General features: G+C 43.6%; 1 protein-coding gene across 1 annotated transcript; it reads right to left on the bottom strand.

Moving 5' to 3' along the window:
- Nucleotides 1-49,217: 49,217 nt before the first annotated feature.
- On the bottom strand, nucleotides 49,218-68,800 carry CXCL12 (C-X-C motif chemokine ligand 12). The gene is made up of 5 exons (XM_062579643.1): nucleotides 68,506-68,800; nucleotides 62,492-62,609; nucleotides 59,454-59,540; nucleotides 55,708-55,805; nucleotides 49,218-53,622 (listed from the first exon to the last, which is right to left on the bottom strand). The coding sequence occupies exons 1-5, from the start codon at nucleotides 68,564-68,566 to the stop codon at nucleotides 53,591-53,593; spliced, it is 396 nt and encodes a 131-aa protein (XP_062435627.1). The 5' UTR covers nucleotides 68,567-68,800; the 3' UTR covers nucleotides 49,218-53,590.
- Between the last annotated feature and the right edge of the window lie 3,289 nt (nucleotides 68,801-72,089).

Below are 72,089 nucleotides of genomic sequence, written 5' to 3'. Positions count from 1 at the left end.
TGAATCCTCTCTCTAACACCCTGATCCCATAATTCAACTATTGGCTTCTTCTACATCTAGAGGAACCCTGTAGCAGCTCAACTGTATGTGTGAAAACCAGAGAGGATGCACTGAGAACAAGTATAAACTTCTCTTATGTCCATTATCCTATTCCACAGAAATGGTAGAATGTGAGAGTAGAGATTAGATTTTGATTGTAATTGAACTACTGTAATTATATAAAGCTTGGGCACTTGTTTAAATAACTGAGAAACCTAAAAATGGACAGGGAGCTTTGGAAACTTTGATTTCTATGTTTTGGGCTTATTAAAATATTAGTAGGTTCTGAACATCATCAGGAAACTCCAGCTGCTGAATAACAATTCCAACGTGTTAGGAGCTGTACAAATATAGCTGAGTTAAAAGGCTGCCACAATTAATTTTTCCCTGAGTTAAAAATTGCCTTTGAATCTAGTGCTCTATTATTATCTTGGAATGACATAGGCCTATCACTCCCAACAAGACAGAATACAGAACCAGGCCAAAACAGTGATGCTTTATACTGAAGTTTCCACAGTCTGAGTATTTATCAGCCTGGAGATTTTAGATCTGTGCATCTCACCACTCCTCTGTAAATGTGCTCAGTACCAAAACAGGAAGGAGTCTCAGATACCTGCATAGCAGTAGAGTAAAACATGCATGCTAGAGGTTTCTTTGGGGATGATGTTACACCGACTGCCAGGTGGTTCTTCACAGCACCAGCCGAGGCCTGCAAACACATGCCAGCTCCTATTCAGGGCTGGCTCTGCAGGATCCCAGCTGGTTACTGCTGCTTTACTACACTGTGCTTCAATTCTGGGAAGGTTTATTAGCAGAACTAAACCAGCTGCATGTCCTCTGGCCTCGGCATCACTGGCACAGTTTCTGTGCAGTTCCAAAAATCCCCCCCCCAAGGCAGCTGACAGCTGACTGTGTGCACATGGACAGTTTATGTACATTATGATACATACATTATGTTATTTGTGTATTTCTGCAAGTAAAATCAAGTGAAATTAAAAAAGCACAGTTTACTGTTTCATTATTTTAAAAATATGACTAAGGAACCCCAAAAGACACATAATATTTGTATTCTCTTGTTAATATGTATATACCCCCCCCCCCCAAATCGAGATTTAGTAATCAGGCTAGCAACACACACTTAAATTAACCTAAGGTGCCATTCAAGAAAGCCTGTGCTAGTACTGCCAGGAGATACGGCTGTCATCATTATGTGGAAACTTGTGGCTTGTGAAGCTGCAAATCAGAGGGCATTGTAAAGAAAAGTCTTTTCAGACCGACAGCATATAATAATAGCAACATTCTTATGGCACACGTAACCAGGTAGTTTTACATGTCCTTTTTTTAAATCAGGCAAGCCCTCTTCAATCTCAGATGAAAACTGAAGCTAATTTGGGAATGAAATTTCTTTTCAGGTGGGCTAGAGCCAGCGATGAGGCAGCTACTTTATGTCTTACTTTCTCTTAATCAGCTTAATGCAGAATTTTTCTAGGAAACTGGCAGTTTGTACTCATGCTTGAGTTTCTTAAAGAGGAAGGAGTTAGCCTGTTTGCTGTTTACACCAAATATTGCCCCAGAACTGCTTTATGGAATAAAAAAATATACATGTCACGCCAAGAAGTCAGCAAAACTATCTCCCTAATTTCTATAAGGGAAAATAAATAAGACAAAAGAAAAATTAATAATTATCTCTTTTAAAAACATGTTTTTATTTCATTGATTTTAGTAGAGCTACAACGGGATAGAGCTTGCTCAGACTTCCTTGCTCCCATGTCTCCTGGTTTCCTTTCCCCCCCTTTTTCCTGGCTTTAACTGGTACAGATGTGCAGCTGGATAGGAGTTTGGGATGATCTAGTAAGAGACTCCTAGGGTTACAAATGGTATGAACGTACATGTGCTTGTGTCTCAGCAACAACAAAGGGATGAAAACTGTCTGAGGGGGGAAGGTGAAAAATAGTGTAAAACTGAAAGAGAAAGAGAAGGAGAAAGAGAAAGAAAAAAAAGGAGAAGAGAAAGAGAAAGAGAAAGAGAAAGAGAAAGAGAAAGAGAAAGAGAAAGAGAAAGAGAAAAAGAGAAAGAGAAAGAGAAAGAGAAAGAGAAAGAGAAAGAGAAAGAGAAAGAGAAAGAGAAAGAGAAAGAGAAAGAAAGAAAAGAAAAAGAAATGCCTCCATCATCACCTTTCAACTAGTTCTCTCAGTCTTTGGCTCTCCATCCTGTGACATTAATAGAAGTCAATACATGGCTGCCAAACCAAGCAGTGACCACAGACATGCACATCTGTAAATGTAGGGGCAGGCCCTGCAGAGGTTAAGGTAAGCTGAGATTTGACAGATTTGATTCCTAATGAATCATCAATCATGAACTGACTAAAGTTGTAGAAGTTATTCGTTTAAGATGACCATAAGGAAACCCTTTCTTCCCAGTGCAGTGGTTCATGAAGGTCCAGAGAACATTAGAGAGGGAGGTTACAGAAACCTTGCTGAGGTCTCAAAGCAGTCTCCCCTTTTCCATCTGTGAAACCTCAGGGAGACCTGTGGGCATTGCACTTTACAGAGCACATGAATCAGACTGGTAGAATCCTGCCTGAGATGGAGTCACTGGTTCCCCACAGCACAGATGGACTCTACACGCCCTGAGACCTTCAAACATCAGACAGCCTGGCTGGAGTTACTCTTCTGTTTGGATTATTGGGATCTCAGATATGTGGTCAGAGTCCTCTTGTCTGACATAGGTACTTTCAGATGGGGAAAAGTGAATGCATTCAGGAAACTCAGGTGCATGGTAGCTCTATGTTAGGTAGACTTCTGTCATGGACAGTTAGAGCTGATCTCTCTTGGAAACAAAGAAAATGACTGGACTAGTATGTGTCTGAACATTTTTGTCAATGAAATATCACACAAACAATCTCAGAGGAATCTGCCACTCCTCCTGTGGATCCTTGCCACCATAGTTTTCATTTACAAGGCCTTGAAAATGAAGCTAAGCTCTGAGTACTTGCTTGCTGGGTTTAGTTCTCACCATTATGTTTTCACACATAAGAGTATAGAGGGTGGATGGGTATGGTTTTAAAACAGATTTCTTCCATTCATTTCACCTTCTCCTGATGCTTTGTAGATTGGAGGTGGAGAAACACGGAACTAGATGATGGCCTGAGGTCCCTTTCCATCTTACTTTTTATGAGCCTATCAATCTGCCAGAACTGGTCAAATGCTCCATTTATTAATGTGGAGTGAAGACCCTTGGCTGAGGTCAGTACCCGGCCATTTCAGAAGCTGCAGAAACACCTGGGAACTATTGGGTTAAACCTTCCTCCCTCTCTGTTAGTGTTAGACAGAACAGCAAGGCGCAATAGTAGCCTTGTGGTGTGGCAGCATTGTCCTACCCCACCTGGCCTGCAGCTGGACCCAGCTCTGCTCACTGGAGCTAGGAATCCTGCTTTGGAGAGGCTTTCAGGCTAAAGATGCCAGATGGAAAAGGAGGCAGCATTCAGAGGTTTTTCACCCTGCTTTCACTGCCGGAACTTTTTCAACAAGCCCACAGCCAGGGCTGACCACCAAGTTTGAACCAGAAGGAAATCTCCCTTCCTGGCATTTGACCTCTGCTTCTCAAGCAACTTGCTTAGAACTTGGTGTGTATCTCAAATGGTTGCTTTCCTATTATGCCATGAAGCCTTCTGCCACTTTCCCTGATCCCACTTGCTAGCAGAGAAGCCATAGAGCAAAAGGGCAATGGCGCCCCAACTCCCCACCTTGCCCTAAAATGGGATCAGCAGTCAGAGGCGCCATGGAAGAAGTTTGCCCTTCACAACTGTGTAGGGTGATTTACTCATTTCCCAATAACCCTACAGACAGTTATGGAGATAGGTCTCCAGTGTCTGTCCCAGTTCTATGCTGCCTCAGAAAGCTGTATGATATAAAAAAGAGCCACTTCCCTCCTAATCCTTCACGGTTTTGCCTCCTCTGCTTGGCACTAGTTATAAATGTTTTGAGAATTTATTAATAAAATACCAATTAGGACATTTGGGCCTCTGATGCCTGAAACACTTAAAGAAAGCTATCCCCTATAAACTCTCGAAATGGGCAGCTTTCCATTGTTTGAGTGGATGAAGTAATTGAGCAGAGGAGTTATATTAAATCCAGACACATTCTGTATTTAATGCCAATTAGGACCTACTGACAAAGGAGGGATATGCTAGAGATCTGGCTTGTGTCATGCCCTTCCCCTACCTCTTTCTGACAAGATGAAGGTGGAATGACCTCAAATAATGGCATTGCCCTGCTGCTACTTTTGCTATAGTTGGCACATCATAATTTTTTTTTGTTATTGATGGCTCACAGCTTTCATGTGTTGCAATCAAGGAGTTTTAAGGCTTTTCCCACCATCAGTATTGAACACAGCTTCCAGCTATCCCTTGCTATTTAATTCCAGATGGATTGAATCTTTAGTACCGCCTGCAGGCACATCACCAGCTAATGAGTTGCTCTGGCCTGAGATCATCACTACAAACATTATTTCCTTGGTAAATATTTTTGGTTCAGACCTGAGAAACAGCAGAGGTACATGCAGTCAAAATTTATAATCTGGCAAGACTCTCGAAAGTTCAGTTGCAAATAACAATGGTTATATTTTATTCTCTGTTTACAGTTTTGTTCTTGCAAATATGTTAAGGCTTAATTCAAACAATATCAGCCCTGCCAGAATACTGGCAAATTCCCATGCTTACTACAGAGAGATGCACATCTCAGGGACTTCTATTAATTTCTCTGTTACAGTATCTCAGCCCTTTACACTCATGAGTGCATTAATTCTAGCAACCATCATGGCAGAGAAGTGTAATTATTTCTGTTTTATAGATGCAAATGTTGATGAAGGAAAAGAGACTAGATTGTCAGAGATATTCAGAGCCTAAAAATGCATCCAAATACTTAGTGAGATTTTTTCAGAAGCACCCACATCCAGCTCATGGGGGAAGGACATGCAGCCCTTGGTTTCTGCCTCATCGCAAGACCTGGAGCATTAGCACAGTGCTGTAAACCGGTAACTTTGCTGTGGGAACAGAGCCTTTCAACCATCCTCCCCAGTAAACCTACACCAGCTTTCCATGCCTGATCAGTATTTTTGCAGATCAGATGAGGCAAGAATCTGTTTTTCCAGATTCCAGCTTTTTTGAAAAGCTGAACTAATGGCCCCAGTCCTCAGAGGCCTTTAAATATCTGATGAAGTAACTGATGTCTTGCCCATGGATGCTGAGAGAGACTAGGGCAGAACAGGAACATAACCCAGGTCCCTTACCCCTGAGTCAGTTGACCATGCTCCATGTCACCAGCCTCAAAATGGCTTTGGTTCAAGCCATAGAAAGAATATCCAGTTCAAGGTATGCTGTCATTAATGAGCAATGCTATCTACATTTTGGGTAAAGACTTGTTTCTTTTACTCAAAGAAATTATTTTACTGGAGTCCCTAGGGCAGATTCTGATCTCATTTAACCTAGAATCATTTCAGCAATGCTAACTGTTTTCCAGTTTTAATCTGGAGACACATTTTGTGTTTGTATAGCATTACTTCAGATCTGCACAGTTCTGAGACCAGATACCAGCCCTAAATGACTGATCCAGAACAGCAGAAGGATATTGTCAAAAAGGGATGCAAAAATTAAAGCAAATAATTATAAAAACTGATTTAATATACAAAGCAATAAAAAAACACATCCCTTCCTAAACTTCTTATGAAACATGGGTTAACTGAATGCATACATGGGAAAATGCCAGTTCTGGTGTAATTATAGCAGACATAGGAAGAATCAAGGACTGCAACAACAGAAAAGGGACAAAATTTCTTCATACAAATTGCATACCAAGGAACTAGAAGCAAGAATTGTAACTTGAGTGGAGAGTCCATTAACTGGATCCACTGAAAATCTGAAGCTCTTAGGGCCAGTATGTCTCAGAGTTGCCAATACAATACTGACAGAAGAAAATAGAAGTTTGATGAGGTTATATGAGGAGAGGTGTCTCCAAGTAAAATATTAATATCAGAAAACAAGGTTCTGATAACCTTATCTGAAATTCTGTGCACACTTCTGTTCATCCATATTCCAGTACAGAGAAGATCTATAAGGATACTTAGAAAACTGGAGACATTGTGCTGTGAAAGCTAGAAAACTAAGTAGCCTGCTTTGTTTGCATAGCCTATCAAAATGTAGGTGTGAAGGCAATGTTGTCTCTCTTCCCAAAAGTACTGGGTGACAGTGGGCAGAAATTGAATAGGAGAAAGAGCTAATGAGTGATAATGGTACAAAAGCTAATAAGCTTGAATGCATTTTGACTAGAAATGAGAAGCAGTGGTATTCCAGAGCAGGCATTCCAAAAAGCAGAAATATAGGAAAAGAAATGTACTTGTAGATTGAGTTGGATGAGTTTAAGTACGTAATAGGGTTGTACTACATGCACATACCTGTGATGGCAGGGAGGTGCAGAGGGTAAGTTGAGCTGGCCCTACCAGCACTATTCCTATTCCATTCTCACACCAACCTTTTGAAACATCGAATGTTGCTTTTACTAGATATTTTGTCACATCAAAGCCATCAGCACTTCCCTATCCATATAAAATTATCATTTTTTTGAGGATTCAGATCACATCTCCGGGGACTTCCATCCCCTCAAAATGTCAATTTTTGTGACTTTTCCTTCCTCTTAGTTCCTTTCTTCCTTTCATTTTTGTCTCAAGATTAAAGCAAAAGCTAAAATACCCATATATCCCAAAGGATAGAGGTTCCATGTTTCCACATGTCTCTCATTAGTGTTTGTGTGCACTAATGCAGCTCTGAGTACTCCTAATAGTCTCTGATAAGAACAGTAACAGGTCACTGAGGGCTGGCTCTACCTGGTGGCAGTGTATTTGTACAGAATGGGGACAAAAGGCAAAAAACTTCTGCTTCTTTCTTATCTAACCTCCTAGCGTGCAAGGCAGTGCTTGCTTCAGCTTTCCCTACTCAGCCAGTAGTATCAGGTAAGGAAGTAAAGCAGTTGTAATTATGCTTTCTGGAAGGCTTTGGTCAGCCTGAGCATTTGAGGAGAACTTTGCTCCTCTAGGCCATCACAGCAAACCTCCCTGGGAGGTTCAACTCTGCTTCATCAGTGCTAAGACAGTGGCTGTGGGAAGGCTCGAAACCATCACTTTGACAAACAGATCTTTCCTTGGCTGCTTTTCAGTCCTGCCCTCAATCAAGAATGAGCTTGGCAACAGTAGAGCTGGACACCATCTAATAACAATGCCAAGTCCTTTTCATCACTTCTCCTCTACCCTCTAGATTCCAGCACTTTGCCTACTGTTAAAGAAATACACCCCTAGAATGGATCTGCATTCCAGTATTATGGGGCTGCTGGAACTATTCTGTGATTATGATGGGATCATTTCACCTCTAGCTATTTTATAAAATGTTGTGTAATTGCCAGAGAAATCCCAAGGACACTGACCCAGTTTTTGGATCTGAGTCAATTGCTATAATATGTAAATGAAGTACACAATGGATTAAAGCCATTAAATGTAAGCCTAGGGTATTTTGGGACAAGCTACACTTCCCTGATCCAGCAGAAAGTCTGTTTACTCAGCATTTTCACTAACCAAGGAAAGCTACCTCGCATAGAATTAGTGGAGATATTTCCCAGGTTGCCTGTTCCATCAACATGACCTTTATGGGGAAGTCTTACAGAAGTGACTTTGAATGGATCCAAGTGCTCTGTGGGTGTAATTCAAGAAGCCTACTTACTGCTATGGAGTCTGACATACAGCAGGGCTCTTCCACTCAGTCCTATAGAGCTCCCTAACAGTCAACTCCTACTCCCCTACTGCCAACCCTACTGATGGGATCCCATTGAGCGTTACATTCTATAATGGTGTGTCTCAACTTTTTCCAACTACCTAACCTTTTGGAAAACAATCCTGGCATCATCTTTTGCAGTGCTACAACAAGAATTTTCATTCACAAGCAGCTTAAAAACAGACTCTACTTTGAATGTTTATTTATAATATGACGCCATTCTGATTGCTTTCTGATTTCTGTTGCTCTTCTAATGTCTTGCAGATCACCAATAAGCCAAAGACTTCTACCAGAAAAAAAAAGTTTAGTGCATGTTTCTATAACAGAGAGTTTACAGGACTTTGCTATAAATCCAAATGTATCACGTTTACTTATATTAGGATTCACCTCCCCTTTTTTTCTCAACTTAGCAAAAGTCACATTCTCAATGCTTGGTACACACAATAAATGATTTGAAGGAATTAGTATCCACCACCTGAGTGAGACTAACCACATTGACAACAATCTTTAATAATTCTTCTAGATATCCATATTCCTAATACTTACAGAGCTGTATCTCCTTTCACATTTTTCTTTTTCTGGTTGATCCTCTTCCTAGCACAGGGCCGGCTCTTGCAAAGGGAGTCCAGGTGTACCAGGGCTGGAACACTCTTCAGGCCATAATGGTCTATTTGAACAGAGCTCCTATAGGATCACAGGGTTGAGTGATCTTTGTTACTGATCTGGGGCATTCTCTGTTACTTGTCTAGGAGGAGATAAGTAGAGAGGTGAGAAGATTTGCTGAGGATACACAATTGTGCAAAGAAGCTCACAGACTGAAAAATATACTGGAGGATCTTAGGTTATTTGGCTGCAGTTTCACGTTAGACCCAACAAAGCTGGGCTTTGCAGCCCCCTGTAAGGGGCACATGCAACCCCCAGATCCACCTGGAATGTGACTGCAGCCTGGTGGTGCTTCTTAGTCCCTTTGCAAGGTGGTTTGGCCTTTGAGAGGGATTTAAATCCTGTTGATGAGACTTGATGCAGTGCTAGGTGTCCCCAGCTGGAAGGCGTGTCAGCATCCTGCCCTGTATCTCCATCTCCTGGGACCTGTCTTCGGCACTAATCTGGGCTCTTTGCTCCTGCCCCTCCCTTCCCAGCTTTGCAGTTCTCCAGCCTGGTCTGAATCTCCATGCTCCTGCTGGCCTTACTAGAATTTGCTTCTCACTGGCATTGCTCTGCCCCAGATCAGAGCAGGTGCTGCCACCTATGAAGCGGGTAATCTAGTTGTCAGTCCATAAAATACAGTTCATTACACAGAGAGCAGAGGTGTAAACTTAATAAGTCTGCAGAAAGTGTGATGTGCCACAGAGTTACTGCTCTCCTGAATGGAGAAGACAGCTGCTCTCTTCACCAGATGACTATCCCTCCTGGGACACTTCAGTCTCAAGAAAACTCGAACCAGACCCTATAAAGGCTCTTACACTTTCACCAGCCGGGCAGCCTCCCTTGCATTGTGAATTACTGCCACGTATAAAAGGAAGGAAGGAAAGCAGGTAGAGCGAAAATGCTTTTGGCATCTCTGCTATCCCCATTGACACAGCTGGTGGTGGTATTTTTAATTATTCAATATTAAACATTTTGATCATGATCATATATAATCGCAAGAGTAACTTCTTTATTTCATGTGAGGAATTTCTATTTTTTCTCATAGCGATGAAAAGAACTTTGAGAGATCATCTAATCCATTCCCCTGCCCAAGGCAGGACCAGGTTTATCTAAACGCTTCCTGACAGATGTCATGTTAGTTTGTCACATCTAGTGTCCTTCCTCAGGGATGGCTCTTCCAAGTATCTGACTTGTGTAAGGTAATGAAACTTCAGCTTCTGCCAAGGCTTAGACAGTCTGCATCCATAGACAGGGCAGCCTGTGATGCGACATCCACAGGAATCTCTAGCAGCCCTCAGCAAGCATGTTTCCTGTAGCTCTCCTGCTTCAAGGGCTGAAAGAACTGTGCCACAGATATGATATTCCACAGATATTCCTGGCTCAGTTCCTGAGAATCCCTGAAAAGTAAACTTGAACTAGGGAGAAGTAGGAATGCGAATAGGCTCAATTAAACTGTATTAAGGTGAGCCCACTAAAGGGAGAATTGGGCTCCTGGAGGTCCAGAGCTATAGGCAGCTGTGCACCCTCTGGACAGACATGCACCCTGCAGACAGATGTTTGCTCTGCAGGCACACTGCAGGCAGCTGGGCCCTAGACGAGGCTTCTGTTTGTCACCAACTTGCAGTGTGCTAGTGCTCAGACCTGCCAGCAAAGTTGCTTCTCAGAGTCCTCTCTAGCCCATCTGACACAGAAAGAGTTTGGGTTAGCAAGGACAAGTTCAAACAGGATAAGAGAGTAACAGCTTGAGTTCATGTTGATGGAAACAGGCTAAGCAGCAGTCCCAGAAACTGCTCGGGCTGCAGATTAAGGAGGATGGTGACCTCTGACAGAGATGTCTCCATAAGACAATGCCTGTCCGCAGCCTGGGTAACAGTATTTCAGAGCAATATTTCCCAGCTTACAACAGAGACAGTCCATGCACTCTGCACATCAAGGAAGTCTAGTAGCACCCATGGGCTTAAACACAGTGGTTCAAAAACTACAGGCAGTCTCACAAGCGCTCTGCACACATGGTTTTGAACTGTGCATACTTGCTCGCAATTACTCTTACAGTCTTTTCTACTGAGCTCTTGGGCTTGGAAAGCAGGGAGGGGAAAGTAATTATCTTGATTCTGCTTTCTTTTTAATCCTTCTCCTGGTGGCTGGTAGGAAAATCTTGTACCTGTTATCCAGCAGTAACATCAATGCTGTTGGAGCGCTGGCCTTGGCCAGCACCAGTAACTGTGCTCAAGATGATCCTTCAAGCCCAGTTTTCTTTGGGATCTCAGTCTAGCCTTTACCTTAGTCTCAAAAGCTGTTATTGCCCAAGTACATGAAAGGAAGGGACATAGACCCAACCATTTCCTAGCCAGCATACTAGTGCAGGTGATATTTATTTGGACCCATTATTCTCTTGCTCTTTCAGGGTCTACTTAGCCCTGATGGGAGCCTGGAAATATGCTGCTTGCTAATGTAATCACTGACTCATCACAAGTGTCTCTGTTACTGTATATATTGAGTGCAATGCAGAAGGAAATGGCTTGCAGAGAAAAGCCATAGAGAGTCACCCTAGCCAAATGTGCACTGGGCTCATGGCTTGAGCTGGCTGAAGTTGGAGAATAAGTAGTTAAAAGGAATGCCAAAAGGAAGAAGAGTTACATTCACTGTAAAATCATGAGCAGATATTCAATCCTTTGAGATGAGACCTAGGATTTATTTACCCCCTGTAAATAGATGTTGAGAGAGAATGCCAGCAATAATCTCAAGGAGCCATAAATTTCCCCATTTGGTGAACTAAGCAAAAAGAGGGATGTACAAGTAGGGGATGCTTTAACTGGAAATATACGGAGCTCTCACATGGCCACTAATTTCTTAAGCATGCCTATTTCTTGCCACACATGTTCTAAAAGGGAGGCAATGTTAGCAGGGCTTTTGCAGACGGGGAGGATGAGATTAACGTATGCATCAACGGCTGCGTTACGAGTTCTGCCGGGATACAGCCTCGAACAAATCAGTCAGTCATTTTTCCAAAACAAAGTCGAATTGGAGAGCACTGATCCACACATCATTCCTGTTAGTCCCCAAGGAGCTAGCAATGGATTGTTGTTTGTATTTAGCAGAGAATCCAAGCACTTCCAAACAAAAAAATGAAAAATCCTCATATTTTTCAGTTTTCCTTTCTAATTCTTTTGTGGGGAGGGGACAAAAAGTTCCTAGGATGTTCTGAGTTTTAGAGTTCTTCATCACAACAGTTCGTATGAAATCAGTTAATCACCCTCTTACACAAAACTCACCTGAACCCACCTGCAGTTTGGGAGTGCCCCATTATCACTCAGTTATCATCTGTTCGTACCTTTCAAGAATACTCCTGTGATTCACAGATGCAGTAACATCTGCACACCCCAAAATATGACATCTGCCACAACTCCAACATCACCAAAGGTACCAACATCATGCTCTGACCAGCTGTTCATGGTCTGTCAACTAGTTTTGCCATTGTTGCTGTTACTTAAAGTCCAAGCTCCTAAAATTATGATCCCAAAGGAACTCAACTTGCAACTTTTTTCTTAGCAATTTTACAGTCCTTAAGTTGCAAAGGAAAAGCTTAGAAATGTAAATTTAAAAGGTACCAGAAAAAGAAAGATGGACAGACGTATACACTAGTTTGCATTACTGTTTTATAAGATGTTGTGAGATGCTGAAGACCTGTCACATAATTTCTGAGTGCTTGCAGGCAGCAGGACAGCATACATGATGCACTGATAAAGGACGGACAGCAGTTTGTGTTTATGGAGGAGTCTGCACTGGTCAAGCTTGGGCTGTAAAAATCTATTGTTTGATTTCTGTCCCTTGTACTACTTACAAGGACTGGCGATAGGTATTGCCCATACAGTCAGATTCTGTCTCCTTCCTGGAACTTCTCTGTAGAGACATTAACAGAGGTAAGGAACAAGCTATCGTTAATAAAATACTTCATCAGGTTTCTGCACTTTGCTTTATTATCTAACTACCTTTTACTACAGATTTTGTCTCTTATATTACCTGGAAAAAAGTTATATTAGAAAAATCTTGAACTCAAATTTACAGAAGTTAGGAATTATCCAAGCTTGGCAGACTAGTGCTTATTCATTATGATACAATTTTTCATTACTATTCACTTTAATCACTGTTTCTCAGCCTCTCCTACTCACATAGAAATTCACATTGATTTCAGATATATTCCTTTCTAAACTATATGAGCTGCAATTTTAAGAAACTCTCAGTTTGCCTAAGGCTCAAGGCTCTCCCTAGGAGGACATATGGTCTTGCTACAATAGTCTAAATTTACAGATAAATACGATGATACAATAGGATATAAAAAATTCTTGTAAGAATTTTTAATAGAGTCAAGCAACATTTTTTTCATATTTTTCCATATTTTCAGCTGTAAACTCTTCACTGTGAGTGTGACAGAGCACTGGAACAGGTAGTCCAAAGAGGTTGTGGAGTCTCCTTTTCTGGAGATATTCAAAACTCACCTGGATGCAATCCTGTGCAATGTGCTTGATCAGGGGGGTTGGGCTAGATGATCTCCAGAGGTCCCTTCCAGCCTCAACTGTTCTGTGATTCTGTGAGGCAGCTTAACTTCAAAAGTTTTCCTTAAAAAGTTAACCTCAAACAGATACCCCGGATGAAAATTTTCAGAGTAGTTAAAATTCGGGAAAGTTATAAGCAATGCTGATTAGACACACTGGTGCCTGTGTTTCTAACAGTAATGGTTGGTAACAACCGCAGAACAAGGGCCTGCATCATATTTGGATTAAATCACGTTTGCATGCCTGCAGTGTGACATTGCCATTAGAAGTATCTATTCTTCAGATAGACTTTTAGCTTTTCTAAATGCGAAAAAAAAAAAAAAAAAAAAAAAAAAAAGTATTTTGGCATAAGACAAAGCAAAATAAACTCAATAAACTCTACCTTTCAGTGTAAGTATTGGTCACAGAAATTATCCAGCAACAGAGGCAGAAGCAGCAGAGGACAGAGTTGTTTGGGTTCCCCTGTCCTCTGCTGTTCCTGTGTGGCAGCTCGGGCAGCATTCCCCACAAGTGCACTGTCCGCAGGGGCCCATCCTTGGGCACCTGGCTCCTGTCACACCTCTGCCTGGAACTGGAGATTCAGCCTGGGTTTGGGATTTCTGCAAGGCAGTAGGGCCTCACAACTTTTCTTTTCCTCTTGCAAAAGTAGCTTAAAACCTCTAAGAATGGATTTTAGATGCAGTCTCACAGTCCAAATGTATTTCAATATCTGGGCTGTTTTTAGACTCTTGATCAATTGCTTGACTAAGTCACTGACATGCCCTTGAGGAACACAACTATCTTCAGATGCGCTGTAGAGTGTACCTGAACTTGCTGCTTGCAGCCTTGTAGCACATTTGATGCATTATTTTACCAACTCAAGTCTGCCTGCTTTTTCAATAGACTCTTCTCATGGTTTTAGTTGTGCAAATCCAGAGTAGCTCTTCTAATGTCATTTAAATTACTCTCAGTTTATACAGTGGAATCAAAATTTATTCCGCAAGGTTTTGCACTGGATCTAGTTACGAATGATGGAAATGCTGAATACAAGAAAAAAAATCCATTAAACAAGAAAAGAATTTTACAAACAGAGGCCTTTTTAATGGGAAATAAGTGGAGTTCTAGGTTATTTATTAGGAATGCTTTTAGATGTAGTCAAAGTTTTACTGCTCTGGCAGTAAAGGGATTCAAACACAACATACAAAAGGATTGTGATTCCAAGGAAAAACTGTAATTTATTAACAATAAATTAGGCTGTTTAATGTGAGAAAGCTTAATAGTGTTGGATTCCTTCCCAGTATGCCTTTAAAAATCACACTGGATGACAAATCTCTGCCTACCTGCTGTGTGTATATGGACATAGGGAAGGTAAGGAAAATGCACATGGGAATGACAGTCATACCTGTCACATGGGGATAGCAAGGGTATGAAGAGGTGAAGCCTAATTCAAAAAGGAGAGATTAGAAGAAAACCTCCGAAAACAAGGTTAGTTTTTCATGACCCAGCACATATGTGTGGCCTGTGCTATGCTGTCTGAATGACCTAGAAGTCACTTCTGGCCTTAAAAGCCAATAACCCCCCCCCCCCCAAAAAAAAAAAAAAAAACAAAAAACAAACAAAAAAAAATCACTCAGTATTCCTCCATACCTATGTATCTTCACCCTTTAATTTACTATCCATGTTTACTGACAATCAACTTTTCCTTGCCAGTGTTCACAGCTGAATATTTTCTAAGAAATCAACAGATTGTAGTAACAAAAATGTTTTGTCAACATCTCTCACAGCAAGGTGCTGGTGCTGGAAGGTCTATTCCATGTTCCAGTTCTGAAGTGAGCTGTATGTTCAGTACATATGTTATATGAGGAGATATTAAAAATGTGTAATTTCAAAAAGTTTGACATTTACAAGTTTTCTCAAAATTAAGCTGTAAGTATCCAAAAATCCATCACAAAACCAGAGCAAAAAATCAAAAACTCAAATATATTTAAATGCTTTCAACTTGAAACACAGACAGGAGGGTCCCTTAAAGCTTTCTCATTTAGTCACCCAGAATTTTTTTGCAAGTATAGTAGAGTTTGACTAGGAAATATTTTGTTTTCCTGCTAAATTCCAGGAATCCCATTTTAATAGCATTTTTCAATTCAGCCCCAAATAGGTAGTTCTTAGTGTGGCCTCTGTAATCTAATTCAGCCATCTAGCTTTGCAACATGATCGATGGAAAGAAAGAATATTGTATTTACTTTCCCATCAAAGGGTAAGGGCCAAATTTTGCTCCCACTCACAGCACTGTAAATCCAGACTACCTCTTGTTATTCTCCTCTTGCTGTACTTGAGAGTGGAATTTGGCCTGTAAGGTTAACCAGTGCCAAAGGCAAAATCATTTGCTTTGCTAATGAACCAATGAGCTTCCTTTCTTCACAGCTACACAAACAGCAATCACTTCATTACACTTTCAGATAGCTGCATTCTTCTAGTGAAAGAAAATATAATTAAGCAGTGTGATAGTGATCATGCCCTGGAAAAGCTCAGTGCTTTTCATAAAAATTACCTGCATCTAAAACACTTTTAATCAGATTATTCCATTTCTGGGTGCCATGTAGATAAGACGCCTCTGCTAAATATCAGAGCTATATCAGAAAGTTCCCTAACAAAGAGGACTTTGTATCTGAAAATCCCTATATATACATATATACATGGTTTACACTTAGCATTTGGGTATCATTCATCAAAATAAGTTTAGCTGGGAGATATATCCTGGTGAATCCATTATATTTATTTATTCTTTCACTTTTGCTGTACATATTACTTTTCCACCCAAACAAATGCACACAGGCAAATCAAAAATGGACCAGTCTGAAATCTCTTGCTGCAATATATCTTTATTTTGTTCAGCAGGTTGTATTCCAGTATACTCAGCTAAATCCAAGACAGAGCCATTTTCAAATACATTTTTAAGATCCAGCATTTGGCAATAAAGATCTCTTTTAGACACACAAGACAATCTTTCTGAATTTCAGCAAAGCCTAAGATTGCTCACCACACATGGTTCTAAAATCTCAGTAATATTTATGACCAAATATTACTGAGAGCTCCATACTCCAAATCCCTTTCAGGAATCACCTTAGTTTAAGTGTCTCATCATTATGAATTCCTTACACAGTCATTGAAAACCTTCTTACTGCTTTCCAGTGCTCTGTGAAATAAATAGATCTTTCATCATGTAAGTTTTCAGAGCACATTTCTGTAAGGTGTCTTAATGAACAGATCTATTTAGTACTTTTTAATGAAAAAATTGTTAACCAAGAAAATCTATTTCCTACAACATGGAAAAATTTTAGAAATCAATTGTAACATTTTGTTTAGAACAGAAACTCCAAAACAAATCATTTCAAATGTGCTGAAGCATCCTACTTAGATATAACACCAGTTCAGAGAAAGATTCATTCTGCATTTTGAAAATAACATTTCAGAACAGCTTTTAGCAAAGAAAAGCCTTTTAAGGCTTAAAAATCAAAAGTAAGATGAAATATTCTGAATCTTTCCACACTCAGGGTTTACACAATCTCCAATTTGTCTTTGTTTCATTTTAGGATAGAAATGTTGTAGACATCCCATGTTGAATTTCCCATAAGACACAAAAGCCAGATCCTACCTCATTTACAGACTTAGATCAAAGTATATGGGTTCTGATGAATGAAATCTAGCTTTTGGCACTGATTCACCAAGAATACTCAGGTGACACCAGTGTAATACTAGAAGTTACTTCCTCAAGCTTTTTTTTTTTTTTTTTTTTAATTGCTAAGTATTTTCTTCAAAGAAAATCAGTTTTAATAGAATGCACATTTGTCTAATCTCATACATATTTAAGTGGGCAAAACGTATTTCATTTTCTTATTAACTAAGGATAGCTTTTTCTTTCAATTTGTCTTTATTTTCTTTAGGGAAGAAAAAAAAGACACTTCATGAAAGAGTGAGAAATTTCTCGCTCATTTGAATGCTTTCCGTGCTCACAGCGTGCAACCCGTTCCTTCAAGCAGGAGACAGAAGAGTACGTGCAGAGCTGGGAGCACTATTTTGAAAGGCTTCCCTGTCCTTCATGGATTCCCTGCACAGCCTAGAAGTCAGTTGCATCCAGATTTCCTTCCAATAGAAAAAATCATTGAAGGACACAGTTCATGTGTAGACCTAGACCTGGGAGCTCAGGAGGTTCCATGCTCCACAGCTCCAAATACAGCCTCTGTGTGGCAGTCAACATCAAAATACTTTGTTGTCTCAGAGGAGTGTGTGCAGATAACATGCTAAAGAATATGAGGTGTTTTGAGACTAAAGTAATAGTAGCCTGCCTTGCCCTGAGTGCTCAGCTGTGTTCAAGGTGTTGAGTGTTATTTTTGGCAGGAGGGAAAAAAAAAACATGCTGTTGTGAGTTACACTTTTGCTGCAGTCTGTCCATTTGCCAGAAGTATGCAGAACTCCTTACCCTGAATATAATATGATGCAGGAAGAAGTCTCTCTCTTCTCACCTCCTGTCCCCTTTCAGCCACCTCTCTGCCTAGAGAGCTCTTACCTTCATGGCTTTTCCTCAGGCCACACTCCCAAAGCTTATGTATTCAGATATATCCTAGTTTAATTCACTCTCAGCTTCTCTAACACAGTCTGTGCTCAAGTATGTTATATTCACTCAGCTAAAAGGCCCAGAAGGCCTAAGCCGCCTTAGTCCTATGCACTTCAATTGGCACAGCAACACTGAGGAGGTGTGCAAAATAATTTCTCCCTGATGTTTATACCATTAGCTTGATTCTATAGGAGTGAGGTGGCTATTTCTGGTATGGAAACAGGCCTCCTGACTCCAGGGTGTGTCAGTATGTTTCTTCACCTTGGTATGGCTATGCTCACAGGGACTCTGGTGAAGATGTCAAAATGTGTAAGTTACACAGATGGTTTCAGCTTTGTGCCAGTTGACATCACCAAGCCAAACCTGTGCAGTTGGTACACTGTCCTCTTCCAGGGGGTTGTATGGTAGACTCCCTGTTCTGAAAGGACTGCCTGCCAAGTTCAGCTTGGCAAGTGGGGGTGCATACCTTTGGACCAGATGGTGTGTGGATTCAGTCCCCACTGCTGATTACTCATCTAGTAGCATCATGCAATATATGCTGGCCTTGATCCAGCACAGTACTTAACCACATGCATAGCTTTAAGCAGACAACTGAATATTGCCTGCAGCACATTTTAGGCTAAAAGTGACTTGCCTTAGTGCTTTGCTGAATCAAAGCCACAGAGGTTTAAAGACAGTACTTAAGAGACTTTTCTACACGCTATCACCCCTGCTTCTTTAATGACTGGCAGAAGGCATCCGTCACTACAGATGCTGGCACATGTTTACCTGTGGTGGACGCCTGCAGCTTTCAGGAAAATCATGCAAGGGCTGTATTTGTCCAATGGCTATTTATGACCGTGGAAACAGTCTGTTCAAGATGCAACCAGAAAGGTCAGGTCTGGATATGAAGTTTTCAGGCTGGGTCTATCCCCCTCACAGAGTGCATGCCTCCTGGCTCAGAAGAGGTTAGCCCACCCCTCAATATGAGAAGCACTTCCCAGGTTGAAAGAGTAGGGTGGTTCTCTGCAACGAAATTCTCCTGCCTAATGACATTGCTGCAGTCACCACAAGGAGAGCAATAGACATGGCCTGACTGTAATCAACTGAAGGGTCCTGGTGACCTACCCTTCTAATGGCGAGGCAGAGAGCAGGACAGCTTTTTAATTGCAAACTGACAGCTTCCAGATTTAAGATTACAAAATACTTTTTAGCCATAAGTTGTGTTTATCTTTGCGTCATTCTTGGGAAACCAAGGCTGTTTGGCTCCATACTTGGCTTAGTATCAGTCTTCTCCAAGGAGACCCACCCACACAAAGTCTGCTTTAAATTGCACCCTCATGAGTAGTGTTTGGCTGAGAGGTCTAGAGAACAAAGTCCTCTGAACTCCAGAAGAACCTTGACACAAGGCAGTAACAGAATGGAGTCTCCATATATCTTCAGGCTTACTCTGTCCCTGCCAATAGGCATCTCAAGACTCCTGCTAGTGGATGCAAGAGCAATTAAATACTTATTTACTCCCTGGGAACATTTCCTAATGAAACTGGCAAAGGTAGTGGAGCAGCTCCAGTGTGTGCCAGTAACCATCTTTTCTAGAAGGGCAGCAAAAATCTTGACTGCAGTTGACTCTGAACCAAGTCGCAGATAAATCCAGCTAAGAGATGGAAACTGTTAGACCTGTGCAACCCTAGCATGAGATTTCACAGACTAAGTCCAGCTGGTCTTAGCCTTTTGTCTATTTGTCATTATCAGCACTGTAAATAGTACTGAACCTCTGACAACTAGGGTTTCTGAGTTTGCCTTCCTGCCTTTTCCCAAGAAGCCTACTATCTCTTTTCTCAAGCCAGCTGGTGGACCCTCCATTAGGTCAGTGAGGCACCTCTGTTTGTTTGCATCTCTTTCAGTGATGTTTCTCAAACTGATCTTTGTCTGCACCCAAAGCCCGTTCCCTTGCAACAAAGTATTGTGAAATCTCTTCTGGATTTATTTTAGAAGCAGAAATTTATCAGATGGCTCCTTGAAAGCAAAGGATGTTTCTACATAGACCAGCTGACATCTACTCAGGAATTTGTACATATATACAGGGATCTTTGTGTGCATATTGTGCTATAAAGAGATGACCAAGACAATTTTCAGATGTGCCTAAACAGGTTACAACTCTAAGCCTAGAGCTGCTCTGCAGCCTACAGGTTTGAATGAAATACCTACAGGCACTTTTGGACCTAGCTAGATGAGGGACAGGTAAGAGGGGACATGCAATACATGCAGTTAAGCCTGGGAGACACAAACTCAGCCAACACCAAAAGACAGATTTTAGGATGTTATTTCATTCTATTTGTCATATAGGACATGGGATTTTTCATATATACCTTCTCAAGCCACAGTCCTGAGAATTTAATCCATTCTCTCTGATCCTGCAAGGTAATGGGAGACAAGGACTCCTGTAATAGACTGTGACTTCAGTCTCACGCCTGGAGTTAAATAGGCTGCTCAGGGGACATATTCTGCATCACACAACCCAACAACAGAGACATGATTTGGCACCCTTGTCAAAAAAAGCAAATCTGTTTCCCCACTTCAGGTACCACTGGAATGTAAATATATAGTAATCATAATACAGTAAAATGTAGGTCATGGACACATATATGGGATCTCCTGGGAAAATCGCAGATTCCCAAGGAAAAAAAAAATGTCTAATCCATATGACCTCCTGAATGAAAGCAGCTCTGCCTAAACTCAGGAAATGTCATTCTGGTTTGATTCCAAGACAATAAGAGCTATAGTGTAATGGATCTGTCTCCACATATGTCTACAGTGCAGTGTGTATGTGAGTGTGTCCATGTGTGTGTACACGTACCTATGTATAGATATGTGATATACATGTGTATGTATATGTGTGTGTGTGTCTAAGTATGTATGTACACGTGTATGTAAATGATTGGGAAGATTTCAGCAGATCTGTTTGGAACAAACCTTTCTGTTCCAGGAACCCTTTGGATCTTATCCATTTTTTAAATGAAGACAAAGTAATTTCTTCTCAGAATTCAGATAGATAGAAGAGATATGCGATCCTTAGGAAAAAAGGAAAAAAGAAATTTAATAGAATTCAAAGAGTGAATTAGAGCTGACAGTGAGCACGCAAAAATGAATGATGTTGTCCCTCTAACTCACTCCTCTTTAGTCCTTCTGATAAGGAGAAAGGTGTCATTTATCTCTTCCTAGAGACCAAGCACATGGGACAAATGGGGAGGTGGTGACGAGAGGCAGACAGTAAAGCCTCAGCCTGTGTCCCTCCTGCTCTGCAAGGGCAGCCCTGCTGCAATGGCACACACACCCTGGGCCACATCCCACCTGCATGTCCTTGCGCAGCAGCTGCCTCAGCGATGACCAGCCAGCAGCTGAGGCATGTGTCCCCAGCAGCACACAGTCTGCCTCCCTCTGCTTTGCGGGTCAGTCTTCTTTCCAGGCTGGCGCTGGGGCAGCTGCCAGAGGACAGTACAGATGGAGCGGGAGAGGCAGGGCAGCCTCTAGGAGCTGGTATTTTTATGATGCCTTGCTGTTGCACCTCATTTAATTTAATTTACTTTTTGCAGTGATAATGAGCAAAGGGAAGGGCATCAGAATTTAAATCACGCTTTAAATCACAGCTCCATCTCAGCAACTGCTGGCTGTTGTGTTCTGCTGCTGAGGGCACCCCAATGGTTCCCCTTGTTGACAGCCACAGAATTTAGGCTTTCTTCAGTCAGTGGAGCTGCTGACTGGAGCTAAGTCCGTCTTACATCTCTGTTTGCGTTCCATGTCATCTGAGGTCTCTGAAGTCCCCTTAGGCACTCTCACCTGCTGTGGGCATGAGGCTCTTGCAGCTCTAGCTCAGAAAGCAGGTTTTGTTCCGTTTTTTTGTTCAGGCTGTAGTAGCTCACCAAGAACTCTGGAGATGAGTTCAAACTCCTCAACCTGCTAACGTGTTTCTTGTCACTCCTGCTTTACTGCAAGTTGTCCTCAGGCCTGCCAAGTTCCTTCCCTCCAGCTTAGCAGAAAGAGGAGGTCACAGGTGCTCTGCCCTCTTCCTCTGCAAATGGGTTCTGCAGGCCAGTTCCAAGGGACAAGGTAGGAAGCTGCAAGGAGCTGTGCACAGCTTTGCAGGGCCATCATACCTGCTCTGGAGAGATAGAGGGGTCTGGAGAAGCCACGCTAGTGCTAAAGAGCACTTTGAAAAGTGTGATTTAAATTCTGATGCCCTTCCCTTTGCTAACCATCACTGCAAAAATTAAATTAAATTAAATGAGGTGCAACAGCAAGGCATCATAAAGATACCAGTGCTGAGTCTCCAAATTTTTCTCCTGAGTAGGCATCTGGATTAGCATGAGTGTGAAACCATGCTGCTCGTGCATGTAGACTGGGTAATCCCAGTACAGCTGGCTAGTGACCAGGAATGATGCGGGAATGATTAGAAAACATCTGCTCCCCTGTCACATGCTGTACTATCTGCACTCCATCTGGTTTGGCTGGACATAACTCTTACTATAAATGTCTTGTGAATTGGTTCCTTTGGGAGTCAGCTCAGCTTTAGAAGTATAGGACAAATGATGGTGGAAAATTGATAAATAAATAGCTTGTGTTGATTGCATTCTGTATTATTAGCACTTCTTGAATCCTTCTGAAAGAAAGCACAGCAAATGCTGTTGTGTCATTTGAGATAAATAAATCTCTGCTTTCCAAGCAGAAGAAAAGATTTGATTCAGTAAGGTAAAAGGCCCTTCTTCATTGTGCTTGTAAACTGGATCATTGCTTTGGCAGCAGCTGCTGCCAAGCAATTAATGTCACTGGTAATATGAGAAAATAAATAAATAGAAAAGTTCTCAAAAACCCTTACAGTAATGTAGATATGGATGTAAGATAATGTGTGTGAAGATTTAATCTTGTCTCCTGCAATTCAAGATTTATCTTCCAGTATACCAAGGGCCCAAGGGCAACAATCTGACATGAAACAGGTAGGTTTTCTGTCCAAGTCTCAGTGTGGGTCTAGCATGACCAAGGCAGCTTGAGCAACACTCAGGATGCTCATCAGACTGTTTGCAAACCCAGGGGATCAAACCTGGGCTTCCAAGATCCTAGTGCTCTCCTGGCCCAGGACCTGGATCAGGAGCACAGGGAATAGGGATGGGCTGACAGCTCAGCAAAGGCAATGCAAGGTAGAGACAAGCAAGCAAGCAGAGGATGAAGAGGAGAGGCTAGACTCCTGCATCTGCAATCACAGGCCCTGAGGTGGGCTGGGTGGCCATGCCTACAGAGATTTGGCGTGGGGAAAGCCCAGCATGCACGGAGATGGGAGTGGGAGAGGTGAAGTGCCACTTGCTTTCCCAGCACAGCAGCACATGTGGAGTAGGAGTTTCAGGTTAGAGCTAAGCCCATTAGCTCTCTTCATTCTCCTCCTACTGTTCAGAATAAAAGTTTGGCAGGTGACAGACCTGCAGTGGCCAAGTACTTTCCTGCCTGCTTCTCCTGCCAGGCAGCTGGGCACACTTGATCTAGCTGGTTATGCACTGAGAACAGCAGTATGAACCTTTCTACCAGTCAAATTCTCCGTTCCTCCCCACTTAGCTAGGAAAAGGAAGATAATCTTCCTCAAATGTTTGTTGCCCTCTTACTGGTTACATTTTTTCCTTGGGAAGTCTAAGCTGAGTTAGGACTTGGGTATAAGTTTGCACCTTAGCCTGGGATGACTTCTGAAGAACAGCCCAGAAAAGCCGTGTTATGTCTTGTTTGGGTATTGTTGCCTGAGTCCACTTAGGTCTCCACCAAACCAAGACTAAAAAAAATAGGAAGGAAATTAATTTCAGGCTGAGATACATATTTTTTCTAGCTAGCTGGAAAGACAAAATATATAGGAATATTCCATCCCCAGAGTTTAAATTTAACCCAAAACAAAAATGCATGGTTTGATAAACATAAAACAAAGCATTTTTTTTAAAAAAAAAAAAAGTTAATTCTTTTGGAAAAGCAAACAAGGAATGTTGCCACATTTTCAATATTTCCCATAGATATTTTTTTAATCAAAACTTTCCCTCAACTCAAGACAAATTCCCAAACAATTTAATTCCCTCTGTAAATGTAAATTTTGGTGAATTTACCAAGCTCGCCAAAAAATCTACCACACTCCAGCATTCATTCAGTAGTGTCTAATTCCTGCCAGTCATTTGTTTGTTTCTCTCTTAAGTGTCACCATCTCTCACACACACTTCACAGTGCTATCAGGAAGTGAAATTCAAGAGACCTACTTCAGCGGCTTACAAGAAGTGATTATTTCAGGCTATCTATGCTTTTCAGAAGACACGCTTCTTCAGTTCCCTATCTTGCTAGTTACATCTGAGTTGGAAGTCAGGCTGGCTCTTAAATATCAGCCACTGGACTTAAGCAAAATTGCCAGCTGCCTGTGCTCTCACACACGAGAAAAATTTTCTGAATCAACTTTGCCTCTCTATGTGTTATCAGGAAATAGGAATGTTTGTGATTATGTCTGGCAAAAACTAGTGCACGGGGAATAGTAAGGAGTAAGCAGTCTGGGTTTGTTACAGATAAGCACTGAGGAGTTATACTGATTAACCAATGTTTATCCAAGTTATTCCAACTTCTTCAGTGAGCAGAACTAAGCTGCAAATCTCTTGAGCCCTGACTTCCTCCATAGGTTTCTGACTGGTCTGGAAATGCCATAGGAGGAACCTTCTGCACAGAATTTTGCTAACTCTCTTCCCAGTCTTGGCTAAAACCAAAAACCTGTAAAAAAATATTCTTCACCCTTCTACAGAACTCAATCTCTACAGTTTGTAAAAGTGTGAAGGCTGGTTAGAGAACTCTGGTGTGTGAACACTAGTCTTATTTGTGTAAATAAAGTAAGCAGCAAATGCTAAGAAAATACACACAGGAGAGAGGATAGAAAATTGAGCATTTTGAACCTTAGCTGATTTATAGTTGCAAATTCAGAAGGGAAGAACATCAGGCTTGCCAAACAGCATGAGACATCTGGGTCAATATCACAGCTCCAGTTGTACTAAGAACCAGGTGCTGCTAAAGAAGACAGAAACTGCCCGCTGGGGAAATTTCTTGCTGATTTACTTCATTAGCAATTGTCTGCCAATATATTTTATAACTTTCCCCAAACTCTTGTTTTTGAAATGTCATTAATATCATTGTCTATATTCCCATAGTTTTGAGGAATGTCCTATTTTATCCCGACCCTTGCTGGTCTCCAGGCATCAAGAGCCTCGTATTCACTTAAAACATGTAGAGAAGCCATTCCTCTAGTTAAATTTGAATGTTGTGACTCAACTTCACAGAGTATCCACGCACATTCAGGCTGTTCCTATATTAGCAGACATAGTAACAGAAAGTCTGTGATGATCTGGCTTCTGTACGGCACTGATTGTTCTAACTACTTCAGTCCCTTGGCTTTTTATCTCCTCTGTAAAAAGAGTTCCCGTTCAGTGTCTTCTTGCACTACTTCTTTTCCAAGACTCTAATCTCTCTTCCTGCCTCTAATCACCCTTCTGATTCCAGAGCTTCCTTTTGGGATGGGATCCCACTGATATATGCAATAGCGTTAGGGTATTGACCAGATTATTCTCTATTCTATCAACAGTGGTGAAAAGGAGCAATCCAACAGCCTGCACAAATCCAGCAGCCTTTTTTTGGCCTTGTGCTGCTAGTATCTGCTTGATAGGATTGCTTTCACCACAAAAAATACACTTTGGCCTAAAGCTTTTCTGATGCCACTGTGTGAGATAGGAGTGTGAAGCCAGTATAGCAAAACTGCTAGTACAGATAAAATCATGAAGTGAAAGTGTGCATATAGTAGCAAAGCATAGTTCATTTCAGAAATGGTTTGAGGGGCCTGGAGGAGACCTTGCAGACTGCACTTCCACAAGGGAGGCCGTTACCTTTCCTGTAGCCAAGAATTCAGAGGTAATTGTTATTTAAAGGCCGGTTTTGTATCTTCATGACTACACTGGTTAGGAGTGTGGATTTCCACCTGGGTATAAGATGTGCATCTTCCTCTGTGAATGAGATCATATTAGAATACAGATGCCTTACTTTGGCACAGTGCATCCCCAGCTACCTACTGGAATGAACTACCTACTCAGAATGTGCATTTCTATTGGGGGAAAAAGAATGTGTGGAATATGCATTTCTTCAATGTTCAGCTAAAAAAAAAAAACAGATTTATGCATAGACAAAAAGGTTTGGTTTGGTTTTGCGTTCGGGAATGGTTATTTGTTTTGGTTGCATGATTCTTTCTGTCTAAACTGTTTTTTAACTTTGGACAAAGATGAGTATGAGTTTCATCTCCCCTATGTCCTGCCTTCCGCAATTTTTTTTTCCTTTAGATTGTACTGTCCTAGGTTTTCTTGGAAAACTAAAAGCCTAAATTTGAACTTTTTAATTTAAAAAGTTGTATAAAAAGGCTATCCATTTTCTCTTTCTCATGCCATGAGTCTCCTTGAAAAACTGAACAAAGGGAGGTTGAGAAAATTTTTAAAAAGCCCAACTGATAAGATTATTTTTATGAAAAATGTCTTTTCCCTCCAGCTCCTGTGGAATATTTTAAAGACAACAGGAGAGGTGGAGATGAGATGGCTCTGAAATCTTTTCTATTCATTAAAGCAAAGGAGAAGAACACATCTCAGATCTCCTCATCCCTATGTCTTTTCTGCAGCAGTTATCTCTGACCCAAACTGCACAAGAAACCAGGACCAGCAGTGGAGAGCACAGGCCCTCCCAAAGCAGAGTTGCCTTGCTTGCAAATCACCACTTTACCCTTGCCTTCTTGGGTGACTTTCCATAAATAAATAAATGAAATGAAATGATATTGTTTGCAGAGAAGAAGGAACAGACTTAAATCCAAGCAGAATTTTTCACTGAGGAAAAACAGCACTTCTGGACAGTAAAATAGTGTGCTGAAGTTAAGTGAAAAAAAAGATCAGCTAGAGACTGAAAGCAGAACCTGTAATTCAGCCTTGGCTGTAGCTGTTGCTTTGGAAGGGCGGCAACTACCTCCTTTTAGTTGGCGCAGTCTGAAATGTGCTGCAAGCCAGGTGTCATTGCGCAGACAGGCACAGTCGGTGGTGTACAGCGTCAAAATACCAGAAGAAGGGGATTTCAGAAAATGTATATATCATCCACCCATTCATTCAGTTACTTTCTTCTGACTCTGCTGGCTAGCAGGGAAGGCTGTCCTTGGTCATAAAGTGGAATACGACCGCTTTAAAGTCCTGGTTAAAGGTAACTGTGTCACCACCTGCTTGATTTCCCTAGGGTGTAAAACAATATGCAACCAGTGCAGATTATTTCCATCTGCTGGGGCTGCAGGGAGCAGGAGGCCGTTATATTTTATTTACAAGACTGTGTACTGAAAGGAACTGAGTGGCTGGAGTTTTCCCTGTGAAGGGAGACATGATGTTCAGTTGTAGTTTGTTCCCAGACAGTTCAGTATCTTTTCACACACAGACTGAAGTGTTTTTTTTTTTTTTCAGTCTGAAATATTTTTCCTATCAGAAAACATGGTTTCAAGTGAAGGCAATGTTTGGGGGGCTGAGGGGGGCTGGCCATTGTGGCAGATGTTTTTCAGTATTCCAGGGAGATGAAATGAAGCAAAAAGAAAACTTGCCTCCACTTAAGTTTGGGAGTAAAATAAGATTATTTTGTTTCAAAACATCCATCTAAGATGGAAAAAGCTACTCTCATCAATTTTGCTGTTGTTTTTTTAATCTTTGTTGAGAATGCCTCAAAAAAATACTGTTTTCATACTCCTAATTCAACTCTCCTGATTTTCTCTCCCTTTAACATGGTTTAGTATTTTGGTTTTCTGGTTTTGTTCAAACAGGAAGCAAATTGTAAAGCAATTACATTTCCTGCAACAGAATCAGTCTGTCTCTCAGCCACAGCTAGCAAAAGGAGACAGAGGTGGGTGGCCTGGGCCAAGGTGATGGCCCTGAGAAGGCCCTCCACCTCAGACTCTGCTGAGGTTCTCCTCTTCCCTGTTCTGACAACTATACCTTTTAGCCCTCAGGCAGACAAGCTGAAAAATACACCATGTGTTTCATTGAGCGTTTTCAAGACAGCACAGCTCCGAAGTGTTTGGGGTGCTTAGTTCTAACCCCTTTTCACAATAGGAACCAAATTAAAATCCAAGCCCAGATTCAGTCCCTGAGCTTTATTTCAAAAGTGTTTGGAGCAGAAATTTTGATTTAGACCTGAATCTAATTCATAACCCCTGTCTGCTTCATCAGAAATGTCTGCATGTTCCTGCAGCCCCAGGCAGCGTGCTACTTTCTGGTGCCAGCTAGGAAATGAAACTCAGACCCAGCTCTTGTCAAGGCTTCAGAGATGATGAATGGGCTTGCTATGTGAAACATGAAAAAGAGAAGGATTTGGGATCATGGAAGCTGACAAGTAGAGAAGAACAAATGCCTGGAGGATGTGGGGAGGACTTGTGGTAACCGGAAGAGTTTGTCATCTTCATTCCCAATTCAAGAAAGAAAAACTGTTGGAACAGGTGAGGGAGAGGGGACCAGCTGACGGCCACGGCAGGGAAGCAGAGGAGCTGGCTGCAAAGGAAGGGAGAAACTGCCTGAGATTCCTTGCAAGGGAGTCCAGTCCCTGTAGGCTGAGAAACTGCTTTCAGCAGACCTGTGCATGGAAGAAGAGGCAAAGCTCAGCACTTGATCTGAGAGAGGATTTACCCAGCAGCATAAAAGTAACTCTCAGCCTTGCTCCCAATCTCTTTTGCAAGCATAGTATGAAGTCATTACATGGTGTAACAGAGCAGGACCCTGGCCTTCTTTTGCAGGGCACCACAGGACGGTAACATTGGTGATAGGTATCATTGTCATCTGTGGTGTTGATTACAAGCTCTGACTGCCTTTTGCTAGACCATGCACCCATCTGAATTGCCCTGTGTACCTTTATGGTGCAAGTCCCACAGTTTGGCAGCCTTTACCCTTGGGCTATTCACAAGCCGCTGAGCAGCAGGGTGGTTTGGGAAGGAAGCTCTGTGGGGGAAGAGGGAGCAGTCAGATTCCCTATCCCATCCATCACCACTCGGCCTAGAAGTCTCCATCTCCATTGCTTCTCTGCATCAGGAAAAGTACAACCCCTCTAATACGAAGGCTTGAAAAGATAGAGTGCAGAAAACCATGAGAAAGCAACGTGGAAATAGCCAGTATTTTTTGTTGCTTGAGCTGATTTGGCTGGTTAGCTGGCTTGAGCGGTTCCAGCATCAGTCCTGAGCTGCAATAACATCTGGGACTGTGGACAGGAGGATGCAGTGCTCTGCAGTTGTGCTTACCTTCGTTCCAATGAGGGTTACTGCTGGGGATAAAACCAAACCATTCGTGCCGCCCAGCTTCCATGGCCCATCCTGCCTGTGACACTCGATTATCCAGATTACTCCTTGAAATTAGCCTGCAGCCCGTTGTATGCACTTCTCTTACTCCAACCCCTTTCCCGTTAAGAACCATTTTAAAAGCTGTTCCCAGTAGCCGTTCCCAGAGCTTTTTCTGCTAGCACTCCAAAGAGTATCGGCCAACCACCGCAACTGGCTGCTAGAGACATAGCGGCTTGTTTTCACCTGCTCCTTCCACAGCTAGAAAAAGCAAGAAAATGATTGCCCTGAAAGAAGCAATCGGTGAAAACAGATGCAACGCTGGAAGTGCTAACTCCTCTGTCAAGCTAATTGTCAGCCTCTTGCACTTCAGTGCAGCTCAATTCTGAAAGCTTTTATAGAAATCCAATTATGCGTTGGCTGAGGATTTTTTATTGATAAATAACTTAGCAGAGCCATGCAAGCTGGGAGGGGGGGAGGAGGGTGATGGAGGGGTGTTATTCCTACAGAAAAGGGGAAAAAAGGCTTAAAATCATGATTGATTTTTAGTCTCTCAAACTGCTCCCATGTGAATTTCACTAGTAAACCCTGCCCTGGCAACAAGCCATCAGGAATAAAAGCAGACCTGAAAATAAGAAGGGTATGTACAGATGCAAGTTCTGTGCAGAGCTTTCAGAGAAAACCTGTTTCCTTGTGCGGTGAGTTACTCATTTAACGGGTCCCTGGATATAAGATTTTCTTACAGAGGGCAGTACGAGGCAAGACTATTACAGCCTGCTATCGAACAGCTGAGAGCCCTGTGCCTGATCCTTCATTTTGTGCACATTGAAAAGTCAGACCAGCTTCCAGACAGTATAGCTGAAATCTGAACCTAATTTTAACCTTGAATTTTGTGGTTTAACTTCAGTGAAGATGCTGATGTTAGTTGCACTTCTGGATGCTCTGTGAACATGGGGATCATACACTCAGACCTGGCCCAGCAATAGAAATCTCTGCATGGGGAAGTAAAGAAATTATATTAGGAAGGCAGAGAAAATTATTTCAAGACAGTAAGTACTCAGGTTGCATAAGGAGAGGAAAAGAAAGGCATGAGAGGAAATAAGGAACTGGAAGGAAGAGGTAAACTCAGCCTACATGATTTTCTAGCAAATAAAATGTCACAGAAGAGAATTTAGAATTATTTTCCCCTTTGTAAACTGGCATTTTTGAAAGTTAAACTTTTGGCCAAAGTGGATCATCAGGAGCTTTCCTGTATAGAAAAACTGCAACAGATTGTCTTTTCAGTCTGTTTTTTTTCAGTTTTTCTCTTTTTTGGTTTGTTTATCTTGACTGTTGCTTCATTTCAGAATGGAGACTAGTAAGGCAAATTATGTGTAAAATGGAAAATCTGGCTTCTGCCTACCTCCACCTTAATAGCAGCTGTGGACTACCAGGAGCCTCTGGCCACTCTGAGTTCATTTCAACGCAGTATATCACACAGAAATCACTTATAGGTTCCCTGGGAACCTTTACTTTCAGTGCTTTTTGGTTTCAGCCCTAGGAAACATCATACAGACCAAAAAGGTAAGGTCTTTCTATGTGATGGAGTAGACCTTACTGAGATCAATTTGCATGAAAGACTTAACAGATTGGATGATCGCTGGAATTGATCCAGGAGTCTGCAAATAAGTACTGGAAATCCTTCAAACACAGATTCTAGACTTTTTAGCCATTTCCCCTTCTGTGAGACTGGTGGGAGCTGAAGAATGACCTCCTTTGCAGAATTTCTGCATTTCTTCTTTCGTATCTGGCATAGAGACAGAAACTAAGTAGTGCATGAAAATTAAAAGTAAAAGCTAACAAAGTTTTTTCTCAAGGTCTGGATTTAGTCCGAGTCAGACTTGGGTCATGCCCTGGGCTATTTGCATTCAAGATTTAGCCTTGATTTCATTCTGCTTTGGAGCAGAGGTCTGGGCCAGTTCTGAGCTCTACATTTGCATTTAGTCTAATCCCAGTCTCTAGGCCTCACTGGCCTCATTAATTCCGAATGTGACACTGTGTCATCCATGAGCTGACATAAAACAGGGAAACCCTTTTAAATGGGCAATAAACACAGAAAAAAAATCAGCCTGGATTTCAGTTACTGATAGGAAACTGAGGGTCACCATCTCTAAACCCCTTCCAAATCATTCCTAAGCCCCCCCCCCTCTTTTTTTTAAATTCCTTCAAATGGTCTGCAGTGAGGAGGAGGAAGGTGTGAATCCCAGCCGGAGGTGTGGTGCTGGGGGCAGGAGGTAAAGTGGGGTTCAGCTCAGGAGGGCTGTCATTTGGAGACAGGCTGCCAGAGGAGGCAAGTGAGGAGGGGCTTGCACAGCAGCCCAGCCTGTCTCCCCAAATGCTGCAGTGGGTCTGAGCACCGGCAAGGCAGGGGCTGCTGAGGACATCGCGCTTCCAGCAGAGCAGAGGTGCTGAGAGCAGTGCAGTCGCCTCTGGCCCTGGCTTCCCCAAAGAGATCTTGCTGCTAATGCTCATTTTCTGATAAAGCATGTGCTTTCAAGAATGTTTCTCCTTCCTCCCCAAAATGTAGTTATCAAAATTTCATTGAAAATATTATTTGCTTCAAAATTCCTTCTGTTCATTTTTTTTCCCCAGTGAAGAAATGGACATTGAGGACTAATTACCAAGCGAAATATTAATAACAGTGAGAGAAGGCAGAATATTTTTCCACCTCCTTTTTTAATTCAGTTATCAGAGGAAAAAAAATTCTTGAAGGGCATTTTACCCATCAAAATGGACAGGAAAAACAAAAATAAGTACTGAAATATTCTTTTTATCTATTTAAAAGACATCTGCAGAGTTTTCATGCCTTGCTTAACTGAGTATCAGCATATGGGCTTTAGCATCCATATCCTTTAAGGTATTTATCTTCCCAGTATCCTTGTGAGGTGGGAAAACACTGCCATCCGTGTTTTACCCAAGAGGTAAAGAGAAGGCAGGAGTTTTGCCTGCAAAAGGCTTTGGAAGGCATCCTGGCTTGTATGAAAAGCTACGGAGTGAGCAAGCACCAACCTTGCACGGCGCCGGGTGCTTGCCAGCACCGGCAGGTTGAACCCGTTACAACTCGCTGTATAAACTCAGCGCTCAGATTGCAGCCGCCGCGAGCGGAGCATGCAGGGCCCTCCCCAGCGCGAAGGATCACGCCGCAAGCGAGATGCCATCCATCAAGACGGGATGGAGTCACAACTTGCCGTTATTGTATCTCTGCTGTGCCTATTCCCTATCTAACTGGGAGTATTGGTAACATGGTCATATCCTCTCTTGGTGTGTATTGCGTTTCACAACCCACCGAGCACCTCATGGTGACATGGAGGCTCAGGGCTTTATCTGTGTTGGCTCTTTCAGAGCAGATGTGTTTAGACTTTTGCAGCATTAAGCATCCTCCTTTCCAGAGAGGAGTTGCATTTCTGAGCACCAGGGAAAGCAGAGAGCCTAACACAGCTCATACATCATCTCTGTTCCTGGAGGCGAGTTGAAGGCATTCATACGAGGGCATTGGCTCCTCAGGTTTGTAATGATTCCTGACAGCCTAGCAGTGAAATATTTTCCAGAGTGGGAGTACAGATGTGGGGTGATGAGGATCTTATTTCCCATATAGCCCCAATCGTATAAATATGCGGATTGAAATGCACAGGGTGATGAAGAGCAGATTACCCAAATAGGAGCCTTGTAAGAAACTTGCGTGTTCAGAAAGCAAGACTAATAAAAGTGACAGACATAACAGAACAGAGCTGGCTACACATCAGCCACAGGCAAAATGACCCTTACCTCTCCCTCTGTAAAATATCTTGAGATCTTTCCGCATGAACCCTCTCTTCAGAGGAGAGTCGAACACTTGAAATCCACACGAAGCTATGCCAGTTTATAGCAGCTGAGGATCTGGCCATTATCACGTGCACACGTAGAAGGATTTCTGTGAAGGACCAGCTGTGAAGGCGCACTCTGGCCTGGTGTGCGTGATGACATAGATCAGCTTGAGGCTCAAAATGGACTGAAGATATTAGAAAGACTTGAGCCTCAGGAAAAGTGATTAAAGAAACCAAGGAGACAGGCGAAGGGACGTATCCATCAGAGAACGAATGAAGGAAAGAAATAGAACCTGCTGACAAGAAAGGGAAGGGAAATACCCATAGAGTAATTTAGCTTCCACACAGTCCAGTAGTCCAGCCTCGATATACATCATGTGGTGAGATCAAGAAGAGATTATTGACTGGACACACCTTCAGAGGAGTTGGAAAGAGACTGATTTTTCTGGTAAAGCAGCTGAACAAGGAAACTTAGGGAACAAATAAGGTAACTGATATAGACTTAGCTGAACTTCCTTAATGAAACAATAAAAAAAGAAAAAAACTGATTAATCAACACAAAAATCTTTGTCTCAAATTATTTTTCTAATTCAATTATCTTTTGGACAAAGGAGGATCCTTCAAAAGGAAAAATTAAATCATTTAATTTAAAAAAGGCAAACTGAAATGCTAAAGTATTTTTGAAGCTTGCTTCATTTTTTCTCTCAATTAAAAGTGTAGACTGGATTCAACCAAATGTATGGTTAGTTTCAGTCCCCTTGAGCTTTAATTTACTATATATTAAAAAAAAAAAAAAAAAAAAAAAGGAAGTCACCCAGCCACCCAGCAGAACTGCAGGACAGATATGGAGCAGCTGCTGCCAACACAAAATCACAAATGATGACACAGCAGCCAAGAGCCCTGGCTCTCTGTAGTGCAGATAAGAAACAAGGAAGCATCTCCTGAAGCGATGGCAAATCCCCAGAGATGCCAAGGGATCTGCTTTACCAGTGTCGGGTGTGCTAACACACACCACATTGGATGGGAAAGTGAAGAGTCAGCACTTGTGGTACAGGAGGGGACTGATAACAGGAACTGCAAATGTTGCTGTTTCTCACTGCATCCTTCCTTCCTTTCAAAAAGTTAGTAAAGGAAGAAGGAGAAGGAGGCTGTCACAGCTTCAGGTAGAAATGGAAACCAGACATCTTTCTCTCTTCTCTTTTGCAACCCCTTCATCCCTTCCCTTGAAGGGCAGCTGGCCATTGCTGCTCCCTCATAGACCACAACACACCAAGCTCATGGCTAACATGTCAGACAAAAAACTCTTTACCCTCCCTGCAATTAGGGGATCTATGTCTGCATATGATGCAGATTTGACCAATTGCCCTCACTTCTGTGCCACTTTGCCAGTTCCTGCCTGGAGTAGGTTGCCCTCAAGATACCTGCTGAAAAGGTGAGTGATGTGTGACTAGAAGCTTCCTGCGCCCTAGAAGAGGTATCAGCAAGTTACTCTGCTGCTACCGTTACACATCATGTCCCAACCCACCAGGTACAATATATATAAGAACAAGTTTGTAAGTAAATGTTATATGTTATAACCTCCCTCCAGCTATTTTTTTTCCCCTTGCTTTCTTTGCAGAGCAATCTACAGTCAAAAAAGAAAGGACGTGGAGGGAGAAGATCAGGAAGAAGAGCCTACAGAGTAATTGGAGTGAGCCTGTAATGAAGAAAAGGTAAATGAAGGATAGAAAGAGATTGGAATTAATGCTACTTAGCATGCAAGGGAGGCAGACCAGAGCTGAAAACAGAAGAGACTGATGAGCATCTCCTGGATCTAGTTGTACTGGGATTGTACCTAAATCAGGTCCTGCTGGTGTGAACTTCATGATGAGAATCGCCGCTAACTTGAGAAAGAACAGCCGGGTGTAGCTCAGCCAAAATACTCCAGTAACTCAGTAACTCTGCCTGCACAGAGACCTGCTAGCAGATGGCACTTGCTCCTTGTTTGCATAAAAGCTATCCCAAATTCCAGTTTAATTACTCCATTTACTAGCAGTTCAGTGCATATGAGTTTGTAACACAATGGCCTCCTCCAACACATGTTTACTTCTAAACTAAGTGAGCCTTTCCCAAACAAATTTTTTTGCATGGATAACTTAAGTTTTGAAATGCCTTAACAAATAAAGGCTAACTGAGAAATGCAGTTTCCCTCAGGAAACTTCTGACATTTGCTATGTCTTTTCATCCAGAACTGGGAGGAAAATAAATGATTTAGAAGGAAAGGTCAGCTACAGAGCCCTTTTCAGCTGTGGAGAACTATTTGTTGTTGGCTGAGGTGATGCTCTCCACCTGTTCTGCAGGATTGCCTCATGGAATTTGCATTTCCCTTCCCCTCCTCATATTAAACAGTCTCAGTTGTCCTCCCTTTCCCATTCTGCACTGTAAACCCTCATTACAGACTCGATGCAATGTCTCACGAGGAAGAGGACTATGTGAGGCATGGCAATGACTGGCATGGACAGACACGGCTGTAGATTCAAAACAAGCCATTTCACTTCCCAAAGGGGAGGCCAAAATCAATGTTTCCCCAGAAGATTTTTGCTCTTGACACAATTCCACCTTCCATTGAGAAAGAGTGTTAATTTCCTGCAGACCCATTAAACAGCTCTGCCTGGTAGTTTACCGTCTCCTCTATGCTCCCAGTGGATGGTTTAATATAAATCCCCATGTGTCCCTTCCAAGGGCTAAGCATGGTCAGAGTTCTAATTTTACTTAGCAAAAATAATGGCATAATTACGACTTTTTATTTCCTTACAACTGAGTGGGCAGCAAGTGTTGAAGCATGCAGTGACCTTGCTTAAATTCAGACACACGCACAAGTGCAAATTTCAGAGCAATAAACTCATGTCTGCTTCTGTAAGTGGCAAGGAAATTATGGTTGATTTTTTTGTTTGTTTTTTTTTTTCTTGACATTCATAACATACCAACTGGATAAGTCAAGAACAAACTGAACTGAAGCTACAGGGCAACTTGCAAACCAAAGGGCCAGTGAAAAGGTAGGTAAGTTCAGTTCACGTGCTGTCTACAACCTGCCCTTGATCTTCAACTTCTGCACAGGAATTTGGACCTAACCAGGCACAACCATGAGCACCTGAAAGCTAGATGCAAGTCTTCTATCTGCTGAACCCTTCAGACCCTACTGTGGAAGAAGCATTTCAGAGTCCCCAGACCTGTTCCTATTTCATTGTCTTCTTTCACACGCTTCTCCACGCTGCTCCTTGTTCCTTTCATGAGAGCAAGCTCTAGGAATTCCTCACCTTTTTCTTCTTTTGCATATCTAGAATGCTGCTTTCCTTGGACTGCTCAGGCTTTTGCTCTGTAGTGCTTAGTTCAGGCTCCCCAAAAGGATGCCTGTATCCAGTAAAGCAAAGAGAAGAGGTACACTCCGTATTTGTTCCCAGAACCGAATCCCATGCCTTGCACTTGCATATTGGCATGCATCTGCTCCCTTTCTGGTATGGCAACACAGGTGAACAGGTGAAAGTATAAATAGATTTTAAAAAGAGAATAACCAAGCACACTATGGTAATGTTCTTTTACTCTGCTTAGGAAAAAATATATATATATATATGTATGTATATGTATGTATGTATATGTTCACTGGCTTTCAATGGGCAGCAGCCAGGCTGTTCCCAGCTGATGGGTTGTTCTGAGTATGTTGATTTCTGATTCTTTTCAGATTCAATAACCACTTCATAACGGAAGTATTTTGGTAGTTCTCTAGTCAAAAGAGTGGTACAGTTCCAGGCCACTGGAAATAAGTAAAGTAGATTTAAAGAGCTTAATAATTGTGTGGTGAAGCAGCAAAGAAAGGGGTCTACTCTTTGCCTGGACAGCGAACTTAACTAACTACAATTTCTGCTGTATCACAGATTTGCCAGCATCACCTCGTGACAGCAGGGAAAGATCTAGATGCTGATAAGTCTGCTGTGGGATGCACCATTTGAATTATAGCTACAAATTGCCCCTTCTGAAGCAGAATGGTTTGGACTTTATCATTGAGGGCATTAGTGATTTATCTCTGCAGATTTGTGAGTGATCAGGAGAAACCTTGCCAAAACACCCTGGCTGCTTCTATGCTGATCTGGGCCAGTTTCCATGAGAAGATGCCTCTGAAGACAGAGCAGACTTCCGGTGCCTTGCAAAACTTGAGTTGACCACTGAAGATATCATGCGACACTTCATTTCTACAGGAATTTTCCTAAATTACTTCCTTAAACAATTCTTTAAAGCGATGTGCTCATACAAGTTGGAACAATGCATGAAAAAGCAGATTCAATATTCTTCATGAACTCTGGTGAGCAGAGCAGTAACACTAATTAGAAGGGATGAGGGAATGCAGAGAGACATTTAGCAAACGGCTGCAGCTTTTTGATAAAAATGCAGCATGAGAGAAAAGAATGAGAGGAAACTACTCTCTACACATCTCACATGGCTCGTGATAGCCACCTAAGCAAATCCCATCCCCCAAAAGTAAAATCTTCACTAACAGCAATCCCTCAAACCAGCTACTTAGAATTTCCTCCTTTTGTATCAAAACCTCATTCTTAAAAAAACCACAAACACATAGTTGTTAACAGAAGTTCTTGGTCTCTTGAATGGACTGCAGAAGTTGGTTGTGTGTTAGCCAAGCCAGTGTTTCAGATAACACATTTCAATAGAAAACTTCTGACTAGGTTTACTCAGTTCCTTATCTTCCATACATTGGAAATTTTGCCACGGAATTTACTGAGAAAGATTCTCTGCACTGCTGTGAAGTGTGACAGCACCTACCTTACACACAGAAACAGGCACAAGAGCCAAACATCTGGATCCACAAAAGAGTCTGGGCATACTTGCACTCAGTTTTTGCGGCCATCTGTCTTGGAGTAATTTAGGCTCCTGAATTCTACTTACACTTTCCTTTTGATGCCTACTGCCCCCTCTTTAAGATCACACATACGCACCAAGACTTGCTCAAAGTTGTACTACTCTGCTTGCAGCAGAGCACAGGTGTCAGCACCCTGAGTTGGGATTAGCATGCTGGTTATCAGGCTGCACTGTCCCTCCAGGAATTCCATGTTTCTGATCATATGGTAGCATTCCTTGATGATAAATATTCTCCTATTAAAAAGCTTGTCTTGTCAAAAAAGTTTTGGAAGTGTTTAATGAAAAAGATGGGTGTTCAGTTTGTTTTTACTGGGTAGGTCAGAAGGCAAAACAATAAATTATTTCACTTTGAGAAATCTTGGGCTGTTTCATTTTTGAAAATTAAGAAAGTGACAGTTTTGTTCTTCCAGGCTTTTTAATTCCTTCTCCTTTTTTTTTTGGTAATTTCTGGAATGAATGGAGGAGGGCTATTTCATTTTTTCCTTTAGCTACATTCATGAAAGAACATTGACATAAAATTAAAAATAATGCACAACAACAGCATTCTATTTCCACATGGAAAATACCATTTTTTTTCTTCCCTTTGTTTCTATTAAGAAATTCTTCTAGGATTTTTTTTCAAACTAAATGTGTATGCACACACCCACATGCATATATATATTTCCCTTTTTCAATAGGAAGAAAAAAGGATGAAAAAGAGGGAATGAAAAAAATTTCAGTTTTGAATTTGATAAAATTATGTTTTAAGTTTGCTCTGCTTTGAACTACATGCATCAATGAAAGGGGATAGCTTTGTTTTTGAAATGTTCCTGCAGTCATTTTTCACATGACTGCCATTTTCATTTCAATCTGTTCAACTATGGGCAGATGTAGCTACTTTCTTGATCTTTGTGTTTGGGAAACAGCAAGCCTTCCAGCTCTAATGGTTTGTTTTGTTACAAGTGACAAGCTCCTCATAGTGTGTTATTGTGGGTTTTGTCTCAGCCTTCTCTGTATTTTATTTTTTAGCAAGCATTGAACATATGCTTGGCCTGAGAAGAAATCCTATCTCTATGTCTTAGTGCAGGAAAGCCTGTGGTGAGGTGCTCTCAAGGTCCCAATGGCTGCTTTTCTGTGGAAGGACATTTGCCAAAGTCTGAAGAACAGGGACTGCAGGATGAAAGCTAAGGATAATCTAATTTAATTCCTCTGAAAGCAAATGTTCAAAGAGTTCAGATCTGTAGGTCCTAAGTAACTAGCATAAAAAAACAACTGAAAAGTCCAAGGGAAAATGCTTGGCCAAGTTCTAATCTTGGTTATACGGTATAAATCCAAAATAAGTCCACAGATTTTGCCTTCCCTGACATTAAATCCACATACCTCAAATTATTTAGGCACTTCTTTTAGCAGTTACTAAAAAGATGAAACAACTTTTAGTCATTTGGATCTGATTCTGCTCCTCCAGAGGAGGGTGCATATAAATATCTGCATGTACTGTGCCTGAGATGAATTCTCTGTGTCAAGAATCAAGCATTAGCTTCACTTCTTAATCCATTTTTCTCAGTTTGGAATAAAGCTGCCTTAAAAACTGTACCTCACCTTTAGTCATGGTGAAATCTTGTACCAAAGATGGGAAAATACTATTTCATCAGGGACTTGCATGCCCATCTTATACAGTATCTGGTTCTCTGATGGTCTTGATCCTGAGTTTATGGAGCAGGGAAGACTGGAGGTCATGGGCTTACAGTGCATATCTCATCTCACACTCTTAGACTCTTCTTCCCCCCCTCCCCCTTTTTTTTTTTAATTCCTCCTGTAGATGCACAGACCACACTTGGAATCTTGCCTGTTTCCTCTGAATAACATAGCCTCACTGTTATGAGATCCCACCTATATGAGATCCTAAATATCATGTCAATAACAGAACATACGGCACCTTTCCCCTACGCTACTATCTCTTCTGCTTTCTTTTTTGATGTTGCTGAGTCAGTTCTGCACCCTGCACAGCTGCTGAAGCGGAAAAAGAGAAAGAAACAGGCTGCAAAGTTTTAATATAAAACAGGCAGCATGACAGAAAATACCACATTTATAGATTCATATCCTGAGCCTAATTCAAATCCATGACAGAACAGGCCCCCAAAGGGAACTGCACACAAAAGATTCATCCAGGTTGGCTGTTGCACGTGTTTCTTCCCACAGTTCTCATGCCCTGGTGCTGCCAAAGCATCACTGCTGGGCATCCTCCTACCTACCTCTTCTAATCTCCGAGGCTCTCTGCTGCAAGGGACAGATCTCATGCCCAGCCCCATCAGCAGCACTCACCCTCAGTGCTTCAGCATGAGCAGAATTAAAAATTAGTCTTTTGCTCCTCTACAGTTCCTCTCTCCCAAGCCATGGTTTTGACTGACTATTGGAATTAGTCAAAAAAGAAGAAAAAAAAAAAAAAGAAAAAGAAGAAATGTTCCTGAGAAGTGCTGATGTTTTGTCCTTTGTTTCCACTACTAATTGGCTCAAGAAGTGAAAGTGTTGTGATTTCTTGGAGGAAGAAAATTTCTGGAAAAAATGATTTGGAAATATATTTTGTTTCAAAAAGATAAAGATGTCTGCTTTTGATGTTGCTCTGCTGCATTGATATTATTAGATCATACTTGAAATGCCAAAAATCAAAACAAGGCATTTTACCTTATCAGAATTACTCATTTCAATATTATGAAAATGAAACACTTGAGCACTATGGAAAGAGATGGAAAAAGTCTCCACAGGCATTTTGACTTTCCCACTAAAGGTTAATCATGTTCCCACTGAATGTTTGGATTCCAGGAAAATCAGTCTGACAAAAATCTCTCTTACAGATCTCTTTGCCAGAGAGCAGGTGAGCACAATCTTTTCTTTCTGCTACCTGCCCTCCAAGGGGAGGATGGAATTGCTGTTTGGAATGAGCCTGCACAGACCCCCCACATAAGCACACACAGGTGCCCTGGGGCAGATGTAGAGGAGTGGGACCCTGGGAGTGATTTCTCCTCCTCCTGTACTTCACAGGAGGGCTGGGGAACATCCCAAGGGGAAAGAGGCACTTGAGAGGAAGACATGTTGGCAGGACCTGGACTGTTGATCTGCTGATCAATACTCAAGAATGATTCCCCCAGCAAAGTAGAATAGGCAGAAGGGTGGAAAAAATAATAATGAACAGCAGCTAAGCAACAGCTTCTCAGAATATTTAGAGTTGATTTAAAATTTTCTACCAGAAAAATGTATTCAGTTAGAAATCATTTTCATGAAATAGAAGTTTCAGGGGGAAATTTGCAGACATTTTTAAGCTTTCTGTTGGGAGGAGGGGAGGGGTGAAAACCAACAAATGGAAGATTTCAGATGAAACTGACCCTATTCTGTTCCTGTCCAAGCTCTGAGTCGTCTTCAGTGTCTTTCATGAGCTACGAAAAACTATAAAGCCCCCCAAAGCATCTTTGACTGACACCTTCCAATAAATCACAGGCAGGCCACAACAGCAATGCAGCACAGGAGATGCATTCCAGTCTGGAAAATTCAGGATGGGGTGAGTTGCTAGAACTAAAGCTCTTATGAGTCACTATGACAAGCAGGCAAATACAATTCTCTGCCACTTTGAAAAGAACAAGCCATTTTGTCATTTCCTGATGAAATTCTTTCCATTCCATGTCCATTCCACAAGAAAACATGGCATTCAAACTTTTTTGTGCTACTTGGAATGAAAACAAACGTCAAAGTATCGTGAATCTCTCCCTCTTTCTCCTAGATGAAAGTCTAATTTTCAGGCAGCTCTGATTACTTTCTGGGCTGAGTGTCTGCATACCGCATGTGAGCCACATACTCCAAGCCTGATGGAGCCTGCTTCCATATGTATCTCTCACAGTCCGTGTCACAGAGCAATAATCCCTATGTGGGTTTTAAAGAGAGACAGAAATAGAGTGGATATGTTGTCAGTTGCTTCTGTATTCTGTGAGGATTTTTTGAAGAGTGTCCAGATCATCTAGTGCAATCAACAACCCTTTATTCACTGAGGTTAAGGGAAAACACACATTTGAGATACACACGTCATGAAGATAGCGTGGCTCTCACACTCTCTCTTCCCTAACAGGTAGCTTGCTGAAGGCCAGACGGTACTCTGAGATACACTGCTGTAAATGAAGAGCAACTCCAGTGCATTATACCAATCCCAAAGTGCACGACGGGCAGGCCCTCCCACCCAAGGCACAGCCTGGCTGAGGACATAGCTCAATTGTTTGCAATTAGGTGCTAGCACTGGGAAAGCCCTAAAGTCACCATGGTCTCTGAGCAACAAGTAAAGCTTTTGTTTTTGCAGAGACAAAAAGCAGAGCAGGCCAAACCAATATACAGTGCGTGAGCACTGGGAAGCCTAATGAAAAGCAACAAAGAATGTCCAAAGTCAGCAACAAATAATATGGCAGTAGGAAAGAAGAATCTTAGAAGAGTTATAAGTGAGGAAGGAGGGAGGGGTAGGGATGAGAAGGGAGGAGCTAGGATGGCTGGATGCCCAAAATCAGTGATACATGGGGTGAGCACTGCTAAGACTCACATTGGAGCAAGCTACATGGGAACTATGTAGAGCAAGCTGCAGAATGCAGAACTACTCCTGCCTGCAGAGCATCCCTGTCCAGACTTTATCTCCTGTAGCTAGATGCCTGGAGGTCCTGGCTTCTCCTTGTCACTTCTCCATTATCTTTTTGCATTACTCTACCCCTCCAAGAAACTAAAATACTTTGTTAACCAAGTTTTACGTACAGAAGGAAAAAAAAAAAAAAAAAAAGGAAGAAAGAAACAAAAAAAAAAAAAAAAGAAAGTAGATGGTCTGTACTTTTTTACTTGCATGACAAGCCATCCCACATCTGGTGTAATGCTTCTCCAAGACCCAACAAAGAGACAGACTCTTGCATTCTTTGCAATGTGTATAATTGATTGAGAGCCCAGCAGAACAGAACTTTTGCCATGAACTCTGTCAGGTAGGGACTGCCTCTGCATGCTGCTTGCACAAATCCTGCACAGTGGGGCCTGGTCTGTAACAGTTGTGGTCCCATATGAAATAAATAATAATGGATAGAAAGAAAATCAGAATGGGAGCTAGGATACAAGAATAGGGGAGTGCAGACCAGTATAATAGGTATGTTCTGGAAATGCCCCTGGAATCCCTTCCTTTCTTTTCAAGACCAGATGTCTACTCTGGGAATCCAGAGCAGCTTCAGGGAGGGAAAGGTACCACTTATTCAGTAACAGAGCTGGGGTAGATTACTCAGCAGACAATCAGTTAGTAGGAACATAAGGACAGCTGGGCTGAGGGTTATTTTAAGGACCTTAATTTTCAATGTGAGCATTTAACATGATGGTAGCTATTTAGCTGCTTTTGTGGCTATAGACCTGGCACATAGGGTTTGACTCATATTTGCATTCATACTATTTGTACTTCAACAGAAGTTTCTCATTTCTTCTTCCTCCTTCCCAAATATTTTGGGCAGAGCTATTTTACTAGCGCTCTGCCCTGTGGGATGGCACTTATTTAGAAAGCATGGGCCAGGCTATTCAATGGGGCTTGGCATTTGCTCACATAAGTAGTCTTCCCTTTTTAATAGGGATTGTGCAGTATAATCTGAAGTATTTTAAGGGTTTCTGTGGTTCTCAAAGGCAAAAAGATAGCGCATGTTAGATATTAAACCTCTGTTGGTTTTATGTATGGCTGCAGTACTGTACATCAGAACTACTCAGTGATCCTTTCTCTTTGTTGCACGTGTGCCTGGGCTGGGTTTTGTTACACGCTCTGAACAACATCCAGAGATTCCTTTCTTCAGTCTGTTTTTACAGGCAATGTACAAAATGCATCACCATAGCCAAAAATCTTCTTCCAGGCACTGCAATGATACACATTGCACATTAGACAGCTGGAAGTGATTGTGGATATCTGAGGTGGAAAGAAAACCCCAACACACTAGTTTGAGGTTTCAGTCAGCTGCAGCAACATTTTAAATCTCTGTCCTTCTGTTCTTAGATTGTGTTCTTCCATCTCTTAATGGCCCTTACTAAGCTTTGCCTTCAGTTCAAGTTGGAGATGAGCCGAGGTGTCCTTGTTTCGGTTTGCCAAAAGCATCCTCTTTTCTCTGCCATCTCACAAAGCCATCATGTCTGGGTTAAGCTGTTCGATGGCAGTAGGAAGCAATAAGAAATGACCGTTCTTCCTGGGCAGCTACTGTGAAGAACAGCTAGCAGTCGAGGAAATAGTAGAGGAACACGAGCTGAGAAGACACCGATGTGCCAAAGGGTGGTGCTGTGGCAGGCAGTGAAAGAACATATCAAACTTAACTGATGGGAACAAGCCAAGAACACAAGCCAAAGAGCTCAGCAGCAACATTCAGGCAGCTCATCTCTCCAAGTACCCTGGATCCTGCTCTGACACAATAGCTACAAAGAACAGAAAAGGAAACATCCTCTCTCAGTCTTCCAGAGACTGGCAGTGGACCTCTGGCCCTAGTCTAGAGCACTGACGAGGCAGAGAAAGCAGGCTGATACTAATGACTGGCAGAGAGTGAAGAAAGCTTTAAATCACCAGAGCTGGTGATGGCTCCTGGGACTTGCAAAGCTGTGAAAGATTTGGTCTGGTCACCTCAGGGAGAGGAGAGAGACAGCCAGGGAGAAGACAAAAGAGATCCTTTGAGAGCAGGAAGAAAGAATGAAAGACAAGTATGGGGCAGGGGCAAAATGGGATGAAGGAAGAAACTGAGAATTTCTACAGAGTACCAGTGTGAGCGCTCCAGTCAGAGGGGACCTATCTGAGCAGGCTCTGCTCCCAGCTGAGCTGGGATGCATGAATCAGGGACAGTGAGCGACAAGGCTACAGCCTTCTTTCTGGCTTGCCTCTGCCCTTGCTGCTGGAGGGCAGCCTTTTGAACCATCATGACCAAAACTAAAGGGCCCTTTAGCCCCAAAGCTGTCTCCTGGGTAACAGCAGGAGCCTTATTCCAAGCAGCATTGGGCTTGCTGATGTACTAGTGTTACTAATCACAGGCAGCCTGAGGAATGCTCCCTGGAACCAGTGCTTTCAGCATATGGATTTTTAATGCCAGAGGACTGTTAGCTCATTTGGTCTAACCCCATTTGTAACAGGAGAGAGAATTTCACCCAGTATCCCCTGAGAGCCCAGTAAGCTGTATGTGGCTAATACCAGAATAGCATCCAGGCTTGGTCTGAAGACACAGAAAGGATTGGGGCTTCCCCCCCTCCCTCTAGGGGGATTGGTTCCAAAGGCTAATCAATTCCACACTTAGAAATCCACGTCTTATTTTCTGTTTGAACTTCCCTGGCTTCAGCTTCTAGACTCTTTCTGTTTTCATTTTGCCTTTTCTGCTAGCATTAAAGCTAGAAGCAATTTTTCTTTGGTCTGGGACTCTCTCAAAATGACCTGAAAGCAGGTAGCTTTTATATATAATTTCACCAGGCGCTAGGACTGACCCTTGCTGTAACATCCCCAGCATTTGGGCAGTGCCCCACTACTCTGCTTTTGACAGCTTTACTGTCCAGTTCTTTGCTTATAATGCCCCTTGATGCAAGGCAAGCAGCTGAGGAAGCATGGCAGGACATTTCAGCCTCCTATTCAGGCTGGTAGTCATTAACCTTGGCTGTGCTACATCACATCTAGAGATGTTTGTGCTTAGCCCAGCATTGACTGTCCTCTATTGAGCACTCTAACCTCTGGGTACAGTTTCTTTGAACCTTAGCACCCAGTAATAGCAACACCAAAGAAGCCTGTGTTAAACTGCAAGTAACCAGGTACTTCTGATACCAGCAAGCAGTCCAGAAGGTTACTGGGATGGAAGCAGCTCCCACAAGATGAGCAGCTTATCTCCTTGAAGATTGCTGAAGGGTGACAGTGTGGACTGCTGTAGAAGGGTTGAACCACGCGGGCTAACAGAGCACTGCCACCCATTTTGAGGGCAGAGATTCAAATACACTGGTGAAAGCAGATATTTTTCAGGACTTTTATAAGTGAAAAAGAAATCTTTTGGCTGCATGAGCATTTCTACAGACCACAGAGCTCTCTGATCAGCAATTTATCCTTTGCCAACAAGGCCAAGGAATCTCAATGTTCCTTGTAGATAAAGCTTGTTACAGCATCTTTCACTTCATCTAGAGGCTTCTTCAGTCAAGAAATGCCCTTCCTCCACATCCATGTCTCCTTTGAGCAGGTGCGGTGCAAAGTTTAGCAGCTATCTATACATTTGTTAAATGAGAAAGCTTCCAACAAACACACTGTCACTGGAGACTCTTCACCTGAGAACAGCCTCAAGCTGTGGCCGTTAAACTTGTTCTGAACTTCGGATAAATCTCAGAAGTTGCCATGATGGATATAGGCCTTGTAAAAGGTGCAATAAGAAGGCATGATTTCCCCCCCACACTGAATAGGGCATCAACAAGACAGCACTGGAAGAGATAGCTGGGAATCACAAAAGGATTCTGCAATTACAAGTTAGAGCAAAGGAGAAGGTCACTTCTTTGGTTCTGTCTCCAGCTGGGAGAGCAGCTCACATACACAGCAACACAGGAAACAGCAACTTTTCTTCATCCTTCTGAAAATAAAGCGATGTCTGGAAGGAGGTGGAGCCAACAGCATGGGCCCCTGCTTCTGTTTCGGCATTGCTATGATTTCATCCGTGTACCTCAATTTCATTGTGTTCTACTGTATGCAACATAGATCTTGCAAGACATGTTAGCTGGCATTTTTAGACAAGATACTTTAAGCAAGAAATGGCATACCTGGAAACAACCAAATTGTTCATGTATTTGTGCCATTTTTTCTAGAGTTTTAAAAGAACAAAGTTCTTCACTTCAACACACTTCTTCCAGAGAGTTGGAGGGAGGGAAGAGCTAAGCAATTTCTTTAATTCTCCCCTCCCCCCAAAACACATAAGAAAAAAAAAAATCTTCTCCCTGTACTTATCAGGGAGCCTAAAATTTTAAAGACAGTGTGTTTTATAGTCAAACAGGAACCGTAGCTACTAGTGAATACAAAAGCCAGCACAAGTGATTATATCTGAATAAATTCTCAATAAACACACTAGGAAACTCCACAGTGAAGACTGCCACCAGAGAAAAGTTGACTGCGTGTTATATCTTTATGCTTCCCTTTTACCTTTTGATTGCAGAGCCAAGATGTAGACCGATTCTCCCAGCTAAGACTCACCATATGATTTGCATTCAAATCCACATTCATTCTGTATTGTATCACACACAGAGGAGCCAACATCTGCATGCTACTTTTCCCCTAAAAAAGGGGGAAAGGTGTAATTGCAGAAGAATAGAATCTGTACTCATTTATACTTTGATCAGTTAACAGAGTCATTGCTTTGCAAATGCTGCTCCAAAGCACTCAGCCCTGTCCCTTGGAAAGAGAGGGCTCGATTTAGCTGGAACTGGGCCGTTCACTACACTGGAGCAAAGCCAAGAGTTGTAATCAGGTTTAGTATCAATGCTATCAAAGAATTCCCTGAGCAGAAATGAAAGACTGCCACAGAGCTGATTGGGGCAAAAGAGTTCAAAGTCTTTCAAGTTTCCATGGATTGTTTCATACTTTTGTTCCAATTACATTTCATCACATTTAAACTGTGGGCATAATAAAAACCAGCTCAGGCTGAAAGATGGCCCCACATGCATGGTGGAAGAACCCAAGTATCTGAGCTGCCAATAACCACCTTCTCTGCTGTTAGATACCTCCATATTTATTATTGGTATTAATTATTAGCCTCTGTCCTGTTAAAATACAAAGCTAACACTAATACTTTCCTAGCTGGGCTCCACTCTGAAGATGCAAGCTTTGTGATGATTAGGAAATCCAGATCATAAATGTTTTGTTTGTAAAGCAGTATTTGGGAGATGTCAGCCCACCAGTCTCCTTTTTCAACAGGACTAGCTGAAATTTAAGTCATAAAATCTTAAGACAGATAACCTCCAAAGGGACCCTCAGCCAGCCAGACCATACACCCATAAGCCACAGCAGTATCAATATGAAAAGAAGGTTCTTAAGTCTGCATCATCAGCAAATCAGCCTCCTCACAGGATGACCAGGGAGCTTGTCTGCCACTCCAGAGACACACTGCTGTTATAAAAATAGAGATGGCAATTCTGTCACTCCTCCCCAACAGCTATAAAACCCATCCTGCACTTACCTTCTCTGCATACCTTATCCTTACTGTATTAGACCACAAACTCAATTCTCTCCCTTCAGCCAGGAGCCAAAAAAACACCAACATCCTTCATAGTTAACCTACCTGCAGGATCAGTCCATACAGCTGCTAATCCTCAAGAAGCAGAAACACTCTCTATACTGCCTTCTAACCTCCCCTACACCAGGACCTAGTAAATCCTGTCCATAATCAATGTCAAGATGGCTGAAGCTGTGAAAGCAGCTGATTTCCTTCAGCTTGTTAACACTGGAAGGCTGCCTATGAGCAGAGCCAGCTGTGCTAATAAGGTGGGTTCACTGCTAATTCCAAGGCAACTGCTTGAGTATGCAGTTTACAGATATGTTGCTATGGTGCTTTGCCAAGGATGTAAAATCCAAAACTTCCACATTTAAGAAAAAAAGAACCAATGAAAGACACAGTGAAGTGCTCCACAGAACATGGGGCCTTTCCTTAAAAACAAGGTGTAAGTTTGTAATTTTGTAGCTAAGTACTCCTAATGCCTTTCCCAGTGGCTTGGGAATCTCTCACTGACCATCTGCATGCACAATTACCCGCTCAGTTTTTCATAATCACTTACTCAATCACTGCTGGATTTGCAGAGATCTCAGTCTTTTGAGCTTCCTTTTTCTGCATGTCTTTCTTGCCTTGTGTCAATTTGGCCACATAACATTTACTGAATAGAAAGGTTCATGCACCAATTCACTCCACTGGGAGATGCTTATTTACCCCTAGCCTTTGCTCTGTCCAGAGCTGTACATGGGGCTGGGGTTCACCTGGGCTGCAGTCAACCAACCAAGGGACAGCATGCTGGAGCAGGTAGCTGCAGAGGGAGCAGGGGAAACCTGGGGAAAGGTTTTGCCCTTGACACAGGGACTCAGCTGGGGGGAGAGGGAGCACTGACAAAATCAGGTTTCAGCTGATGCATTTGAAATTCACAGCAATTTCCCACTGACATCATCAGCCCAAGCATGGGCTCTTTGGAGAAACCCTCATTCCTTCCCCAGCTCAGAGGTTGGCTAATGATGGCATGTTGTTCCCGTGGAGGTACCACAGGAGACATTAGATTTCAGCCTACCAGGCCATTGCTCCCTGCCAAATGCAGTGGAAACTTTGCCATAGGTTCTTTGCAGAGAGTCTGAGCTGAAGGGGCTACACAGTTAAACGGCACTGAAACTGGATGCTTAAAACTACATCTGCGTGGTCTTCGAATGGGAAGTATTTAGCTGTTTGTATGTGAGGAAAAAAACGTTAGAAATAAGTAACCATTTGATTTAGATAGACATTTTTATTAAGAAAATTTTAAGTGCATACACATTTACCAGAGAAATTACAACAATATAAATGTGTTTATTTGCAAAATATTCTATCAAAGAAGTAATTTCAAAAGCATAATATAACTCCTCCATAAAAGCTGCCTTACAGAAAAACAAATACAAAAGCTTTTTTTCACATTATTTGGGAAGATATTTCTTTTTACTTAATAAAAATATAAAATACAGTATACACCACATTCTGACAACACTGAGTTCTTTAGGAGTGGAAGATGGGAGGTTCATGCAGCCCTTTCATCACGATAAATACTTTCTTCTCGGTAGCCATCAGAGCTTCATGTTTGTGGGCAAGATTTGGCTTGGTGTAGCCAAGAGTAGAGAGTTAGTAGAGAAAAAATCCAGACTTTAGGTAAAGAGTTCTCCGAAGCCCCTTGTTACTATAATTGCATCACTCAAAACAAGTTGCCAGAGAAAAAAAGGATCCTCTAGAGTATGACAATGGAAAAATAGCAACAAAAACTTCTACAGGAACTTCATTTTCAGTAAGATGTGTGCATTTAATGTGGAATATAGCCCTCATTGCAAAAGACTAATGAACAGTCACCTATGATCAAACACCTTAGTTAAAAACACATCAAAAAGTCATCTTCATCCTTCCACAGGCAGAATTCAGATAAGATATTCATATATACAAGTGTAAAGCTAGTATAAATAAAAACATTTTGGCATAGTAATAAATACCATCGATTCTTCTTTAAAACAAACAAATAAACAAACAAACAACAATCACCACCTTAGGATTAAACAGCTGCAGTTCAGAAAACAGCACACGTGACTACTTCTCATTTATGGAATCTATTCTTTCAGTGCTGGTTCAGTGTTACCTCTTCTGGCCCTTACATCACTCCTATCTCCCCATCCTTCCTTTCCCTGATTTGCTCTTTGGTCCACAGTTAAAAGCAGAAAGGAAAATCTAGTGCTCTCCCAAGCAGGCTTCTGTTGGTGCTGCCTCAAAACCTGTTAAGACTACGGCATGCATGTGAGGAATAGAGCTTAATGCATAGAATAGCGCAAGAAGCTTGAAGCAGCCTAGTGACTGATTTCTCTAGTGTGAAGAGCACGGCTGCTCTTCTCGATTCAATGGTTCTCAGCAAATCACATTAGGCAGAAAGCAAAGCTTCCCTCTCAAGGTTATAGCTTGGATGAAAGCAAGAGAGAGCTTTTAGCAGGTTCTCACTTAGGTAAGTCTTCAGTGACTCCTGGCCAGGCCTGCTCCACCCCTGCATTCACATTGTACTTAGGCTTGCTCCAGGGGAACTGTGCTCCAGGCAAAGAAAGGAAGTGGAATCAGCCCCCAGGAGCAGCCCCACTCACTGAGGGGTCTTAGCGGCGTGTGCAACAAATCTTCAGCAGCACTGGAGTCTCAGGGGCCAGGCCACACCATGGGATTCCCAAGAAATGCCAGAGACAGAAGGCCAATAAGGCACGCAATCGTCTCCTGTCTGTTAATGCTTCTTAGCCATGCAGGGAGTCCTTTTCCTCCCTTCAGGGACTTAAGCATTTCTCACGGCAACAAATGCCATTCTATTAGCACAGTTTGCTCCTGAAATGCCCACTAATCTGCCCCTAGAAGAGGAAGTTAGGCATCTTCCTGCAGTACCTACACCACCTACATACTGCCTAGAGCTGAGAGTCAGGGGTCTGGCCAGGGTGCTCCAGCTCTGCCCATCTCAGTGACTCAGGCTGCAACGCGGGGATGTGCCCAGACACTATTCCCTGCTGTTGCTGATCCCAGTGCACTTCCTGTTAGTGGGGACTGGAGCAGAAGGCTGTCAAGGCTCTGCAACCACATTTACCACCCCATCAGGCCATTGTAGTACTGAGGTCTGAAATATAATAAATTTGAGACCTTAGTAAGGAGTGGAAAGACAAGAGATAGCCAGGCATACGCTCAAATGCAGAATCTTGCTTGAGTGCCCAAATATCATACCCTCTACTGTGGGCTGTTCAGATAGTAAGCCTGAACTGGTGATTTCTCTTCTTCACTGCTGCTTTTAAGGGAAAGCCAGTCTAGGGCTAGGAAAGCCCTACAAATGAAATCTCCATGTCCCCTATCATCAGCAAGGTATGCTGATGAATCAAAAACAGAGGATTATTTAATTCTCCATTGACTCCAATAGGAACAGATCAGACATTGAGCTGTTGCTGGATGGCAAGCACATGTGAAGAATGCCCCTTCCGGGTGTGAGAAAGACAAGCTTCACATCTGTATCAGAACCAAAATTCTTCCATCTTTCCCCAAAGTCATTTTTGGCTTCCACACTCACATGTCAGTCTCTTGGCAAACCATTAGCAGTTGCAGATGCTCGTGTGAGGATAGGAGATGAACCCTAGGATATAAAGTGCAGTCCAGGGAAGATAGAAAAGAGTCTGGTTTTCTTATACAAGTTCTTTCTGCCTTTACTCCTATAGCAGATGTTCTGATCCTACTCCCACTGAAATCAACAGTCAAATTCTCCCCAGGAACAGTGGTACTAGACCTTTCAAAACAGAGATAAAATGACACTTAAAGCACCAGCTTGGTAACGATAACAATAGAGGAAAAGACAAACTCACACCCACAAATTTTAGGCACGATACTTGGTTTCTACTTAAAAGCAAATGAGGCAATGTGGTCCCAGCTGAAGCGGTCTCTGTAATAGCACCCTTTTGCAGACAGGAAAATACTTACAAGATTGTTACCTGAATCCACATGGAAAATAAGGCAGTCCCTGTCTAGCCAAAGCAGCTCTTTGGCATTAAAGATGCCTGCCACAAAAGGGAGTGATTAGTGAAACATCCTTTTCAGTGTTCCTGACACATGCTGCAGATAAGAGGGAAGATTCCTTTTCAAGCAACCCACCCAACAAAAACATACAATGTTAGACAGCTACAGTTGTTTTACAATAAACACAAATGCAGATACATACAAATATAAGTACTGTGCCGCATAAAGCTCAATGTGTGCTTCCCCCAGATCTCACTGCACAGCATAACATGATTATTGCAGTATTTCAGGTGTCTTTTTCCATAGGTTATACAGCAAAGACATTTGTTTATACAGGTAAGAATTGACAGAAAGCAATTTCTGGCTGACAGAGGGGGTTGGTGAAAGAAGTGGTGGTGCTTCTCCCTGGGTGTACTTTGCATGGGAAACTCTAGAAGACATATTTGTTTCACAAGAAAACAGAACCATCTCTGCTGGTGAACAGTGACTGTTTGCCTTCATTTCCACACCTAAAAAATACCACTTTTTTGGGCAAAACGAGCTGATTCTTACTATTTTCTCTCTTGCCCCAGATATCTCTTTTCTCCAAAGATATGGCCAGACATCCTCTTTTGGATATATCCAGAGCAATCAAAGATGTTACTGCCCTCACATACTTGTGACTGTTTGGTAACAGGCTACAGCATTGCTGATGAAGGGTCATGTCAATGCACCCCCATCTTACGTTGGTGCAAAGCCAGCCAGGCTAGCTGAAACTACCTCCTGCAGATGGGTGATAACAGACACCTGGTGCATGGCAGCATCTCTGACTGCTCCAGCAATTTCCAACATGATCACATGGTTAGATCTTTAAAAAACATTATTTTTTTGTGCCAAAACTTATCATCAGAAACACAGGAACATAGGAAAACTCCAGGTGACATCAGATCAGTATTGTGACTCCTAACACACTCAGCTGCTACAAACCAATGTACCAGCACCTTGCTATAGCAGATATGTATTGACCCAACTGCCCATGGCTTTAGCCCTGTAGCTTTCAGTTTCATCCCTTAGTCAAAATACCTATAATCACTACCCATGATAATGCTGTTCACTTTTATCGATGTCTGATGCTTTTTAGAGCTTTCCTATGTTCCTGGCCTCACTGATTTTTGGGGGCAAGGAGCTCCACCACTTCTTGCACAACATCATTGCACTGTACAGTTCATGTCCTTCTAGGTTTAAACCTCCAGGAGACTTGCATGAACCAAAAGAAAGTTAAATAAAGCAGAACCTCTACATAGCAAATGAAACAAAATGTTATATAATAACATAGAGTTAGTATAAATTCATATTTGCCCTCAGTGCAAGGTAATAAACCAACCTGCATAAAAAGATATTTTTCTCAAAACAAATACATCTTACTACACGAAAATAGCACTGTGAAAGCAAGCCCATTTGTGCAAAAAAAAAAAAAAAAAAAAAAAAAAAAGAAGAAGAAAAAAGCTTGGAAATGCATGAAGCGTTGCTTTTGTGTTGCATGATAACTGTGAAATGAATTCATTCCCTAATACTGGTTATCTGCTCTCTGGGTCCTACAGTAAGAAATCCTGTAGACGGCTTACAATGCTTGCCTCTTACATCTTGAACCTCCTGTTGATGAAGAACAGAGTGAAATACTATTTAGGTTATTTCAGTTGAAAAACCTTTGTTATCAGGCCTAGTCAAACAGCAAGTTTGTGCCTGGACTAACCCAGAGGCATTTCTTTCACAGCCCCTCCAGCCAGTATGTTCCAAACAGTTGGGAGAAGTTCTCCTCAAGGAGCTATTGTGACCCAGCAGGGCAAACCCAGCAATTGGGGTTATTTTTGGCAGGTTGTGCTGATTATAGTTAGTAAAGTGTTCAAAGCTAACATAGGAGAAAGGCTAGCTGGGAAGCTTATTCTGGGCTTGAAAGCCAGTGCAGTGAAATATCAGTGGGCAAAAAGACTCAGCAAAAAAACAGTAGGAAAAAAGAGGGATTAAAACATACCTGAGCAGCCTCAGGAGTGGAATGAGTGGCACTGGGAATGCCATCTTCTGCCCCAGGGATACTCCTTTCCCACCTCCCACCCCCCACCCTCCAGCTCTGCTGGAGAACATGGACTGCAGCACCCAATCCCTGTGCTCCACAGAGGTATGTAAGGGTCCCCAGGTCTCTCTGCAGACATGAAGCACAGCCCAAGCTCTGCTTAGCTGGCATTCAGCTCACATGATGGGATGGCTGGAGAGCAGAGTCCCCTCTGAATGTGCTGTCAGCCAGGAACCATACCCATCACCTCCTAGCTCTTCTCTCCTGCTCTGCACACTCACATACCAAGAACAGCTGGTCAGCAGATCACAGCTCACGATGGCCAGCTGCCCATGGAAGATGGAGGTCACAGGGAGGGTGAGCAGCCATGTGCTGCACAGTAAGTGCGTGAGGCACAAGTGCAGAGATAGGGAGCTTAGGATAGGAGGCAGACAAGCTGGGTCTCCCATGTTCAGTGTAAGCATGGTACCCAGGAAGAGCAGTGTAAGTGTATCGTGGGTGCAGATGTGTACAGGGTTCACTCAGAACAAGGAGCCAGCCTACGGTCACTTTGTATTGATGGCCCCCAGATTTTGTCTGAAGTGACCCTTATTCCTGCTCCAGAATAAGGAGCCTTTTATGATCAGCCTTTTATGACTTACATGGAATCACTAACGCTAAATTACAACTGTAAGACAGTAAACACCAGGTGTTTGAAAACCCTGATGCCTCAGCACGCCTTGTTAGCCTACAGGATCAGAACACATATCCCTTTCAATGTCTACTGGGTCAGTTAGACTGTACAACCAGAGACAGAGACAGCTATGGCTATTCTCCATGTGGGTAGCCTCAGACAACTCATCCAAAAATAGAGGCATGACTAAACATGAGCAAAATTCTCCTCTTCGAAGAGACAGAGGGCTACCAAATCTTTACCCTACTTTTAACTTTGGCTTTACTTCAGGGCTATTTTGGCCTCTTTGGGTTCTGTTTCCTCAGTTGTAAAACAGAATGACAGACTTTAGCCAACATACTTATAAAGAAGACTGCAAGAATGAAGCAGCCCCTGCCCAGACACTGTTGAAAATACAAAGCATGGGAGAAGTGTTCAGATACATCTGGGAAATTAGAAGTGGATAAAACAGACTATCCCAAATGTGCCTTTTACCAGCCCCCTCCATGCCCTGGTCTCCATGTGGAGGAAATCAAGGGGTACAGATTGGACAGGAATCAACAGGCTGTGCTCTACTTATCATTGTCAGCCTACTGAGAAACACTCAGACTTTTTGCTGCACTCCTTGCATCTCTTAGAGAATTTAAATACGCAGTGCCATTATAGTGTGGCCACTTCAAGGTTCACAGTCACCTCCATATTACAGTGACTGGGCTAAATCCATCCCTGGTGAAACAAAACTGAAATCAACACTCCAGATTTGCACTGAGGTTTAAAGATGTTCTGTCTCCTTCACCCCCACCTCTGTTGTGACTGAACTTTCTCCCTGCTTCGAGAAGTTTGTCTTCATAATAACTCTTTGGAGGGAGGGTACTGTTGTTATCCTCAGCAAACACAGGGGAAAATGGAGGCCAAGACAGGCTAAGAGATCTGCCCAAGGTCACACCAAATGTGTCTGTGGAAGAACAGGAAATTCAACCTGGGTTCTCCCAGCTCAGAAGCTAGTGCCTCCTACCATTCTTTCTCCCTGGAGACTTTTGTGGTGTTGCACGGGAAGGGCAGAGTAGGCCCCGTTTCTTCTGTTGCTTTTTTTTATGAGTGCGATGACGTGGTCTAAATTAAAAGAAAAATACAAAGAGACTGCCATAAATTATCCATATACAAAGGTCTTATTCACATTTATTCTATGGTCCTTTCAAACCTCTCTAGCAGGGCACTAATGAAGATAACATCCCCATTCAGCCACCCCCTGCCTCAGAGGGACACTGAGCAAATGAAAGTGTCCTGGTGACAGTCCACTTGCACATTCTGAGTCCAGAACAACTCTTTTTCCCCAAATACTTAGGCTTCCCAAATGCCTGCCAAAATCTGCAAGCCAGGAGCCTCACCACCTATGTGGTGTCCACTGAGGTAAAACAAAAACAGAGGGGAGCTGGACTTCTGGCTTCCCACCCACCATTCACTCTGATATCAACAAGAGCCTACAATTATTCTATCAGATGTGGGCATTTGGAGCCTTAAAATGAGGCCATGAAGATGCTGCCCACATTGTGCCCCACCATGCAAGGCATTCATGCTTGCTGGAGTACTGGCTGACTGTTTTTTAGTGTTTTGTAATTCAACTCTTATTCACAAATCAGGTCAATAACTACAGAAGTGCTGCCACTCCTGGATTTACAGGCACTACAGATGAAGGCAGCAGCAAACCTTGGCTGCAGCCAGCCACTGGAAGTTGGGAGTTTCCTTTCCTCTGTCCCAGAGGGCTCAGGGAAAAGCTTTTTCCTGTTTGACTGTGTTATCTTCTCCAGATCCATCAACTCTCTTGTCTGTGCCAGAAGTAACAACTGAGCTTAATGGATTCCAACATCTTGGGCTGAGGGGAAGTTTAGAGTTGTGACTATGTTAATGTGACAATGGACAAGCAAGAATCATTCTCTGATCTCTGTTTACTTTTGTCTCTGTTAACTCCACAGGGGTCCAATTTTGCAAATCCTTGTGTGAAGGGAGAAGGGAAAGGCAGTCAAGGCTGGACTTTAAATGATGATTGGGATTGCTTGAAAGTGGTAAAGGATTTGTTAGCAATTTCAAGAAAGGGTTGATTTGCCCCTTGTCTATAAAATAGATGAGTGTTGAATGATGTTGGCCACAGCAGTTGCACAATGATTTTTAAAGCCAGTTAAGGAATTTGGATTCCTGACAGCCTGAATGTATTTTACTGATGTCTTGCAAGTGTGTATATTACATGGAAATGTGATGAATATAAAGCAATAATAAATGCAGAATTAGTGAGTAAAATAATTCTTAGTAAAATCATCTTCACTTTCATGGTCGGCTGTATTGGACTACTACATTCTATGAACTTTTCCTGTCCATAGCTGCAGATAATAACACAAAAGATACCCTCTCATTCAAACATTGATATAAATTAGGATATCTTGACACTGGGTTTTACTTAAGCAATTACAAGAGCCCTTTCTACAAAACGTATTAATTTTATTCCAGAAAAATAAATTCCCATGTACAATTGGGTTTTCATAACATGAAACAATTAGCCATTTTATTGCTAGTGCATATAGGGTAATGTCACATTTCATACAATTTCAATACAAGTGAAAAAATATAATATATGGCTGATTGAAATTGATAGCTACATTAACATTTATAGATCTATATAGATTTATTTTACAAGCTGTTAGTAGTTTAGAGGGATATCGGTATTCTAAACTACCAACATTCATATGGCTCCAATTCAAATATATGAATTGTTTGATGCACTATAAATATATTCCAAAGTACATTTCATTGAAGAAGTCAAAGCTGTGCACTAAAATATATGAAAAACATGCCTTGTCCAAATGCTATAGACAGAGCCCTGACTGTCTATGACACATGAAAATGCCACTGGTGCTAGCATTACTGGTTGGAAAAATGAGAATAATGCCATGATTACAGGATTAGATGATGGAGATGTATGCTTTTTGTCTTCTTATTTAATAGAGTTTGGGCCAAATTCTCTTCTGTTACCCAGTACAAACCTGGATGAAACCCACTGCATTAACAGAATGGCTTCTGAGTTATAGTTAGGTAAACAAAAGCCGGAATCTGGCTGGAGATCAGGTGCAGGCTCACTCTTTTCAATAGAGCTGGCCCCACATCTTCACCAGAGAAAATGAGAGCAGAATGTGTCCTGGCTGGGTTGATCCCCTAAGTTAGGCAGACAGGATCTGAACACATAATCACATTTACCCAACCCTGCAGATTTCTTAAGGACCTCCTAAGTTTCGAGTCTGATTATCACCACCTATAGTTCACTGGGGCTGATGGTGAGCAGAAACTTAGGCATGGGCTTGGCAATTTTCCCAGGCTGGGAAACAAAGTATCCCAAAGCCCTAGGATCATCAGCATGGACCACATCCTGCTCTTAGGTTCAATTGTGCCTAAATCCAAAATCATCCTGGCCACATTGAGCTGATCATCTCTGTAGAAAATTGGCCCAAAGGACAACAGGGCTGAATGCTGGCAGCAAGGAAGGCACTGAGCATCAGATGTGATGGGAAGAGCTGGCAGGGTTGGAATCGAAGTCAGCTTGTTAGGTGGTTTCCTTCCCTCTCCCTCCTCACTTGTAGCCCCAGCATAGTCCCAAAAGGGGCACAGGGAGGGATCTCTTCGCCCCAGTAGCATTTCTCCCCTTGCTTATTGTAAAACCAGAGGGAGAAAAAGACTCTTTTTTTCCCTGTACCCCTCTGCCCACAGTGGAAGGCATTCAGCTACCTGCACTGCTTCACATCTGACCTAAGGCCATACTCTTCCCTGCATTTCTCCAAGAAATTCCTCATTGCTCCTGCAAGTGATTCCAACCCTGCCTTTACTCCACAAACAGAGGCAGCAGGGGTAAGGTTCAGCACGGTTACTGAGGGACGGGAATGTGGTGGCAAAGGCAGGAGGGATTCTGAGTGCACAGGTGGGCTCTCTGGTTAAAATGCCACTGCTGGATCAACCCAAGATGAGAGTCCTGGGCAGTCAACGAATGGCTTTGCCCCAGTACTTGTCTCATCTTCCAGCCAAGAAGGCTAGAGCCCTCCCCACCAGCTCAGCACATAAGATCAGCGCATGCTGATCTTTGCTAACAATAAAATTCAACTGAGAGAGGCTGGGTCCATCTCAGGACAGCCATGAATAGCTGCTAAGAGAGAGAAAAATATATGAAAAAAGCCTCTCTATTTGCCCAACCGGTTTTCCTCTAGCCTTGTGGGAGAGCCTGATTCATGGCAGTGCATCTTGCTTTGGCAGATATTAATAGCACTCCACACTAGTCAGCAGAGAAACAATTTTTTACTGTTAAGACCCACTAGGCCTTCACTACCTGTGCAAACAGACTCCCAGTGTAACATGGAGAAGGGGCTCCAAAGAAACTGGAACAATATAAATTTTGAAGTAATTGTGGTTTAGCTTGGGGAAAAGGGAGCATAACGGAAGCATTTTCCTTGGGAGAACAGCTCTTTTAAGAAGAGGATGAGTTGGGGACCCCATAACAGATTCATTAGGACAGCTTTTGCCTCAAATCCTGGCAAAACTCTTAAACATTGAGGATATAGTAGAAGCTGATATTTTAATACAGACTAGGTCAACTCCAAGCCCATCTTCAAATCAATATCTGATTCCATGAGTATTTGTCCACATGGTTAAAGCCAGCCCTTAATGTTCTACCCTTTAATAATTCAGGATGTGTTAGCTGTTAAGTCCATTTGTCTCTTTCCTTACTTGTTTAAAGCTTTCTCCAGATATTCCTGGATCCACTTTAACTTGGGATCAATGCACACTTGCTTGCTGTTGTTCTTGAGCCTTGCACTGCCAAAGGAGAAGAGTTAGAGTAAGTCAAGTGTGCAACACTCCTCACCCAACAACCCCGAGCTTTACTTGGCACACATGTTTGCTAGGTGCAATTCTATTGTGGACAACGGTGCTGTGTCTGATTTCCCTGGATGCTGGTGCTGCTCTCAGATAAACCACGAAGATGCTGAGATAGCCTTCCTGTCCTCAAGAGACCTAACACTAATCTTCCCAGATTTGAAAGACTGATGCAGTTTGTCCCCTCTGATGCTCTCTGATGCCGAGGATCTGTGCTGGGATGCTTGGGGTGAAGAGACAAAGAACTTGAATCTGAGTTTTCCAGCTTACACCTACTAGTTCTGTAGATTGCAGGCAGGAAGAGAGTTGGAAGTACCATAGTGCCAGAGGCAAGTTTTCCCTCTTATTTACAATCAGTCCTGTAAACAAAAGCAGAAACCTCTTGTGAGGTTTCTCCTTTTTCCTGAATGTTCAAGCTGTACTTTCCAAACCAAAAATTTTAGCTAATTTGAATATGTTGCAAAGAAAATATCCAGACATCTATCTGAAGCAAAATCCCTCTGACAGCCCAAGGTTTGGGTCATCTACATGTCTCGGACAGAAGCAGAACAAATAGCTCTTTGCTGATGTCAGTGGTCTCACCCTTCAGGGATCTCAGGACTTCTTAAAAGTGCTGTGATTTCTCACTTCTCCCTAAGCACACTGCCTCTTCCTTGGATGCTTAAAAACTTCCCCTTAAGTAGCCTGCCATGCCAAAATACCAAGAACAGCAATTTCATGGAAATGTCCATAGGAGTAAGTTCAGCACTCGCTTAAGTACTTTGTTGGATGCGAGCCATATGTTCCTATTTTACAAAAAGAAATCTGCAGAGTACAAAAATATGGAGTAACAGGTCAAAAAGGCTCCTTGGTCAGAAGTTATGCAACAGTATAGTTGTAATATAAACACGATGATGATCCAGACTCCAAGCCCTATGCCAGTAAAGTAATGAATGAGTCTAAGTCATATTTCCCTGACAGCAGTGCCAATCTAGAGTATTTCCAGTGAAGTGATGCCAACAAAAAGTGAGAATGCATTTGCTGATGTTAGCAATACCTGAGAACTATTAAGCTGGCCATACAGAGTACAGAACTGAAAGCACTTGTAAGCACCCTCCAGCCACCTGCAGTGGAACTCCTCTCACCTAACATTAAGATGCAGGTTTTGTAGATATTTATTTCTGAGCCAGTCAACCCATGCTCCTTTTACAGTCACTAGAGAGAACTAGACATTTGTAAGGAGTGTTCATGTCTGCTTTAGAATGCAATTAACTGCATGCTAAAAATGCCTATTTCCCTGCATTGAAACCAGGAAATTTAGGATGGGCTTGGTAGAAGCAGACATCCGCAAAGGAGATTTCTGGATTCGGAGAGATGACTCCCCATAGAATTGACAACGAAGGTCTGTTCTTAGGCTTTTTGTTCAGGTAAAATTCCCCTCAACTATAAAGGAAAATATACTTGAGCAAAAACTGCAAGATCTTTCCTTGAATCTGTATGGTTTCAGTGAGATTCTCTGTTCCTGAAAATGGTGAATACTTCCAGTAGCTTTTAAGTTACTCTCGCCTTCAGTATATAATGCATACCCATTGAATTCAGAGTGTGGCTAAAACCACCAAGATGAGACACTCGTATGTTAGTTTTGAGTTCATTTCAACTTCTGTTTTTATAAAGACCTAGTTCCAACTTGTGACATCTCACAGGCATCTGGAGATAAGTTTTTGTTTTAGATACCTGTCTTTTTTAAATAACAAAATAATGGTGAACTATAGGTCCATATGTTCTGGGTATCATTAAATCACATTGCAGGAATATGTGGATCAGGAACGGGTGAGAACATGGGTTGTTTCTGTTTCTGTATTTCATGATCTTATCCATCCCTAATGACTGTAATCCCACATTAATCAAGAGAAAAATGCACACTGTATCCCATCTTAAATGCCTGACATTTTCTTGAAAATACTCCAGATAATTCCAAATCTACAAAGCCTTAGCACTGGGACTCTTATGACATCCATTGACAGTCCCAGAAGAGCACAAATCCATACACTCTTTGCCTTTTGGATGCTTGCCTCCAGAACATGTAGGTAGAGACCAGAGCTAATCACAGCTGGTTTTGCCATTTTTGCTAAAAGAAATTATTTCTCAGCTGGAGCTTACATTGTTTCTCACCATCCTCCACCAAATTCGAAGGCAGAGGTGCTCATGAGAATACGTGTGTGATCTATCCACAGTGGTTTAAAAAAGAATCCATATAAATAAACACTTGTTCATGAATGGATATGTGCACATCAATAACTACACATTCCTGAGAAATCTCATGAAACCACATCAGCTTTCCAAATGCAGAAATGTTTTGGATGACAAAGGATAGATTTTTACAGCATTTATATTGGAACTGGAAGATCTCAACAAATACAAGACAGAATTAGTGATGGGAGCACTGCACAGACACCCAATGTAGTCACTAAGATCCCCTCATGGAGGTCAACAAGAGTTGATAGTACTGCAGCTTCCCCATAGTGAAAAGATGAATACTATTTTTTTTCCCTGAAGATTTTGAATTTTATGAGAAAGGAGGTCACCCACATACAAATGAATCAAAAAGGTTTCCCTAAACCACACACACACACAAAAAAAAAACAACCTAACAACTCAATTCTTCCTGAAAATCAGTGAGCAAAACAGCACATAGGTCACATAATCACAGAGGCAAAATACAGCTAGAAACATCTAGCTGGGCTCCTTTGTGTGGGGTAAAGCAGAGTCTAGCTGCATCTGGCTCATGAAGTGGAAATCACGGCACGGGACAGAGACCTAGCTGTAGCAGTGAGAAGAGATAACCCATGAAGCAGCAACCAGCTCCGCGATGCTAACATTCGCACCCAGCTGAAAAGATTTAAGAGACTTACACAATCTGAAGGGAGCAGTTGGGTGTGGAGAGGATTTTGAGGTGCTTAATGTTGGCTCTTGCCACGTTGCTCTCATAGAATCGACAGGGACATCGGTAAGTCAGGCTGACGGGTTTCTCTGTGGGACACAGTGAGAGAAAGGACACATTACTCTATCTTACTCCCTGTGAGCAGCACCAATACACAGACCAGGCTAACAGAAACTCTTCTCTAGTCCCCCAGATATGCAGGTGAAAAAAAGCAATAGAAAAGTTGTTGCTTTGGAACAGCATTTGTCCACAGCTCACAGAAGGATCCTCTTGCCCCAGTGCCCAACCTTTTAATCCTGGTGCGTGGGATTTTGGAAGACAAAAGAAAGGAGAGAGAAACAGGAGACAAGAAAAGAAGAAGAGATTATAGTAAGGAGTCACTCCATTGTACAGGGATGCTCCTGGTAATTAGACAAGATAAAGGCCAAAAGAGGGGCCACTTGTCCTCAGTGTTGTTCTTGCCAAATGATTTTGACCCGAGGCCAAATTAGAAGGTAGCCAGAAGAAAGCAATGAATTCCAAAGTGTATAGATCAAAACAGCTCGGCTCAGGTGCAGGCTTTTCACCGGGGACTTACTGGCTACAGAAAAGCCCCGAGTCTTTCAGGCTTTCCCAGGGCCCAGCAGCTGACCTTTCCCACTATAGCCAACCTTTTACATCAGTGGAGCTATTCGCACAAGGAGGTGTAACTCAGCAATGCAAGATCACAGTGGTTTTAAAGAAGAGATTTGGAGTCTTTTGAACTCTCAGTCTATGGCAAAGTAACAGCAATTCAAGGAGACAGTTATCAGGCAGTGCGCTCTCCACAAACTAATCAGGGACCACCAGACTGGATGAAAATCTTATCACTAGCATCATTGGGGACTGGATTAAATTTAGCTCCCTAGGTTAAAAAGCAGCAACGTATCTACATGCAGCACTGAGAAAAGGAGCCTGGCTCTCGTCACAGCATCTGATGCAGTCCTTCCTCTGCCTGATTCCTCCATGTAAGGACTGAATTACCAATAACCAACGTACATAAAACGAATCCTTACTCTGTGGAGAAGCTTCAAAGCTCCATGCACACTGGAACACAGAAAAGCCATGTCTCGAAGTCTAGAAAGAGCTGCCTAAGATTTCAAACCATTTCCCACTGGAGCAGCTTTCAGCCTCTGAGGGCAATTAAATTCATAGAAAGGGACCTAAAGGGACCTAACCCAAGAGGTCTGATTCATGCTGTAGATGATCAGATCCATATCTGACAGGGCTTTGGATACAGTACGGCAATCTGCAGCCATGCTTACATAGCTACACGTGAGCGTTTACAGTATCCAGACCCAACTCCCTTAAAGGCAGAGGAAGCAATACAGAGCAGGGGAGGGCTTGGAATCCTCAAGCTGCTGTCTAGGAAGGTGAGAAAAAAAAACAGCTTTTCAAAGTGCAGTTGATCTGCATATATTACACTTTTACCAATGCCTCTCTCTAGCAAACACAACCACAGGCAACACAATGAAGTTACCCTCACCTCAGGAGGGAAAATCTTTTTTTCCCCTGAGCACCTCATATTACAAGCAATGAGCCAGAGTCTGATCCTACTGGCAAATATGCAAATGCAGAGGAATTTATTAATGTGAGCAGAGTTTCTCCAGATTCACACCAAGGCTCAGAATCTGAACAATAAGTTAACAGCTTCGGAGGGCATTTTCCCTCAGCTTTCATGGCAATCAGTCACTCTAAATAGTGATTTCATCTATATGTTAAGAAAAAGGGAGAAGCTCAAATCTGATACAGGATAGGGGGAGGGAGGACTGCAAGGCTGCCACATCATTCATTGTGAGCCATGCAAACTTGCACCATACTGATTAATGCTAATGTGGCAGTAGCTACTAGACTAATAACTAGTAATACTAGACACTAGTGCAAATCTGTGCCTGATAACTACGGATCAGTGGGTTTATATAGGAAAAGGAGGCTAAAATTGAACACAACTGTTAAACAACTCCTAGCACAGCTGCAGAGGAAGTGCCTCTGCAAGCTTGTACTAATAAAGTAAGTTAAGCAAACCTCACCCTAAACAATGTGCAAGGGATGAACTGTTTAGATCTGTGATCTTAGAATGCAATCCTGTCTGAGATCGAGAAAGGCAGTTTTGATCCCATACCACTTGAAATCAGGAGCAAGGAGAGTGTCTGCAAGTCCCAAGATTGTTCCCCATTCAGCAAAGCACACCCAGCACTGAAAGGAAGAGAGGATGTCCCAGCATTTGGCATCCCTCTGTCACCCCCATATGAGGTGTGGTGACAACTTCTCTCCTGGCGCAAGAATCCCTTTGGTGTTTCTGTGCTTCGTGGTTGGTGATCAGGAGCAGAGCACCAGGAAGTAGGCACCATGTGCATCAGATCGGCTATCAATGAGCATCATTAACAGGGCACTAGCACCTCCTGCTACTGCTCCTCTAGTGCTCTCCTCTGAGAGCTTAGCTGGGGCTTGCTCCGCTCTCAGTGAGCTGTTGACAGGGAGATTAAGTGCACATGGGATTCCCCAACACAAGCATCCCTACTATTCTCAAGTAGCGGAATATTTGGGAAGGGGGCATTGCTGGTCTCATCTGAAGGCTGATAAATGTGTCTTCCTAATCTCATTTCGAAACTTGGAACAAGTTGTTCCATGCATAGTAGAGCTGATTAAGCCAGTTCTTCTACGGGCTTGCATTGCAAAAGTGAGTACTCTATGGCTTCTCCGATGTCCGATAAAGACTGAGCACCCGCCGAGGACATTCCCTCCACAGGACACATTAGTATTCTCTGTTACTTGTACTGCTACATGAAAACTGCTATTTTCATGAAGCTGATGGTACATAAAGTCTTTGAGACCTTTTTCTGTCTGACACACTTGGTTAAAACAGGAGACTCTCAGAAGATTCTGATATCAATGTCATTTCTTCAGCCTCACTTCCTTAGACAAAAAGAAAAAGAAACACTTCTTTCAGTCCTGGCTAGAAGAGTTTGACTGTTTTCATATTCAAAGTTGAGTTTTGCTGCTCTGAACACCCATTTCTGTCGGGTAATGCTCACTAGAGACAATGCACTCACAAAAATCTCCATTGCAGGGTCCATAGGTGATACTCAGCTTATCAAGGGTGTACAGTGCCTGTTTCACCCTGCAGGGAATTGTCTTGCCTCAACACATGAGTTGTCAGCTCTAAAGTTACTGTATGAAGTTACTACCTGCGTGGGCTGGGAAGCTCTGGACATTTGAACAGAGAGGGAAGCTATGTCCAGACAAGCAGGCTGAGCATGAACAAGAGGTGCATTTATCATTATCTGAAGAGGGTGCTGAGTGCTCACAGTTTGGTAACTTAGGACAGAACAGCAGAACAGCTCCAATTCGCTAGTGAGTACAGCTGTGATGGACAGACACAGCTTTACCAGGATAGCTAAGAAGAACTCGCAGCTCTCCTGCCCTACAGGACAGGTAGCCCAGCAACTGCTTATCTGGAGCAGGGCTGTGAACACTACATGACATGCAAAGAAGCGACAAAAAGGCCTCTTACCAATGCAAGCCTGTGGGGTCTCCCTCCACACACTAGTTTATCTCCAACCATTTTAAACCATTCACTTACTGAAGAAGGCAGGCCCTGTCCCACTTACCCTGCCATAAAAATACCCCCTGTCGCTTGCAGCCCACTAAGTAGTCCTGTTCAGGCAGCTCTGCCAGCCCCCCAGCCCCTCACTGAGCACTGCCAGAGGGGGCAAGCAGAAGTGAGGTTCCTGCTGATCACAGGGCGCAGAGGAGCCACTGACACCCCCCCCCCCCCCCAGCAGCCCTCTGCACTGCATTACCATCAAGCCCAGGGGTCTGCATCCCTGCTCGGGGCTTCAGCCCTCCTTAGGGCTGGCAGCACTTCGCCTGCTTGCTCCAGCCCCAGATTTGCCCTGCTGCTGACACTGTGCACAGGACTTGCAGGGTGCCCAGGCCATGCTGAGGAGCCCCAGCAGCGGATGGGTGTGCAGAGCCATGGGGTGAGGTGCTCGTGCAGCCTGGCTGCCGCCTGGAGGGGAAGGAGATCCTGGGAAGGAGAGGAAGGGCTCCTGAAACAGAGGGAGCGAGGGGGGTCTGGCTTTGCAGAATAGTGTGCAGGATCCCTTCCCCCTCACCCCCCTACCCTCCGCTTGGGGAGCCCCTACAGCCAAATCGACTGCCACACCGCAGGGCACCAGCAGGCGCCGGGGCCTGCAGGCAGCTCTCCCCGCCTCACTCTGTGCACCCCTGCCCTCGGCCGCTGGCCCGCAGGAGCCAAACGCCCGCTCCAGCGTTTTGAATGTCAGCAGGCGAGGCGGGGGAGCCCACGCTCCTCGCAGGAGAGGTGCTGCTGAGAGCTGCCTCGGGTGCCCCCGGGGACTGCATTGCCACCCTCAGCCCCCTGCACAGGCAGCGAGCATGGGAGCCAGCGGCTGCCGCAGCCTGGGCTGCAGGGGCTTTTCGGGCTCCCTCTGCTCTCTGCTAAGGCAAACGCAGCCCATGGTGCAGCCATGGGGAGCTGTGCAAGCCAGATCTGCTCCGACACTGTTGGCTGTCAGGAGCGGCTCTGTGCATGCGCTCCCTCCGGAGCGCTCTGCATCCTGCTCTCACCTATTCCTCCTTACAAGTGAATCGGGAATTCTCTCCCTCAGCTGTAAGCTGCGCCCCAGAGCCTTAATTCTGTGGGTCTCTGGGAGCTGCTCAGCCTCAACCAGCGTGAGTGTCAGGGCCAAACCTCAGCGGGCCAGATTTGGTTGTCTGCTTCTCTTTCGGGGTTGGTGCGTATTCAGTGCTGGCTTTTTGTTCCTTTTCCCTGGAAAGAGGTTACTTCTGAGACAGTATTGTGGAAAAGAATCGGTGAAATTATCAAGGGCAATTATCTCTCAATCTAGACAAAGGGGGCACTGGGAGCGGGATCCTTCCCCTCCCCGGGTGGGGAACACCCAAGTTTCGGTCACCAGAATGGCAGAATAAAACGGGAGCGGAGGTCTGAAAGGGCGCTCGTTACCCTGCACAAAGCTTTCGATGAGCGGACAAAAGGTGGCAAATCCCCGCCAGGCGAAGCCACCTTGCAGGTGAGCGGCCGGGCCGGCTCCCCGAGAAGAGCAGCCGGGAGATGCCCAGCCGCAGCGCCGGCCGGGCCACGCGTGGGGAGCGCGGCTGCCCCGCGCCGCCTCCGGCCCCTCGCCCAGCGGGGCCCCGCGGCTCCCCGCTGCCGCACGAGCGGCGGCAGGGGCGGCAGCCTGCAGCGCTCCCCGGGACTGCCGGGCGGCCGCCCCCGCGGGCGCGGAGGGCAGAGCGGCCGGGAGCCGCCTCGGCAGCGCCGTGCCGGGGAGCGGGCGAGGGGAGCCGCCGCCAGCGGCAGCCCGCGCCGGCCGCCACCCCGCTTTTTCCCAGACCTCTCGCCAGTGCACCCGCAAACCTCGCAGGAGGTGCCGGGCGGAGCGGTGCGTTCCTGCTGAGCGACCGCTTTGGCTCAGCTTTGCCCTGATCGGGGCAAGATAGCTCACGAAAGAGGACAGCAAAAGAACCTAACAACCGCCTGTTTCTCATTTATTGTAGCTTTTTTTTCTTTTTTTTTTTTTTTTTTTTTTTTAGGGGAAATCAATATGCATATTTTGCAACCAAACCATCTCCCTGCGGACCGAGAGCTGTTGAAAGTCTTCCCCCAGCCGCTATCAATCTGGACCAAGTTTGGCGAAGAGCATCGCTTCGACCAGCCTTCTTTCGGGAAAAAAAATGAGCTAGCGAGCGAGCGAGCGAGCCCGCCTGCTTCCAGCTCGGCACAGCTATTTCTCGGAACTCGCACGGATTACGAACCGCAGCAAGAACCAGAGCCGGGAGAGCGGGCGAACGGCGGGGGAAGGGGGAGGCGGAGGCGAGATTCCCGCAGGGCTGCCGCTCCCGCTAGCAGCCCGCCCCGGCTCCGCGGCCCCGGAGAAGGCAGGGAGGGCAGCGCCGCCGCGCTCCCCGCCGCTCACTTACCCTCCGAGAGGCAGACAACCGCCAGGGCGAAGGCGAGCAGCGCCAGGGCTCTCACGTCCATGCTGGGGCGGCTGGCGGCGCGGGGACGGACGGACGGACGGCGGGGACGGACGGCCGCGGCGCTCTGCTGCAGTCCCCTCCTCCCCTGCCTCTATAGAGGGGCCGGGATCGCTGGGGCTGGGGGAGGGGAGCCAGGGGGAGTAGCCAGCCTGTGATTTATTGCCCGTGGCATGTTATTACATCCTTCCTCTGTTAAAAAATGTTTGGAAAGGAACCAAAAAGAGCGAGGGCTCCTCTCTCCGCTCCGGCAGCCCGGCAGCGTCCCCCCGGCGGCGGCCGGGCGCTCCCCGCTCTGCCCCGGGCGCCCACGCAGGGCACCTGCCCTCTGCCCCGCGCGGCGGGGAGGCGGGTTCACGGTCACTTCATCAGCCCCAGTGTCTTGGGGGGGAGAAGGGAAAAGGGAGACCTACGAGGAAGCTTTCTCCCCAAACCACGCCGAGTACCGTCGCTTCTCGGCTCCCCGACCCCACTGGTCTTGAACCAGAGCTGCCAACCTGGGACAGATGCAGGGACAAATCCTGTGTTGTCTCAGCATTTACACCGGGAGGAGGAGGAAAAATCCCCTTCGCTCTCATGGGCGCCAATCTAGATTTACACTGTCACCATGGACATCAGCTGAGGGTCCTCATATGAAGCTCCTTTGCAGAAGTTTCTCGGTGTGTGTGTGGGGGGGGGGGATTTTCGGGGAGGAGAGAGCAAGCGCAGGAGAGACAGCGGGAGGGAGGCTCTGCCTTTTTGCATCCATGAGCTTGGCTGGAAACACCACCTTCCCCCCTCCCCTTAGCTGAACCCACTTCTACATTTTCTGCCTCATTTCACCTCCTTTGTATTGCAGATGCCACTGGGCTCCCTGGCACCTTGGCTGAAACCCCCCAGAGCGCCGCAGAGCCTGGAGGTCCAAGGGGTGCCACTTACCCTGAGCTATTACAGCATTGTCAAGTGTAATTGACTTAAGCATGTCCTCGCTGTCTGCAGTCCAAGCCCACGGGGCCCTGTTTGTTGCCATTCAATACTTTAAATAAACATCGGGGCTTTGATTGAATTCGGACCCCTCAGCTGCATTTAAAACAGGCGCCCTCCAGTGAGACTGGGACGGAGGGGGGCAGACTCGGTAAGGCAAACCTGGCTCTGGAAGTGTTTAAAGGACCGGCCCATGATGTGACCAAAGACAGCAGCAGCACCTGCTTAGACCCTGGCTAACTTCAACCTCATGAAGGTTGAGAGAGACTGTGACAGGGGCCCAAATCCTGCACCCCTGCTAGCCCATGGCTGTTTCACTTGGAGGGCTTGTTTTTGACAGCTCAGGAAAATGCTCACACCAACATCAGGCCATGAATTGACTCCGTCCCCAAGACTCAAGCCAGCAAAGCTCTGATTCTCACATCCCCCCCCCCCCAAATCTAATTATTTGTATTTGTCTCTGTTCACAAAGGGCCCCTGAATTTATGTACACTGATCTTGTTCTCCTCTTTTAACAAACACAATGTGCAGACGCCTCCATACATGAACTCAATGTACTGAAAAGTCCAATAATCACAACTACTGCTATGAGCTTTTCTACCACTCTTGTAATAACTGTGACATGCTTCAGGGCTGGGAGAAGTAGTCTTGATCTCACTGCAAGCACTACTAGGAGCACTGCTGTCCCACCAGTGCTCCAGCTGATCCTCAGGAACGACCACACTGTGCTTACCCTAGAAGAATTATAGCGTATCTTTGCTGTTGCTGCTGGCACAGAGGAAAACAAACGGCCCGAGGGTCTGATCATAAAGACTGGATGGATTCAGGACGAGTCTGAGTTAAATCTGAGTGGTGCAGTCTCCCCATCTGCACCCTTAGACATGCAAACGTGCTGTATTGAGTAACTTAAGGGGAAAAACACGGTCGGACCCCAGGAAATGCCTGGACACTACAACCCACACAAGGTTGTAGTGCACAGACACAAATGTTCTTCTGGTATCTCTGCATAAATCAGTGAAAGTCAGCTTCAAACAGGCTCGCACTGTCCTCCGACAAGAGGATGCTCTGGTTGCCTGTGCCTGTCGCCTCCGCCAGAGCCGTCTCTGGTGTGCGCTGTGCGGCAGCTATGTGCAGCCCGCTGCGACACGCAAAGTCTACCGGGGAGGAGGGAGTCCGAGCGGCGGGACAAGGGACGTCTCGCCGCGGCAGCTCCCGCGCCCAGCTGCCGAAACGAGCCCTGGCTGCGCTGCCGCCGCTGCCGGCTCAGGCACGGGGCTGGCTGGGCACCGCCACTGCCAAACCCGGGTGCTGGGCGAAGCTGCTGGCTGGGAAACTTCGCTTCAGAGGAAAGGCGCCCCGCAGCGCTGCACCACCCCACACTGACAGCTAAGAGATGAAATACTTCTATTTCGTGTCTGCATGCGCGATCTGCTTGTTTCCTTCCTCTCCACACGCTTGCGCACCTATCCACACCACGCTTATAGGTATGTTTTCTATTACACAGACTTCTCAGGAATCAAAAATCAAAGCAAGCTTCAGGATTATTTTGCCAGGACAGTTTCATCGAATCAGTGCAGCCTGCTCCTCTCCCAGAATTTCCCTTGTGTGGGTGACCTGAAATACTGGGTTTTGTTTCCGTTCAGAGCCGTCCTAAAAGAGACATGAACAGCTCCAGCGCAGCAGGCATCTTCCCTCCACCCACGTGAAGATGGGAGCTTCACGAAACAACTGCGCTCATCTGAACAGCAAGCGGTTTTTATAAATCAGGGGATTTTTTTTCCGTCGAGAAAAAAATGTTGCTTATGGAACAGTGATTCTGAGTTTGAGATTTAAACAGCAACAAAACAAAAATTCAAGGAAAACACCCTCAACGAGAGTCTTGTAGTTTGCCCCCCAAATACAGAATTATGAACTCAGGCAAATCTGAACGAATTGTACACTTAAAGGACATCTGAATGACTTGGAAAGTGTTAAACTCCTTGAAAAGCTCGTTTTAGCTTTACGTTAACTCCCACAGAATTGACCTGCGCGCCTCCAAATGCTCAGAAAATCCATTCGGCACCCCCCAATGAAGTGAGTGGATGAATCCCCCCGTAAACACAACCAATTACAGCCACAGTTTCCTGATGGACAGTAAATTTAATCTTTTATCTGAACACTAAGAAAGGAGAGGAAAAATTCAGAAACTTTAAATAGACTTTTGGCTTCAACACAGCTTGAGAAAGTCCTTCAACAGAATAGTACGATATGTTAAATTTTTAGTGTATTTGAATCAAATTACATTTCATGTCAAATGCAGAGATGGTAACAATTCTGTCGCTTAGAAGGTTAGACTGGCATAACCTAGCAATGAAACCATTGCTATCCAAAGTTGTTTAAAATCCCTGTAGATTTTGTCTAAAACAAGCAATTTCTGGCTGGTACAACACAATTCATTATTAATACATATATATTCTTTTGAGTTAAGAATTACAACAAATCTTCTCAGGTTGGGAAAATAGGATCCCTGGTTGCATCTTGTTTCCACTAGTAATATTTGTCTGTGATATTTCCTAATATCTTCT

This window comes from Rhea pennata, chromosome 7 (assembly GCF_028389875.1).
Source record: "Rhea pennata isolate bPtePen1 chromosome 7, bPtePen1.pri, whole genome shotgun sequence".
Classification (NCBI taxonomy): domain Eukaryota; kingdom Metazoa; phylum Chordata; class Aves; order Rheiformes; family Rheidae; genus Rhea; species Rhea pennata.
The sequence above is the reverse complement of the archived record's forward strand: the minus strand, read 5'-3'. Positions and strand labels throughout refer to the sequence as shown.

Excerpts from the sequence above, each read along its gene's own strand:
- CXCL12 (XM_062579643.1), bottom strand. The coding sequence starts at position 68,566 with ATGGACGTGAGAGCCCTGGCGCTGCTCGCCTTCGCCCTGGCGGTTGTC. Across the intron at positions 59,541-62,491 it reads AACTGCTCCCTTCAGATTGT|TGCAAGGCTCAAGAACAACA; the intron begins GTAAGTCTCTTA and ends CTCCTTTGGCAG. Across the intron at positions 55,806-59,453 it reads CTGGAGAAAGCTTTAAACAA|ACCACGTCATCGCACTCATA; the intron begins GTAAGGAAAGAG and ends CTTTTAATTTAG.